We start from the raw sequence: 72,089 nt of genomic DNA, 5'->3' as shown, positions 1-72,089 counted from the left end.
TGAGGCCACGCTGACCCCGCGTGGGCTTCACCCCGGTTTAGCCTCTGGAGCGATGTCCCTCAGCGGAACAGACTTTTAAAAGTCCTGATTTTGTGCGCGGTTGCTCCGCCGCTTGCCGGGAGCCGGCCCCTCCCCCCGGGGTCTATCTTCCCGTCGCTTTGGATTCACTTCTCCGCCGGTCCTACCTTTCAGAAAGTGGTTGTTTTTCTGTTTCCAGAATTGCTGTTTTTCTTCTCTTCGATCTGCCGATGGATTTTCAGGTGTTTGCAATCTTTAGATAAGCTATCTAGCTGATCTCCGGCTAGCTGAAGCAGTCTCAGCTTGCTACTTCTCCGCCATCTTGACTCCTCCCTTAATATTTATTCTTTAAGGGAGGAGTGGGACAATATTCATTGAGCACCATGCCAGGTAAATCATGTCATGCATTTCAGTTACTTTTCAATGTCAGTTAGGCAGACTTCAAATTTCCACAGAATCTGAAATAATGGTCATAAATTTCAAGATTTTAAAAATAATATTCTCTACAATATTTTTATTCATATTCTCCACAAAGTGTACATAAATAATTAGCATCAAGGCAATCTTTTTGTCATTTTGTATGTTCATTTTCCAAACTACCATGCATATTAACCCAGAAGAAGATGATGAGATACTAGTGTAATTACATCACTGGTTAAATTTCTTTATTTAAAAATAACTATTCTGGATGGCTGGACCAATTTTCTAATAGAGTTTCATTTTCCAAAAATTCTCCATTATGGAGTTAAATATTTGAAAATCTTAGTACAATATAAACATGCCACTCTCCTAGGTTTCTCTTTTATTCCCACTGTATATGCCTCTACATAGAATGTGAACTCTTTAAAGAAATTCAAGACTGTTTAGGTCACTGTTTTATCCCCAAAGTCTAACTCAATGAATGTTTATTGAAAGAATCACTTTAAAAGAACCTTCATACAAGGCAGTAACTATAAATATTTAAACAATACCTTATTGCTAGCTTTTAAAGTAATTTCTCAGCAGATTTAGTGAATGAGACAAGTCTGTTTAATAAATTATAGTATTCAACTGTAAATTTCCCATCCCTAGTTTTCTGTCTTCTTTTTGGAACATTGTGCACTGATTTGGTAAGCTTTTCCACAAACTCAACATTTTAATAATTTCTCTAAGGAAAAATTGCGGAGTTAAAATTTGAATTATGGCATGAGCTTTACCTAACAATCCTAGCCTATGGATAATGCTTTTCCTCTAATATTTGTGTGCCAGTACTCATGTTTGGAAATTTCATAAAATTATTCCTTTGCTCTTCATATTTGTTTGCCTTTGACACTGTAACAAATTACCACAAATTTAGTGGCTTAAAAGAGCACAAATGTGTTCTCTTGCAATTCTAGAGGTCAAAAGTCCATAATCAATTTCACTGAGCTAAAGTCAAGGTGTCCCGGAGCTGGCTCCTTATGGAGAGAATCCATTCCTTGCCTCTTTCAGCTTCCAGAGGCTGCCTGTGTCCCTGGCTCCTGTCTCCCTTCATCTTCAAAGCTAGCAAGGCAGCATCTTGCTTCTGTCTTTGCATTGCCTTCTTCTTTATGCAAATCTCCCTCTACATTCTCCGGCAAGGAAATGTGTGATTACATTCATGGCCCATTCAGCAGATTCCATGAGAATCTCCCCATGTCAGGATCCTTAATTTAATCACACCTGCAAAGTCTGTTTTTACAGTATGGGGTAGTATTCATAGGTTTTAAGCATTAAGACCTAGACGTTTGGGGGGGAGGGGCATTGTCTAGTCTACCATACCCTTCCCTATTTAATTTCTATTAATATCTATTTAATTTAAAATCTGTGATGCTTTCCTGATTGGCTTAAAATATGTACTAAAAGATTTATTTTTATTGATGCTGTTTGCTACTTTCTGTTTTACTTTTATTTACTTTTCAAAAAAATTTATTTGATTTATTTATTTGGGAGAAGAGAGAGAGAGAGTGAGGGCACACAAAGGGAGTCGGAGGGAGAAGCAGACCTGCTGGGCAGGGAGTCCAACCCTGGTATCATGACTTGAGCTGAAGGCAGAAGCTTAACCGACTGGGCCACTCTGGCGCCCCTACATACTGTTTTAAAGAATTAAATAATTTTAATAAAAGCAAGCTAAATCATATTTTCACAGAGAATACAAATTTTTATAAAGCTGTCATCTCCAAAATTTCCTGAATCGGTTCCTTGTGGTGGTATTGTGGAAGACGGTGGAAGATGGTGGAAGGTCAACGGGTGGAGAGGCAGTTAGTTTGGTCAGTGTACTCTTCACACCCCAGAAAACAGGAGCTGAAACTGGTAGGATTTATTTCATTCTGTTCTGACTCTTCTCCCCTTCTGCAAGTTTCCTTTCTTTTTGTTTTTGTTTTTCTTTTTTTAATGAGAGGGAGAGAGAGAGAAAGTGCGCAATGGCAGGGAGTTGGGGGAGCAGAGGGAGAGAGAGAATCTTAAGCAGGCTCCATACTCAGCACAGAGCCTGATGTGGGGATTAATCTTACACCCCGGAGACCATGACCTGAGCAAAACTCAAGAGTCTGTTGCTTAACCAACAGAACCACTCAGGCACCCCTGTAAGCTTTTTTATTTATGGAAGATGAAAATGTCAAAAACAGAAGACATGTGTTTATTCAGTTTCACATTCCTACCCGGGCTGGTGCATTGTTCTGAATATTTAGGTACCCTCTAAAATGTCTGTCCCTTGCATCTGTGCTGTTTCCAGTCTCTGAAAAGCTTGTCAACTCTCTCCCTCACTGAAAGCACTTTCTTAGCCTTTGGGCTTAACCAGGGAATCACAGTCTCAGGGAAGTCTCTGTAAGCCCCTCCCAGGTGACCTCAACACACCCAACTTGCAGCTATGATTATCACTCATCACCCTGAATCACAGCTACCTATCTACTGGTCTCTCTTCTCCTCCAGCTTGTGTGCTCCCTAAGGGTGGGATCTGGGTCCCTCAGATTGCACTACCTAACATTCTACCCAGCACAGAGTTCTGTTCACTAAATGTGTGTGAGTAAATTCAATAATTGTGTGCTGACTAAATGAATGTCTCATTTACCATTGAGTTTACCAATTTCACTAACTTTCCTAACATTGGAATTTTTGGCACATGCACATCCCATAAAGTGTGAGGCATAGTAAGATAATGTGGAAAGTTTTTCATTTATCATTATAAAAACATAAAACATAAGTAGTGGCATTACAAAAGACATCAATATGTAAACTACTGTCTCTATTTTGGGGGTGGAATTATATATATCAGATCATACACTGGCACCTGAAATTGTGGTTCTTGCTAAATGGGCTAGTCAAGATGGAACAAGTATGTATCAATATCCTTCAGAAAGTAGGTCATACAGGTTCCACCTAAGAACTCTGACAAAGGAAATATATATACACACACACATATATACGAGTGTGTGTGTATAGATATTTATATTTTTTATTACATAAAATAGTATAAGATATATAAATATATATGATTCTTATAGAATCTCAGAATATTGAGACCATGAGGACTATAGAGATCATTGATTTTGCTGTGTGTGGACGTTACTTTTAAAGGAGTACAGGTATGCCTGTAGAGGTATTGATCTGCCCCAAATCAGAGAGTCAGAACTGAGACTAGAATCCAGCCCTCCTGCATGATTAGTTTATTGCTATCTCTACCATGCCATAATAAAATAATTGAAACATAGTTTTCAAAAGTCATGAGGTCTTCCAAAATTCTAAACCAGATACATAAATTTGCATTTTTTTTTCTCCACCTCGTGGTAAGAAGCAGTGAAAGAAAACCGTTAGGATCCCACAGCTTGGATATACTGAGGGAGATGTTCGGGTGCTGCTCTGACACGTTGTGGAATGGCACCTCTAAGGCAGGTGCGGCCTCTGCCATGGGTAGGGAGCCACCTGTGCTCGGAACAGGAAGCTGCTGAGTTAGAGAACTGCTTGACAAATCAGGAAGTTGCCACCGCGAGGGCTGGCTCCAAAATCCTGCTGGGGATTGGTTCACACAAGAGCATCAGAACAGCTGTACCTAAATCATATGCGGAGCCTTCCTTCCACGGGAGTCTGGGAAATAGTGGTTTAGTGTAAAAGAGAGGACTCCACTGGTGTTCCTTCTTTCTTGGATGAGCATGGGACGCATTTAATAAGACAATGGATGTGAAAACAGTTTGTCACAAAGCCTTGCAAAATGCCGGCTAGTTAGTATTATTCCCCCTGCCATTTGTGCCCGTCTTGTTATGCCTACCTGGTGTCTTTTAGCTTATGTGGTGTGCTAGTGGGATGAAATACAACTAGCTTACTAGAATATCTCTCACTTATCCAATCCCTGAATATATCTGCCCATGAAAATAGTACAAAAGGGAATGGGGAATATGATATCTTTAGCTTGGACTTATTTCCATGGCTAAGTTTAGAAAAGCGTTTTAATGAGTCTTCTTGTTAGCAGGCTATAGCTTAATGCCATTTGGCTCTCCCTGAAGACTCTTCTAAAATTATTCCTGATCTTGAGACTTATTTTACTTTAAAGTAAGCGGACATGCTCTGAGTCTTGAGCTGGTTCATTAATTGCCTGGTGAGGAATGAGTCACTGAGAAGACTTGCTGGTGTACTTTGGCAAAATTTGGGCCTATTAAAACCACATTCAGAATCTAACACGCTGGCCTGGGGAGATTGACTCCCCACTATTCACACCCCCCACCCCACCCCGTGTGCTGGTGGCTGCACTGATCTGTGCCATCTGTGACCATCCAGCCTGACTTCAGGTTGCCGTCCTTCTCACTGGCTCTCCCCTCGCTTCCCCCAGTCTTTGCCATGACCCTCCTCAGTCATTTTTATTTCCAAGTCTTTGAAATAAAAATGTAAAGTACTTTCCTACATATGTTCTTTAAGTTCTCTTGGATAATGAGCCATCGTTATTGTGGGTGAGAAAGATGATCACTGATTCATTTTGTGGGGAAAACATGATACAAATTAATTTTCAGTATTGGCAGGTATTTGTACTTACACTTCCCTGTGCTTAAAATAATATTTCCTGCCATTTGAAAAATGAATTCAATATTATGATTTGTAAATATTGCTTATAAGAATTAGAAAACTTTCTGTCAAATGAGGCTATCTCAACTGTGATTGCATGGTGGTAATTCGAATTCGCTCTGATGATGCTCAGGCCCTTGGGCAAACTCTCTGGTCTTCCATTTTCCTGCGTATGAAACAAGACAAGTTTCATCTCTACCGTTCTCACATTTTTTTTTAAGATTTTATTTATTTATTTGACAGACAGAGATTACAAGTAGGCAGAGAGGCAGGCAGAGGTAGGAGGAAGCAGGCTCCCTGCTGAGCAGAGAGCCCGATGTGGGGCTCGATCCCAGAACCCTGGGATCATGACCTGAGCCGAAGGCAGAGGCTTTAACCCACTGAGCCACCCAGGCGCCCCCCCGTTCTCACATTTTTTGAACTGATGTATGTTTAGCTACCCAGCTAAAACTGATGACCCTTGCCTAGCTCCCCGATCTATCCCTAAATAAGGATTTTAGGATCTAAGATTAAAAAGGGCATTACTGGGTTCACCTTTTTAGTTTTCTCCTCCTTTTACAATCTATCTCTTCTCCCTGTGCTGATAGATTTTAAGATGATGAAAAAGGCCCCGAGGTGTTGTCTTTTTCTACGTGATCAGAGCTGGAGGTGGATATGGCCACGAGGAGGTGACAGTGGAATTATTTTTGAGCCTTACTTTTCCTTAAAGGAAGTAACAGGACATACCTCACCAGAACAATGTCAACAAGGGAAGTTTTCACTTTCTTCCTTAGCCTGGTTGCTCATCAGGAGCAGTTACATATTCAAATGAATCTGTCAGGGACAAGAGTCTGGTGCTTGAGTTCCTGCTCGGCCCGATGACATTGATTTGTGAGCATAATGCTCGGCTGCGGGATGTGTGACAGATAAATTTTATCAAAATTAAGGCACAATTAAACATTTCATCTTCCTAATTACTGGCTGTAGATTCAGCCTGATGACCATGTGCTGTAAGAAATCAGCGACCATTACACATTTTAATGGAGCACAGCTGTCTTACAGCTTGGTAATATTTGCACAGTGCCACAGAACTGTAATTTATGATAAAAAGAAAAAATGTGTATTGGCGCTTTTTTGCCAAAATAGATTAAGGATTCATATACTTTAATGAGATTTGGACCTAGTCTTGGATTATCGTTATAAATGATTTATGTGCATGTTGGTGGACTCCTGTAGTTCAGAGTTGATTTGTGTTTTGGTCTACCAATATGTAATTCAATATCTCGTCTTGAGCCAATACTTATCACTTTCCCCCTTTTCTATTTCTTTTGCATCTTACCTTTCTTCTTGTCCTCTCACAAAGAAAGACAGATGGGAAGGTAACAAAGCAAAAAGGCCAGGGCAGGAAAGGCCTTGTGGAAAACAACTGTAGCTTCTTAAAAACTCCCTGAGAGCAAGTGTGGGGAAGGGTGGAGCTGCCCGCAGGGCGTGAACCTGTCTTGACCAGCTCCAGCCCTAGGAGTAGCCGCCGAAATCTCCAGCACACCAGGTTGCAGAGCTGCAGGGAGCCCCCACAAGGACTAAACCTGACTGCAACATTGGCCTTTGCTCTTTTAAGAGAGGCGACTGACAATTAAGCCTTCCTCCTCTTCTGCTTCTTCATTCATGGTGGGGGGGAAAGACTCATTTGATCCCCTTTCCTGAGATTAGGTAAGAGCACTAATGATACAGACCCTGGTATCAAGTTAGTTACTAGCATAAAAGGCAATGGGGCAGAGCTACAACTCCTCACTATTACTACCGTAAGGACTTCCGGGTTGCGAATTTGGCTCCACTTCCTGTTAACTACCGTTGGCATGTGTCTCTTTATTACCCTTATTACCCTTCTCAAAAGTGCATGATTGTGAATGAATGGTGGTCCACAACTCGGTCACCGGTAGGGTCACAAATAGTCAAAACATGTACGTGGAAATTGTATATACACTGCTAGTGCCTGATGCATAGTTGTGAATAAATTGGGGAGCAAACGTAAAGCGTTATATCTGACTGGTAGGTACTATTGCCGATTAAATTATTGCCAGGTAAATTAATGCCACATCTCTAATCCTCCTTATGTGAAAAGGATGCGTATCTTTTCAGAAATATTTCTTTTCAGAAAGCTCACTGTGGATGAGAGAAAAAGGCAAGATACCAGAATCTACATGAATCTGCTCAATTTAGGTGTTAACTTGCCTACTGCAAACAGAGAACATATCCTAATGAATTCAGAAGGTTTATATATATATATGTAACAGGGAAAGAAGAGCTCATCATTTTATCATCCCGATCTTCTCCAGGCTTGATTTATTTCGGCACTCATATGCTGGAATGTTTCATACTGTACCAGGTTGCATATGCTTGCACACTAATTCTCAATTGCCGTATGCAGTTTGTGACAACCATCTGCTTCGACCTCCCTTTGAGTTCTTTCTCCCACTCAGCCCAGCTGAAGTAAAAATATGGACAGAAACAACTTCTGCAGGGAAATGAAAAAGTTAATAGGAGAGGGAAAGTTATATTGTATATCTGCCTTTTGCATGGATGTGCTCCTGCAACTTATGCTCCACTTATCAAATATTTCTGAAATGCAAAGCCTGACACTTAGCAGAAAGCTGTAAAGAATGCCATGTTTCCTCTGACAGTCTTGGCTGTGGAAGAAAGGTAATAATAAAATATGTACATCCAGTGCACATGGCAACGCTAGAGCCCACTAGCACTGCTCCAGCAACCTAGACTTACCTTATGTAGCACCTTGTCACATACCCGAGAGTGAGGGGGGGTGGGTGGGAAGGAGGAAAGAAGAGAGAAGCAAGCGTATTTGAAAATGCCTGAAAAAAACAAACAAACAAAACAAAACCAACCTATCCTGAAAGTTGACTTATAAAGGAGGGTTGATACGTATTTCCTAAAAATTATTGCATCAGGGTATAGGGGAAAGACCCTCTATAACTACAGATCTCAGATTTTTTATCTTTTTGCATGGAGCATGAAAGGAGAAACAGGAGAAGGCGTCCGAGAATTTTTAAAACAGACATGAAATTTGTGTATCTGTGTTTGAGAGAGAGATTAAAAAAACAAAAAACAAAAAAACAAGGAAAGCTTGGGTTTTTAAAAACACACCACTGTCGTGAGAATGATTGCATTTATTGTAACTGCATTAAATCAAAGGTATGACCAGTTGTATTGGACCTGACCTCAAGAATGCTGAAAACTGAAAAAATTACATGTTAAAAGCAGTGAGAAATTCTGAATCTCTAAGTATGTAAATCTAATTCTACATCCGTATCCATATCTATATCTCTCATCCAAATTGATCAAAGTATGGTATCTAGATCTTCCATATCATATACATATTTCTAACCACAAAAACAAAGAAAAATGACCTGGGGGCCCAAGAAGAATGATGGTATGGGAAATTTCTGGGACAGGAAGAAGGAGAGAGGAATTAAGAGGAGGATGACAAATGAAGAAAGAAAAAGACTGGATATGTCTAGAGAGAACTAGAGGAGTGATCTGAAGTCAAACTGTTATACTAGTATTCAGAAGACCACCATCACAATCTCTCTGTTCCAAAATCATTAATATTTCTACAGGAAAAACACAAAGTGAGAACATGAAATGAAATTGGCAGATAAAGACAAAAAAATGTCCTGGATATAGCAATGATGAAGTTCAGATGGAATCAAATATAAAGCCTGGTGATTCATGACTAAAATGGGCAAAATACAAGTTCAGTTTGTTCTCTTAGAGTCTGAACCACCAGATTCTCTCTAAATATAATTGATCATTTCTAAAAGTCACAAGTCGTGCAAATATTGTTTGTAGCATTTTACCTTTCTCTTTAAGCCTAAGTGGTTTATCAGAAGAACTTCAGTTGACTATATCAGAACCGGGTTATTTAATTGGGAGTATATTACCTTTCAATTATTGAGAGAGATTTAAAATCCTTTAAAGAGCTCCAAAGGGAATAGTTAAAGATCAATTATGTAATGGTTTAGAGCATGGGTGTTGGAATCAGGCTGGGTTAAAATTCAGCCTGATTTTGACTCTGCCATTTATTAGCTTATGAACTTGAGCCTCAGTTTCTCTATTTGTAAAATGACCAAGTAGAGCACCTGCCTTATTGTTGTTAGGATAAAGTAAGAACATATGTAAATCTCCTAACACACTGCTTAGTATGTAATAAATGCTCAATAAATGATAGTTACTTCCATTACTGTCAAAAGTCTAGAGGGAAGAGATGATAAAAGATTCATGGGAATGGAAAGGAAAATGACCACAGGCAATATGCGGCGGATGGGACATTGAGTTCTTTCATGGGCAGGTGGGGCATGAGATGTTCAACTTGGTTAGTCAAGAAAATGTGATCTTTTGTCATTTTATGATGTTGAAACTTAAATATAAGGATTACACATGCCACCGATTCTTTGGCAAATACTGTATAAAACCACAACACATAGTTCCATTTCTGGAAATAGAATTCCTTCTCTACCGAACTCAATTACCATATGATGGCTAAGCTTTGCTACCTTTGGTTGATCAATGCCTGAGGTCAGTGTGTGTGTTTGTGTCCATATGACATACGTGAATACATCGTTATGTATACTTCCTAATATTTAAAAAAAAACTTTTGTAATTTGGATTTTCAAAGATTATCTCTGCTTTGTTTCTCTTAGTCTCTTCCAGAAACTGAAAGACTTGATCACCCTCATTTTTATTTTCAGCTAACTGGTTTCATCTACTTTGATTTGTGTTGTGCAGCAGAATTTTTGGATGCCAGATGCCTAAAACACATAGGTTAAAAGCAGGTCAGTTTCAACACCAGACTATCATTTTACAGTTTAGTGAATATATTTACAAATTCCATAGTAACAAGCCTGTTGACACAGGCACAGTGAAATTATTCTCCTCAACAAATAATCCAGTACAAAAATGTCTTCTGCAGACCCTATGTGCCTATCAGTCACTGATGAGAGCCCAGCACCTGACTATAGGGCTTATGAAAGTTTGAAGTGGAGGAAGAGGAGCCGTAGCTTGGGGCTCTTGTTAATGACTACAGAATCCTCACTCTGCAGCCAAGCCTGGCAGAGTCCACAAGAAACAGCAGGGCTTAAATAGCTCACTGCTAGTCCTAGCAGGGTTCTTGTCAGTCAAATATATTCACTGCATACCTATTGTGTGCAGAGCACATCTTTTCACTTGCCAATTCAGCACTGAGAGGTTGGTTTAGCTCTTTTTATCTTTATGACCTGCAGACTGGTAACAGCATTTCTAGCAGTGTGTTCATTTTAACAATGATTTATTCCAATAAAACAAGGTGGATGTTCCCTAGATATGGCCACCATATGCCCTGAATTTTCTGGGCTAATCTTGATTTCATGTAATTTTATTTTCATTCCAATAAAGGCAATCAGTGAAATACATAAAGAAATGTGATTTCAATTTTTTATATTATTCTGAGATTTCGTATAATGAATTGGCATATCAGAAAAAAATATTTTGCTAGATTATGTTTATGGATTTCTTTGGAAAATGTGGTACGGGGTAGGCCTTAGCATTCCTTGTGAAGGGATTTTATTTTTTTTTTCTTGAACTAAAACCACACTATTTCCGGAAAGTGTGCTATCATCTATGTACAACTTTGGTTCCACTGATGGCTTCCCAGCTCCTGCATCTCCCCCTTCAAGGGCCATTAAGGGTTGTATTCTAATACAGTCACGGATCTTACATCTGTTAAGAATCTTTGGGTTTCAAGTCACACAGAGACCCCAACTTAAGCTGACTTAAGAACACAGGAGATTTATTAGGTCATACACTTGAAAAGGCAAGTTAGAGCTGGCTGTAATTGAGGCTTAACTTGGAAACTTGTATGATGTTATCCAGGACTGGTTTTGTTTCAATCCCCTGTCCTTCATGTTGACTGTATCCTCAGATTCCACACAGAACCCCTGAAAGCCCTGTTACTTCAGGTCTGAAAATGGCCCCAGCATCTGTTTTGAACAAGTTCCCCCAGGTACTACTGGGGAGGAAAGGAAAGGTTTCTTATGGTAACTTCCATGGAAGAGAAATACTTTCATTACCAAAAACCTTTGCAAACATTTCCTCTGCTTCATGGATTCTGCTTAGGTTCTGTGCCTTGTCATCAACCACTTACTTGGTTGGAGGGGGTTGGGTTCCACTAGTGGGTTTAAGCCAATCAGGTACCCCCTTTAAAAAAAATTTATATGAGAAAAAGCAACAGTGAGAGAGAGAGAGCGAGCACAAGCAGGGAAGCAGCAGGCAGAGGGAGAAGTAGGCCCTCTCCTGAGCAGGAAGCCCCACTCAGGACTCAATTTCAGGACTCCAAGATCATGATCTGAGCTAAAGGCAGATACTTTACCAACTGAGCCACCCAGGTGCCCCCAGGTACCACTTTTAAGTTTGGGGTGGGGCGCCTGGGTGGCTCAGTCAGTTAAGTATCTGCCTGTGGCTCAGGTCATGATCTCAGGGTCTTAGGATCGAGTCCTGGGTCAGGTTCCCTGTCCAGCAGAAAGTCTAATTCTCCCTCTCCCTCCGTCCCTCCCCCTGCTCATTTTCCCTCTCTCTCTCTTAAATAAATACATAAAATCTTAAAAAAAAAATGGGCGCTGAAGTCAATCATATCTATGCCATGCCATGTGATTAAAAATGGTTCCTCTAAAGCAAAATTTGGGTTCTGTTACTAGAAGATGGGAAAGATACTGGAAAGAATAAAACATTAAATGTCTTCTACAAACCTCTGTTTGTGGACATCATCAAAACACAATTTCCTAGAGTAAAAAAGCATGCAATGCAAAGCCATCAAATCATGTTATCTGTACACATTGAGTGGTCAGCCAGACTCACACACTAGCTGGAATTTTTTTTCCTGAAGATGGGGCACATAGTTCATAAGATGAAATTTCATTACTGAGACAAAGAGTTACCCAGAGATGTGCAGGTTCATCACATGTAGTCAAAATCACAAATGTCAAATCAAGAAGTTGCAAGTGGGTACAACAAAGAAGTATAATATCAACATTTATTTTAAAAAGCACAGGAATTATGAGGATTCCAGAGATCCTCAGATCACTGACAAAGAGGAACATTCTAGAATTATGAAGCTAAGATGAAATCCTTAAAATGGAGTCTTCCAAACTTGCTCCACTATAAGTAGTACCTGGGGGAACTTGTTCAAAACAGATGCTGGAGTTCCACCCCAAACTTTCTGAATTTGTAGCTCTAGGGGAAGGGCCTATTTTCAAAAATAGGCAAATTGGTGAAACATCATCTTACTCTGCATCTTTTGTTCTTCTCCTGTGAAAGATAAATTTATATCGAATGGAGAGGACACTGCTTGAAATGGCCTCATTTATTTATCCAGCAAATATTTATTTTACACTTATTCTGCTCTAGGTACCATGCCTTTTGGCAGTAAATATAGAGAGAAGAATAGTCAGATAAAGCCTCTGGATTCATGGAATTTATGGTGTTATAGCAAGTATGATTAATAAATAAGAAATTCATAGATATATGATTACTACAAATGAAAATTATAGGCTGCTAGAAGAATGATTAGGAGGCCTAGTGTTATCAGGAGATCCTTAACCACTTATCCATTAGTCTGTCCAAGTATGTGATACAACTGGGTCTCCAGTAGTAGGTGACAAACATTAGGACAAGTCCAAGATAGACCATACTCCACTGAAGCATGGCTAGGGAAGCAAACTGGCCTACATCATGTAAGTTTAAAAACATCATTGAAAGAGATCTTGGGAGAAACACCCCATCACTGGCATTTATTCTATTTTCATACATCTCCCTAGTGTTTATTTAAACTGAGAGCTGAAGCTGTTTCTGATTTCAAAAACCAAATCCCTAGAACCAAGGGATTGCTAATTTTACTACCATTCAACATTTATGATGACGAATGTGAAGTTTGTGTGTATAGATATAAATGCTGGTGCTGTGTGTTTGAAACAGGTCTTGCAGTTTGGTCACTTTAATCAAAGAGCTCAAACTTGCCTTCATTGTTTTCTTCTCTGTAAAATTTGAATATCGTGAAAGATTAAATCAGAAGATGTTTTCTCACTTGCATTCACAAGAATAGATGACTTTCTATGCTGTTTCTTTTCTATTATTATTTTTCAGGGTGATGATTCACTAACATATGAAACAGTGATATTATGATGCTTCTTCTATAAATGAGAATTTGGTGGGATACATCACAAATTTCATTTTAAATACCAAGGTCCTGAAGCTTCTTGATTCAAACAACAGGGAAGAAATGAATATTTTGACTTTCTGAATATACTTCCAGCTTGACGTTGGTATAAATAGTGCAATCCTATTAATTCTTCTAAGTTGAGATTTAAATACTGTCTAGTAAAAGTGCTATGTGTAAGGCAACAGAGAGCAAAAGTATCATCAGGTGATTCCTTATAACATGTGGATGAACTTCTCTGGTGTTTTAAATTCAAGTTGATAGTGTAATACGGAAAAATTCTCATCTTACACCCAGGATTCTAAGATGGTGTTACCCTTATTGTAAACCACCTTCTTGTTTTCCTCCAAAATAATTTATTATATAACATAAAGTATTGTTTAACTCAGACAGGATTTTTAAAAAGTATCAAACTTATAAACCACTGCTAGGAGACTGAATTACACTGGTCAACACCCCCATGATTTCCTGGTATCTTGAAAATATATCTCAAGATCCCTGTTCATTCTAAAATGCTTGTTACTAGACTGACTTTGTGTCTTTGGAGAAAGATCCCAATGACCATTAAACCAACTCTTCTTTACACACCATTAGCTGCTTGTTTTTTTAAGTACACTTTGAGTTGTAGAGCTCAAGTATCTTCAGGAAAATTAAAAAATTCAATCAACAAATCAGTATTTTAATACTATAACCTAGGCATTTAGAAATGCTCAAACAGCTGGCGCTTCTGTTGATGATGCTGTTGTTGCTGCTGTTGGTTTGATTTCTTTCACTTTCTTCCAGATGTTTTCCAGCATAGAGCAATAGCCACAGAAAATCCATTCTAACGTAAATGAACATGTTTCTCTTCCTTATGACATAGAGTAGATAAAGAAGACTATGCTTGCTGGCAATTACGTAACAATCTTTGGTCTGAGTAATACCTGGGTCAGAGGCCGCAGTATCAGCATGGTACGATGCAATGCTTGCGGGAAATATGTGAGAAAAAAGTTAAAAACAAAAGCAAGAAAACAAAGCGATTGTCCACTTATGAGTACTAGGTATTTCTGGGGTTCAGATGCTGTGCTATTTGTCAGGCAGGAGAAGACAGACGATGAGCCAAAGAAGACATAATTACATGATGGATACCCAAGAGACCTTACAAAGTCATTTGAATTCCTGGATCCAGCCATGCTGTATGCAATTTCAGACTTGTCACATTTATGAGCCAATAACTTTCTTCTTTAAAACTTATGTTACATTGTATTTGGTTTTTGCAATTGTAGCCCAAAGTCCCAACTAATATATCAGGTGTTGGAAAAAAATGGCATAAAGTTCTATTTGTGGTTATGAGAGAATGAAAATAGAACCCAATGTTATTTATTGTACATTTGTAATCTTTAGTAGCAAATATTTTAAGTTTTGATAAAATGGTATGCCCTTATAAATTAAAAGCTACTCAGTTACAAAGTGGGTTAGAGCTGATAACAGTTTTATTGAAGGCAAAATAACAAACCAAGATAAAATTTTTATACCTTTAATTTAGTAATTACTTTGGAATTACATAGTATAGGAGGCTCTGCCCTAGCACATTCTGCAAACCCTTTTTGGAAGAAAAAGACAAATGATGAGAATTCACTCTAGGATGTATTATGGTTTATTATGTTTAATAGAGTCAACCTGATGTCCCAAACCACCTGCCTCTTCAACACAGGTGCCTGTAGTTCAGTAAGTTGCATTTACTAACACATAGAACTATATATTACAAATCTGGGGAATGTTGCTAGAAAAAGGAAATTTAAAAAAATTTTGTGGACTAAACTATCCCTAAAATTATTGAATGATCCTAGGTAACTGAGACCTTATAGAAAGATGACAAATTTTAATAATTCTTAAGCAAGAAAAAGACACTTGGTATGTAAGGACTGTAGAACCCTGGACTTTTGAAAAACACGTCTTCTTTTGATTTAGTGTCTATTGCATTCTTGAGACAAATGCATTCAATATTTGCTTCTGACACCTGTCTCATTGAAAAAGGTTTGTATTAAAACAAAAAACAAAACAAAACAAAACAAAACAAAATGGGGATACCTGCGTGGCTCAGTTGGTAAAGCAGCTGGTTTCGGCTCAGGTCATGATTCCAGGGTCCTGGGATCGAGCCCCCATTGTGTTCCCTGCTCAGCAGAGAGCCTGCTTCTCTGCCTGCTGCTCTGCTTACTTGTGCTATCTATTTATTTATTTATTTAATCTAAATAAATTAATTAATTAAAAATAAAGTTTGTACTTGTCCTTCATTTAAATGTTTACTATAAATGACACATACTATTTGTACCTTACCCGATAAATAGACTTTTTTTTTTTTTCATAGCCAACTTTACCTCTAAACTTTCACTTCTAAACCGTCACCATCATAGGTTAATCCCTGGCATCAGAGATAAAATAAAAGGTGCTCTGATGACTGGATATGGAGCCAGCTCTGAATTACAGCACTCAGTCTTTGGACAACATCTTCTTACCTGATAACCATGCTTTCCTACAGGACACTGCATGTTCTTCTTCTTCTTCTTTTTTTTAATATATATATTTTTTTATTTGACACAGAGAGAGAGAGATCGCAAGTAGGCAGAGAGTCAGGCAGAGGGAGAGAGGGAAACAAGCTCCCCGTTGAGCGGAGATCCTAATGCAGAGCAGAAACCCTGAGATATGACCTGAGATGAAGGCAGAGACTTAACCCACTGAGATACCCAGGTGCCCCTGCATGTTCTTTTTTACCCATTCCTTCTGATTTTTTTCTTTTTCTTTTTACCTGCCAGTGTAATTAACATTCAGTGTTATATTGGTTCCAGGTGTACCATATAGTGATCGAGAAATTCTATATATTCCTCAGAGCTCATCATGATGTGGACTCTTAATCCCCTTCACCTCCTTCACCCATCCCTCTGCCAACCTCCCTTTGGGTAACCATTAGTTGGTTCTCTATAGTTAAGAGTCTGGTTTTTGTTCCTCTCCTTTTTCCTTTGTTCATCTGTTTTATTTAGGTTCCACATGTGAATGAAATCATATTTGTCTTTCTCTGACTTATTTCACCTAGCATTTTACCCTTTAGATCCAGTTATGTTGTTGAAAATGGCAAGATTTCATTCTTTTTCATGGCTGAATAATAGTCCATTGTATATACATACTACATCTTCTTTATCCATTCATCTATCAATGGATATTTAGGTTGTTTCCAAAATTTTTGCTATTATAAATAATGCTATAATAAGCATTTATTGCATATATCCCTTTGAATTAATGTTTTTATATTCTTTGTGTAAATATCCAGTAATAGAATTGCTGGATCATATGGTAGTTCTATTTTTAACTTTTTGAAGAGCTTCCGTATGGTTTTCCATAGTGACTGTACTAGTTTTCATTCCCACCAACAGAGCACAAGTATTTGTTTTTCTGCACGTCCTTACCAAAACTTGTTGTTTCTTGTGTTGTTGATTTAAGCTCTTCTGACAGGTGTGAGGCGATATCTCATTGTGGTTTTGATTTGTATTTCCCTGACTATGAGTAATGTTGAACATCTTTTTATGTGTTTGTTGATCATTTGGTTATCTTCTTTGGAGATATGTCTATTCATGTCTTCTGTCCATTTAAAAAATTTGGAGGGGTTGGGTTGTATTAGTTATATATGTATATATTATATATAAAATATATAACATTTTATATATAGTGTGTATATATAGTGTGTGTACATATATATTTAATATATAATATATATATATTGTGTGTGTATACATATATATACACATATATACACATATATATACACATACACACATATATATCTATGCCTATGTATATATATATTTTTTGACAGGGTGCATTTGCTTATGTTGCATAGTCAAATACATTAAACCCCATTTTAAAAATGTGAGGCATATAAAAGTCTCTGTACAAATTCTGTACTAGTTTTAAATTCTTATTGACTAATAAAAGTGGCTTCCCATTATAGAACTGGAACTATCTAGAAATGCACATGATGAATTTTTTGCATCCAGGATATCGGAAATATTATGATATCTTATGTCATGGCACAATTGAACAATCTGAAATCAAATGTTCGTATGTGAATAACGATCATAACTATTTTTACATTTGCAAAAACCTTAATCAGTTTATCCACATAGATACAGTTGGTTCCCCAAATATTAATTATATAAAATCCTAAGGAAGAACAGTACCCAACTGCATATGCATTCCATTTCTGTAAAGAGAGATTTGGCCTTTTTAGTGTTCCTCCCCTAAGTCACATAGCTATTTGCAAAGGCCAATGTTATACAATGCTGAAGACCATGGACAGATACTGTTCATATGATACCTGAATTTAGCCATCCTGATCCCTATCATAATGTCTGCATATATCTATCAAACTCTGCAAGAGGATGCATCCCTGGATGAAGTCATCAAATGCAATCTGCACCCACACTTGTCTGTCAAACTTTCAAATGAAGATGTTGTGAAACTGGTCAGAGAGTCGGTATCCTGAGAGAGAGCTTACTTTAACTTGCTCTTTTCAGTCACTCAGACTTGTTCCTGTCATAGGTGTTGAAGAAGTTCTGCAGTCTGTGATATACTTCCAGGTGCCACTGAACTTGCTGAAGTTCATGCCAGCCTTGCTTTCTCAGTCAAATATAGATATGACTGACCCGGCAGTCACTGGATTCAATGGAGTCCATGTGCTATCGGACAGTGCTTGCTGAAGCTTGTTGTCTGATATCTCTTGGCTCCTGTCTTTATCAGCCCTCTGGAAAATGCTCCATGAAAGCTCTGTTATGGCAGTATCCCACCTCTGGCAGGGCCGGGAGGGAAGATGGTAGATCTAGGTGGCCGTGGACCCAGGCAAGGTGGGGCTGAGGTGCAGAGGAGAATCTTTATATATTTTATTTTATTTTATTTATTTTTTAAAAATTTATTATTTATTTATTTATTTATTTTTAATAGACATATAATGTATTTTTATCCCCAGGGGTACAGGTCTGTGAATCGCCAGGTTTACACACGTCACAGCACTCACCATAGCACATACCCTCCCCAATGTCCATAACCCCACCACCCTCTCCCAACCCTCTTCCCCCCCAGCAACCCTCAGTTTGTTTTGTGAGATTAAGAGTCACTTATGGTTAGTCTCCCTCCCAATCCCATCTTGTTTCATTGATTCTTCTCCTACCCCCTTCACCCCGCCATGTTGCATCTCCACTTCCTCATATCAGGGAGATCATATGATAGTTGTCTTTCTCCAATTGACTTATTTCGCTAAGCATGATACCCTCTAGTTCCATCCACGTTGTCGCAAATGGCAAGATTTCATTTTTTGATGGCTGCATAGTATTCCATTGTGTATATATACCACATCTTCTTTATCCATTCATCTGTTGATGTATATATTTTAAATACTAACCCTATATTGGATGTGTCATATGCAAATACCTTCTCCCATTCAGTAGGTTGTTATTTTGTTTTGCTGATTGTTTCTTTGCTGTACAGAAGCTTTTTATTTTGATGTAGTTCCAATAATTTATTTTTGCTTTTGTTTCTCTTGCCTCAGGAGACATATCTAGAAAAATGTTTCCACTGCCAATGTCAGAGAAATTACTATCTGTGTCCTCTTCTGAGATACTCTATGGTTTCAGTCTCACATTTAAGTCCTTAATCCATTTTGAGTTTATTTTTGTGTAGGACATAAGAAAGTGGTCTAGTTTCATTCTTTTGTGTGTAGCTGTCCAGTTTTCCCAACACCATTTGTTGAAGAGACTGTCTTTTATCTTTTGCACATTCTTTCTTCCTTTGTTGAATATTGACCATATAATTATGGGTTTATTTCTGGGCTCTCTATTCTGTTCCATTGACCTATGTGTGTATTTTGTGCCACTACCATACTGTTTTGATGACTACAGCTTTGAAGTATATCTTGAAATCTGGGATTGTGGTAACTCCAGTTTTGTTTTTTCGAGAGTGCTTTGGCTCTTTGGGGTTTTTGAGGTTTTATACAAATCTTAGGATTATTTTTTCTAGTTCTATGAAAACTGTTGTTGGTATTTTGATAAAGATTGCATTATGTCTGTAGATTTCTTTAGGTATTATGGACATTTTAACAATATTTATTCTCCCAATCCATGAGCATGGAATATCTTTCCATATGTTTGTGTCATGTTCAATTTCTTTTATTAATGTTTTACAGTTTTCAAAGTATAGATCTTTCATCTCCTAGGTTAAGTCTATTCCTTGGTATTTTTAGTGCAGTTATAACTGGGATTACTTTCTTAATTTCTCTTTCTGCTACTTCATTATCAGTGTATAGGAATGCAGTAGATTTGGGGTGGTTAGATGGCTCAGTCAATAAACGTCTGACTCTTGGTTTTGGCTCAGGTCATGATCTTGGGATCCTGAGGTTGAACCTCGTGTCTGGCTCCATGCTTAGTGTGAGTCTGCTCTAAGGGATTCTTTCCACCTCCCTCTTTCTCCCCCTTTGCTCCTTCTCTTTCTTTCTTTCTTCTCTTTCTTAACTATATGAAATCTTAAAAACAATGCAGCGGATTTCTGTATATTGATTTGGTATCCTGCAACATTACTGAATTTATTTAACAGTTCTCCAATTTTTTGGTGGAGTCTTTGGGGTTTTCTATACATAGTATCATGTCATCTGCAAATAGTGAATGGTTTTACTTCTTCCTTACCAATTAGGATAACTTTTATTTCGTTTTTTTTTTTTTTTATGATTGCTGTGGGTAGATCTTCTAACACTATGTTGAGCAACAGGGGTGAGAGTGGACATCCTTTTCTTGTTACTTAGCTTCCTTATACTTGACCTATTCCTTCTACTTTTTCTTTTTTAAAAGCTTTTCTCTGCAACATGTGCTCTCCTTAATATCCACCACCAGGCACATATTGCATGGAGCACTGGGTGTGGTGCATAAACAATGAAATTGGAACACTGAAAAAATAAAATTAAATTAAAAAAACAAAAGCTTTTCTCATATTGCCATGTTCTCAGTTAATTCCTTCTTTCTTACTGGTGATGTTCTTATTCATAGCTAATAACAGATCTCACCAATTTTTATCAACTTTTATTTTATTAATCTTTTATTTGCTTATTGTTTCTATTGGCACTCCCTATAATTTTTATGATTATGATTATTACTAAGGTAGTTGGTTAAATTGACCATGTACTGGTTATTAACATTAATAATTATTTGGAGAATTAGTATGAAGCGTATGATTATGATGGCTCCCTCCACTGAGAGTGTTACTGGTGGAACTGTGTCCACCAGAATTTCACATGCTGAAATCCCAACCCCCAGTTCCTCAGAATATTAACTTATTTGAAAATAGGGCTATTGCAGATGTAATTTGTTAAGATGAGGTTATACTGGAATAGGATGGTCCCCTAAAACAATGTGACTGATGTCCTGATGAAAAGGGGAAATTTGGACACAGATAATGCACACAGGGAGAATCTCATGAAATGGCTGGAGTTATGTTATCACAGGCAAGGAACTCTCAGAAGCTAGGAGAGAGGTCTTTGCTAAAACTATCAGAGAGAGCAAGACCCTGTCAACACCTTGATATCAGGAGTCTAGCTTCTCAAACTGTGAGATAGTAAGTTTCTATCATTGATCTAGTTTCTGGTTCTTTGTTGTGGCAGTGTCAGGAAACTGATACAAAAGGAGTGCTTTGCTTGTGCTTTGGGTAGGGATAAAGAAACCCATGTCTTTGGTTGGTGGGTATACCTTGTGCTTAGGAGCCAATCCTCTTTTGGTCACTTAGAATCTCTCTTGTCCTCCTAAGCAACCTAGTAAATGGAGACAGTTCCTGACTCAGCAGTCAAAAATAATAAATAGAGTTTGAAGGCAAAAGAACACATCTATGGAAAGACCCTTCAACTCTAGATTTAGTACTGATTTTTTTTTTGATCCATATACTGTCACATTCTACTATCTGTGTTTACTATCTCAGAATATTAGTATGTGGCTCTACCCTGCACTACTCAGTCTGAGTTAAAATATGCTTTCACGAGGATGCCTGGATACATTTATAGTTTAATGAGCCAAATAGCTCAGTTTTCTAAAGATAGGTCGACTGAAAGAAGAGTTCAATACACTTTTTCCAGCCAATTAAATATTTTTGAAAATAGCTCTTTAGTTAGGCAGTTAAACCTAAATTTTTAGAGAGATAGTGGCAAGGCTTAAAAGCAGATTAATAAAGGAAATAAACTATTAATTATAATTAAAGACTTTATTGATTGAAACTTGACTATATTGTTAACTAACTTAATTTAATTCTAGATTTTATCCTGGCTTGAGCAGAAAGTTTTTCAAATTGTTTTGAATTTCCCTAGTCATCAGGCTAATTTCTGGATGGCTTCTTTCTTTCTTTCTTTCTTTCTTTCTTTCTTTCTTTCTCTCTTTCTTTATTTTTGTAAGACTTTATTTATTTTTCAGAGAGAGAGAGAGCACAAGCAAGGGGAATGGCAGGCAGAGGGAGAAGTATAATCCCAACTGAGCAAAGAGCCAGACGTGGGACTCGATCCTAGGACCCTAAGATCACAACCAAACAGAAGGCAGATGCCTACCCGACTTTGCCACCCAGGCATCTCTAGACTGCTTTTTGCCATGTGGCATGCATCATCCATATTCAATTATAAATGTTTATTTGTATAATTCTTAATATAAGATCTTGAAGCAAAAGCAGAAATAATAATGATAGTTCATATCTATAGAATGCCTTATAGTATACAAGATACTTTATATAATAGAAGCTTTTTTAAACCACTGTCATGTATACAATCTACTAGGTGAAGAAAACTTTTCATTTATTTCTGTACACACTGAAGACCAGGGATTTGTCAGCCCCCTTTCAACAACCTGGTCACCTTTGTGTCCCACAGTGAAGCAATTTTTACCAAGTTCTGTTTTTCCTCAAAACTGTTTAAGTGAGGAGAACTTGTTACTGTAATTGTGTGTATATTAGTACATTAACCAGTAACATAGGAGTGCAAAAAAGAGAATTGTATCTATAACACCTAAATCAATACTTCAGAAGGACCAAAAAAGACAAATCACATCAAAAATCAGTTTGAAATTGGTTGTGGGACAGACATCATAAAAAAAAATTGAGAGACAAATTTGGAAGAATTCTTTTTTTTTTTTTTAAGATTTTATTTATTTGACAGAGGACACAAGTAGGCAGAGAGGCAGGCAGAGAGAGAGGAGGGCAATCAGGCTCCCTGTTGAGCAGAGAGCCTGACGTGGGGCTCAATCCAAGGACCTTGGGATCATGACCCAAGGTGAAGGCAGAGGCTTTAACCCACTGAGCCACCCAGGCACCCCAGAAGAATTCTAAACAGGTTGCTTTCCAAATGCTCTAAAGTATTACTTTAACTTTAAAGATACACAGTAGAGGGGTGCCTAGATGTCTCAGTTTGCTGAGCATCTGACTCTTGATTTTGACTCAAGTCATGATCTCGGGGTTGTGGGGTCGGGCTCCCTGTGTTGGGCTCTGCTCTGCTTGGGCTTCTCTCTGTCCCTCTCCCTCTCTGCTACCCCTCCTCCTGCTCATGTGCTCTCTTTCTCTCTCTCAAATAAATAAATAAATCTTAAAAAAATATAAAGACACACACTAGAAATAGTAGACAATACGCTTTATGAAGGACTGAGGAAGGAAAGAAAACGTCAATCACACAGCCATGTTGTGGTTGGCAGAACAGTGCCCCCATCCCCAACCTCAAAGATATCCCATCCCAATTTTCAGACCCTGTGGTATGTTATGGCTGAAGGGGCCTTACAGATGTGATTAAAGATCTTGAGATAGAGATATTATCCTGGTTTATCCAGTTGGATCCAATATAATCCCAAGTGAAAGAAAGGTAGTAGAGTCACAGTGAGAGGAGGAGATGTAATGAGAGAAACAGAGGTGATTCCTGGCTTTGAAGATGGGAGGGAACCATGAGCCAAGGAATGTTGGGGAAGTCTAGAAGCTAGAGAAGGCCAGGAACAGATTCTTCCCTGGAGCCTCCATGGGAGGCTGCTGTGAAGCTCTGCAGCCCTACAGACCCCTTGAGCCCAGTGAGATCCATTTTGGATTCTGACCTCCAGAATTATAGGATAATAATTTTGTATCATTTTAAGCTAATGTGCATTCACTTTTTTTTTTTTTGGAGTTTGTTTATTTACATATGGAGAATAAGAATACATTCATGCTTAAAATTAAAATTATTGTGATTATTATGGTATGTATGTATCATTTTTTTAAACCAATTTCCAATTTACCTAACTTTTAATTAATTGACCAGCCACAGGCTCCAATATGTTTGGAAGAGAGGACCATTATTCTATGTAGACTCTCCTTTTATCTACAGGAGATTTGTGAAGTCCTTGTCACAGTTGCATTCAAAGTTCTTGTTTTGTCTCTGTCTCTGGTTTTATGATTGAGGCGGAGAAAGTCAATTTATTTCCTTCTTATTTTCATTTATGAAAACTGGGGGCTTGGACTTTTACACTCTAACAGTGTATGATTTAAAAATTTTCATCAAATAATCTCACTTATCTTCTCTCACCTGTTTAATTTGTAGCTGAAACCCTTGGGTTTATCTGTGCTTTAGCTCTGATTTAACTTGAAATTAAAGTCCGTGTGCTTCACAGCTGCTGGCTGTCCTTAACCAGGGACTGACGATTGAAATGTTTGAAGAACACTGGAGTCAAGAGACCAGGATTTCAGATCTGATTGACACTAACTAGCTGGGTGTCCTTTGACAAATCTTTTAATCTCTCTGGGCCTTAGTTTTCTCATTTATAAATTATGAAGTTGGAGTCAATAATTTTTAAGGTCCTTTTTAGCTTTATAATTCTATGACTCCATAATTTTAATTCCAGGAAAATTCAGCTCTAAGGAATGCTGAATTTCTCTTCAAGGTAGGAAGAAAGATATTGTGGGTTAGAGGATATTCATGCATGTTTCTGTATATTCATTCCTATGAATATCTTTTCCAAGAAGTTGAAAATATCTACATAAGTCCTATCGTACACCTAATTTCTCCCCTTATCATACAAACCTTAACCTACACTTAAACACAAATGCTTTTTGTTGGGATGACCTTGTCTCAGCCATGGATCTAGCCCATTCTGCAAGACATAGCCATTTGCAACTCTGTTATGAACATTGACCTGAGTACTAGAAAAGCTCCAGCATCTCACACAGGAGGAATCAGATTTGAAGACTGATCAATTATAAATCACCTCATAAGTGCTATGGCGGGGTAGAACAAAATGCAGAATATGGGTCAGGGAAAGAGTGGTTCACCTTACCTTGTCTGTAGTCGTGACAAAGGCTTTTGAACCTTTTTGAGCAAAGGCTATTAGATCCATGAGATGCATCCTGAACCTTCTAAAAAGAAAGTTTTGGGGTAAGGGTGTTACTTCAGGCACAGAAAATGCCCTGTTCCAAATGCAGGGGTGTGAAAAGCATGGCATATTTGAAGCAAGGTGAAATTTTCATCATGTCTAAATATAGACCAAGTGTGATGAACGACAGGGCAAGTTCATGGAAGATAAGACAGAAAAAGTGCAAGCCATTTACACCAACCTAGAGGCAACAAGGAATCATAAGTGTCTTCATGGTGAAATGACATGATCAGATGTTATTTTTAAAGGGTTAATTCCAGCATGTATTGGGAATGTGTAGAACGCATGTGGGAGGTTTTGTAGAAGGAAAGGAGAGAGGAAGCTTCAACAGCTAGTGAGAGCTAGTGAACTAGAACAATGGTGTCCAGCAGCCATTTCAGAAAAAGAATCCATTGGCTTTTACAAATGGGTATTCTTTCCCAAAGTACTGCCCTCTACCCCAGCAGGGGCTTGCAAGTCACAGACCACTTCTTGGTTTCTTCTCCAGAGTGTTCATGGAGGATATTTTATAATTCAGAGGTCCTGACCATCAACACAACACAAAAATGTCATATTTGAAAAACACATGTAAACAGAATTTACAAGGATCAATGGATTATAAAGTGGTTTCTTATCCCCTCTCAAGGCTATGAATACATTGTGAAATCTAGGGCAGTTAAATACTGTATTTAAATTCGGATGTGATATTTACATATGTTACTTATTCTTTTTATAAAGATCTGCCCTAGTGAAATTTAATCAGCCTTTGCAAGTTTATATACTGTGTCTGTTGGAAGAATAGTTTAAATTAAGTTGTTTTAACCTGACTAAATTATCCAACCAACCTTACCAGCAGAAGGATGTATTAGAACCAGGTTTCACTACAAGTGACAGAAAATTCAAGTAACAATGTCTAAAAAAGACAGAATTTTGTCTCATGGATAAATAAATATGATATGTAGCACAGAGCTGGGAGTATCAGAAACAGGTTCTTTTCTATCTTATTGCTCTGCCATCCTTAGTCCATGATGTCCACTACATGATTCAAGATGGCTGCCAGAGCTCCAAACATCATTTTTCCCTTTGCCAGTAAGAAAGAGGAAAGAATGTAGACAGTTGTACCTATTTAAGGACTTTACAGATTTCATGCATGATACTCCTGCTTATATACAATGAGGCAGAATATATTTACATGGCAGCAAGCTAGCTGAAAAATATAATCATTATCCCAGATAACATTATTTTGACTAATAACTGGAGAGTGCATAACTAAGGAAAATGAGTCTATAAGTAAGGAAGACGAGTCTATAAATAAGGATGAAGTACATATTTGTGTTAAATTCAACTTGCATTGCAAATAATCTGCTCATCCTTACCCCAGAAGAAATGTGTAAAAACCAAAATTGTGTAATGTGAAAGGGAAGCTAGGAGAAAGAAAAATCTCATTGACATCAGCGTTCACATTCTGTAAGTAATGTCTATTTATTGAAGGTGTATATGGGCTAGAAGTTAGTGGTTTATAGGTGGAAGAGACATAATTCTTGCCCTTGTAGAGCACACAAACATATTTTATCAGATTTCAGTCCCAGAATGACAACAGGATAACCCCTCCCATTATGAAGAAATGTTGGAGCCTCTAGTCAATAGGAGAACAGTAACATTTCTGTATGGTTCATACCAAGCCATGTCCTCAAGAAAAGAAGACAAACCTTTGAGGAAACTATAGAAAAGCCAAGCCTGGAAGCTAAAACCTGAAAACAGGACTGATGCTAATACAGGGCCATGCCTTCTAGGAAACCTAAATAAAAAGTATGTTGGTCATGAATGATGAGGGTTCAGCACTAGATACATAAGGAAGTTACTCAAGGAGCTGAAGGGGAGCCTGCTATTATTTTTTTGAAAAAGAGAAGAGAGGAGGATTAAATAAGAAATGCAGAAATACATCTTGTTTCCTGTATTCTTGAAGAGTCCTGTATAATTGGGCTTCATTTTAATAACCTAAGAGGTTATTTGTTGTCAAGAATCTCCTAGTAAATATTATAGCGTATTGCTAGGAGAGCAAAAGCTCCCCAGCCATATCGGCCTTCATTTAAAAACAAAATTAATTTGACTTTCCCATTCATGATTAAATTTACTGAAAGGGAGGCCTTCCCATTTTGCGATGTAATGGGGGAGTCGATTTTTTTTTTTTTTTCACAAAGTCAGATTTACATCATCAGTGAAGAAGAAAGGAGATACAATCGCAGATGCTACTCATTTGGCAGTTTTAGCCATTTTTTTTCTGTAGTGAAGTTATTTTTTCCTCCCTCTAGATCAGATTAATCTGTTTTACAAACTTTTATTCACTCTCACCTTCCCCCCTTCACTCCTCCCTTCGCCAATGTCCCTTTACCTGTGGCACTTTACACTGGAGGAGAGCTGCTAATGGTTGACAACAAAAGGACTGCTAATCGCACCAATTAAGAGGTGTGAATGTCACCCGTTACCTACCAGCTTTGTTACTGAATATGCTAATTACTAATTGTACAGGTGCAGACTTTTAAGTTTACAAGGTTAACACAGATGCACAGCTTTGTTTTGGCTGTTTGTTTAAATATTGAAAAATCATGGGTAAAGGGCCGGTCTATGTTGAAGAATGAACAGATGTCATTGCTGTACTTTCTCAGACAGAAAATCTTTAGACTGACTTAAAGCAATAAAAGTGACCTTCCTAAGAACTGATTCTCTGTGGTCAATCTATCAAAGAGCAGGTGTTTTTGGTTCCCTTGGTCTCATGGAAGAGCAGGGGACTTGCCTTCAAGCCGTAGGGCCATGGAACTCCACTGGAAGGTCAGTTGAAAACATTGTACTGGAAACATGTAGAGTTCATTAAGAGGAAATCCTGTACAAGGGCTTTTGGTAAGCCCAAAGTTGCTATATATGAATCTTTCTGAAAGCTTTACTCATTCAATGAGTCAGTGTTATAGATATGTCTTACAGACTTCTTTAAAAAAAGTTTTAACTAATAAAACACCTGGATGAAGAAATCTGTTTCAGAATCACATACCCTCAATGTGATAGGAACCAAGAGATCACACTGACTAGCCTCTAATTAAGAAAAATACCAGAAATTCAATTTATGGGGAGGACAATTGAGGTCTAAATGTTACATGACTGCCTAGGTTCATTAAATCAAGACTAACTTCAGTTTGCAAAGTGAGATAGATTTTTGGGAAGACTTAACCTTCAATTGTTCTCTAGCAGAATGAGTAATTCCTGAGGAGCTGGTAATTTTTAGCTTGTCCTCAAGCCTACTGAAATATCTTTGCTCTTTCCATGCATCTGTAAGAGCAACTGTTGTTTTCAGTCATTCAACGGGAAAGTGTGCGGTAAGGGCCTCTTCTATTTTTGTGGTAGACTCCACAACAAATAAAGAACGTCTCTCTGGCTCCTTGGAACCCAAACTGCAAGGTTTTGAGAACTGCTGTGCAATGGCAAAACTAGTTGCTTGATTTGGGACCAGTGCCCAGACCACATTTAAGGGAGTTGACCGAGGTCCTGGGTGACCAATGATCCCTTTGCTCTTGGTCATGATGTGCCTCTCTAGTTAACTACCTTATCACGTGGGGTACAATAGAGGTAAGAGTAGCAGAATGCCTAGGATATGGGCTGTCCTTCTCTGTGAACACAAAGGATAAATCTAACCTCTTATCCACGATTCAACAAGCAAATACACTCTAAATTTTTAGCACGTGCCTGGTTCATTGTAAATGCTCAAAAATGGTAGTCATTATTCTTAGCATCTGGGGACATATGCATCTTATATTTAATAACCATAAATAACTAGCATTTGCATTGGACTTTAACCTTTTCTTTTCATGGAGCTGGGACTCTTTCCTTCCCTTCATTTTGCATTTAAAATTCATTTTTAGATTCTGGTTGTTTTGCAAAGACATGAAATGTTTAGTATTGAAAACTGTAAAAATATATGTCTTATAATAAAAAAAATCTATAATCCTACCTCTCAGAGAAAACTATTATTAACATTTGGGTATGTAACTTTAAGCACTATATTCTATACATGCATAAACCTTTAAAAATTTAAAGTGGGAATTGATTATGCAAGTTGGTTTAGAAACTACATTTTCATTTGTATTTAAAACAGTTTTCTTTAAAAATATGTATTTATTTTCATTGCAGTCTTTGCTAGCTGAATTATATTCCTTTGGGTAGATTTTCCATAATTTGACAAATTTTCTGTTTTTGCATATATTAGTTGTTTCTAATTTTTCATAACTCTAAGATGCTATAATGAGTAGTATCCTTGTGGCTAAGCAGGATTTGGGGGTTAATATACACATATTAGTATATTTTGTTGCATAACAAATGATCTCAAACTTAGCTTAAAACAACACACTTTCATGATAGCAATTACTGTGGGTCAAGAGTCTGGATGCCACTTAACTGAACCAACATTAAGGCACCAATCAAGGTGTCAAGCACCAATGGGGATTGTGATCTCACTTGAGGCCATACTGGGAGGCATCCATATGCAAACAAACTCTGGTTGTTAGAAGAATCCATCTCCTTGCAGCAGATGGACCCAAAACCCTTATTTGTTATAGGATAGAGGGTGCGGTGCCTTCACCTCCTAGAGGTAGCTGAAAGTTCACTGCCAGGTGGCCTCCTAACAGAGGCTGCTCCAACATGGTAGTTTGCTACTTCAAGCCAACAAGAGAAACATACACTAGCAAGACAAGTGTTAAAATCTTATGTAGCATAATCATGTAATCATGTGTATCTTTTTTCCCCCCCTTTCTGTATTCATTCTATTGGCTGGCATAAGTTACACGTCCCATGATACTGCAGGGGAGAGCATGACATAAGGACATGAACATCCAGAAGCAGAGTCATGGGGGCCATTCTAACACTCTGTCCACAATAATACATGTTTAAAAGTTTTGATGAATATAACCAAACTGCAAATGTATCTATTAGCATAGAATTAGTGTGACCTTTTCCCTATAACATTGACTAATTTGAAAAAATAAATTACCATTTTTATTTAATATATTTGTTTATAATTGAAAATAAGTGTATATTCCCATGTTCCTTGGAGCACATTCTCTTTTGAGAATTGCCTTACATGTCACCTGAATAGAGTATTAGCATTTTTTATTGTTATATTTTTTGCCAGGATTTTTCTCCCATATGTCTGTTGGTCCTTGTGGTTTTTATTTTTTTTTGGAGAAAATATTTAGGAATATGACTTATTTTATCTTATTATAGTCTTTACCTTATTGGTAGCCTCATTACCATCACCAAGAGTGTTTTCCTGCACCAGGATCACATAAATATTCCAAAAATATATTTTAAAAAAATTTAATAAGGTAATCTCATGACTATTTTTATTTATACTTAAATTATCTGATATTGATTTGTTATATAATAGGAAATAGGTTTATTATTATTATTATTATTATTCTTGTTATTTGCCACAAATCATTGGTAAATTTCTAGAAACTCATAAATCCTGAGGGATTAAAGAGATAAAGAGCTTAAAGAATTTTTAGCATCAGGAGGGGCGTCCAGAACAGATACTTATTTAGAAAATGGGAGCTTAAATAACTCCTTGTGGTATCTGTCTTCTATATATACTTTAAGGCCCCTATAGTACGCTGTGAGTTTACTTTTTGTTTGTGAACATTGCAAAGAGATGCTGCAATAAATCCCAGGGTAAACACTGTGAGATCAATGTGGAAAAGTATGGAAGACATCCACTGGTCCTTGCTTTCCTGGTGTGGCAGAATCTGCTAACTCTTCTGCAAAGCAAACTCTCCCCTTCTTCCTCTTAATAATAAAACTTCTTGAGTTGTAACAGAACTCACGAACATCCATTTATAGTTCACATTTCCCAACTTCCTTTGCGGCCATTCATGGCCATATGATGAAGATTAGGCCAATGGGATGCAAGTGAAAGTGATGTGTATAATTTCCTGGTCACATACTTAAAGAGACTTTTTCTTGACTCTTTTCCTTTTCTTGCTGGAACGCGCATGTGCAAGAGATTCAGCTTTGTCCATAAAGACAAAGGCAACCATGCAGGGCTGTGGCTCCCAACGTGTGGTCTCCAAAACGTCAGCATCAATATCTCATAAGAACTTGTTAGAAATGCAGAGTCTTGGATCCCACCCTGACCAATGAATCAGAAACTTTGGAGTGGGCTCAGAAAGCCCTCCAGGTGATTCCGATGCCCTAAAGCAGAGACTGACAAACTATGGCCATGGGCCAAAATCACTGGGGGGCCTGATTTTGTACAGCTGGTGAGCTAAGAATGGTTTCCATGTTTTTAGAGTTGCCACAACAACAACAACAAATAAAAACAAAGAATATTTAATTGACATTCTCTGTGGGCTACAAAGATGAAGATATTCATTATATGGTAAAGAAAAACTTTACCAACCTCTGCATTGACATTTGAGAACTCTTGCCACAGGGACTGCTAAATCAATGAGATAGAAGGAACTTGGAGTCGAGTAATTTTGTGGAGCACATTTTGTAGCACACTTTGTCAATCTGGCCAGCTCATCTCAGTACCGCTCAGCAAAGGAAAAATAAACTCTGGCATATGTAAGCCATAATTATGTGAGGTCTCATTGCTACAGTGACTGAGCCCATACCCTAACTAATGGAATAGGTTAGAAGAAGCTGCTAGGTAATATGATGATCTCTCTTTCCACACCTCACTGTTAGCCAGTGGCCTGTTATTTGCTTTTAGTGTCTCACATCACATCTTTCCTGGTGGCTTTTTTTTTTTTTTTAAAGATTCAGATGTTGGGTTCACCTAGCCATCTTCCACATAACTTGAGTCCCAAAGGCTTCAGAAAAATTCACCATCAAGTTCAATCTGCCTGGATGATGACACAAATGTATTTCGCTGAAATCATGTCTTCAGAATAATCAGTAACCTCATAATCAGCAATCATGTGCCTACATATCCCTATTCCGGTATATTGGTTTAGAATGCTTGGTGTGTCTGCACTGACCAAACCATCATGCCCCCTTCTCTGGCTGATGTAAACAGACCACCCTTGTTGGAAAAAATACATGGAGTGGCATTAGCTTTTAATAGATAGGATTTAATGGTGATATCTGCAGCTGTTGGCTGTGGGATTTCTTTTTAAAAGGACAGTTATGATTTAGGCCAGACACATAAGACTATTGCAATTAGGGAGGTAACTAAAAAGGCGTAAATGACCTTGTAAGGAGAGGAGTCTGTGTTCCCAGCTGTGCTCCCATTGCTGGCTAAAGCGTCCTGTCTAGATCAGGAGATGGTACCACGGAGCCTCTGCCTCAGAAAGTCTACCAGAGGGGAAGGAAGGGAAAGAACGTGTTGAATTACAAAGTTCAGTGGGCAAATACAGCTCTTCTCTGTCTCTCTGGAAATGTATAAGCTAACCAGCAAGCCAGGTGGTAAAGCCCGATATCCGGCGGGAGCGCTGGGTCCCAAGGTAAGGCGCCACGCACAGAAGCAGAGCTCAGGTTTGGGGCCATCCGTCTGGGCATGTGTGTGGGCAGAGGAAGACGGTTGGGTTTGCAGGGAGAGGCAATGGCTTCGCAGCACTTCATAAGCGCAGTTGTGACCACAGGCTCGCTCGTGTCATTTTGTGTGCAGTAATGAAGCCTGACGAGAGGTCTCCTGCTTGCCGATAGCCGGCTGTTGTCCTAAAAATGCAAACCATCGCCTCAGGCCATGGAATCGGGAACAGGCAGAGGACAGAGGCTCCGGCTGGGCGCCCCACTGCTAGCTCTCCCTTCAGCACTCCCGACTTGGACAGAGAAAGCTGGTCTTTACCCTTGTACATAAGGACACAGAAGAAAGGGATTTTTTTTTAAGGTGTCCCAGAGGCCGATGGTTTTAATCCTGACTTTTTGCTGAGCAGATATTAAAGATGGGGGAGGGGGATGCCTACGACCAATCCTCGCGTCCCCGTGTGTTTTCTCATGCAAAATAAGCTTTTTGAACTTGAAAGCTGCATTTTCGCCTAGTTCCCCAGTGCGCCCCGCACTCCCCCTCCCGGTCCCCCTTCCACCTTATCCTCTTTGTTTTCTCCATAGAGTGGGCAAGTCAGTTGGAGCCTCCCCCGGCAAGTCTTTTAACGATGGCTCATTAATAATCGATGGGCCTGGCGAGCGCAGGAGTTCACAGCTCCGGGGCGGGCCAGCCGCAGACCCCGCGCCCACGACAGAAACCCCGGCCTGGAGGAAGCCCCTGGGCCTGGGCCGGAGGCCCGCGCGGCGGGGCGCAGCTCTGGGGGCTGCACGGAGCCCCCAGAGCGGCCGAAATCAGGGCCGGGTCCAGAGCTGCTTGCCTGGGCCGGGGTTTAGCCCCTTCTGCAGTGTTTGTTTGTTGTCTCTTTTTGTTTTGAAATGCTGCCTTCCCGCTTCCCCAGCAAGCTGCTGGTCCTAAGGCTGCAAACACTTCCTTGACTTGGGGAAAGGCAAGTTTTGAGTCATAACTTGTCCTCCATTGGCTCTGAGGGTCTTTGTAGCCCACCGCTCACATTTCTGAAACCCTCCTCCTTCCTCTTGTCAGTCTCCTTGGAAGCAAACCCCAAAGCTGGAAGGAAAAAAAAAAACCCCAAAAACAAGAAACAAAAAAACCCGCATGCTGTTTCCTTGTGTTTTTAGGCATCTATTATTTCGATGGAATTCTTGACAGACAATAAAAGATTAAAAAAAAACTGTCGATTTTTGCTGTCAAGGAAACAAGCTGTTCTCTCCATTTAAAGCTCCCTTGGTAAACCTGGTGGAAACTTTATTAAGAATTGATGAATATAGTCAGTCTCTCACAGAAGTCACCTGGAGTTGTTTCTAGAACTAAAATATGTCACAGCAGAGCTTGAATCCCTGATAGCAAATCCCATCTCCCAAGAATGACCTTGGTGTTCAGACAGGCCTGGGGGAAGGGGCTGACCCAGGCTGGGTCTTCCCACTGAGGAGGCCATTGTGATGCACCAGCACCTCACACCTGTGTAGCACTTTCTGGTTGGAGAGGCTACAGATGAACTACAAAAATCGCTCCCCCATAACCCAGCAGTAGGTGCAGATCAGGTGGGGGCACAGGGAAGTTATGGGGAGACGGCCCACCTGCTGCCCTGGGGGGGCGGGGTTCAAGTACCATAGCACTGTAACCCCTTCTCAGTACTTTTGTCTTCCATTGCACCTTTTTCTCCTTCTTCACTATTACTTATCTGTTCATTGCTTTCCTTAAAATTCTGCCTGCCAGGGAAATTGGGCAGGTAGTCCAGGTCCTTCTCCATCTGTGTTTATAACCCTATGGCCTCTACCTCTTCTTGGTGAAGAGCCAGTGTATCCCACGAACCACTCTGATTTCAGTATGACTTTAATCAACTTGAATCGTGACCATGTTGGTAGCTCTCTGTGGTTTGCACAGCCCTTTTATTTATTTATTTATTTATTTTAATGATTTTATTTATTTGACAGAGATCACAAGTAGGCAGAGAGGCAGGCAGAGAGAGAGGGAAGCAGGATCCAATCCCCAGGACCCTGGGACCATGACCTGAGCCAAAAGCAGAGGCTTTAACCCACTGAGCCACCCAGGCGGCCCTGCACAGCACTTTTAAAGTGGTTCTCTTAATAGGCCCTGACAAAGGTAATATCTGGACCCACAAAATGGACCCACAAAATGGTGTGACCACCCCAGTAGCCCGGCCCATATCACAAATCTAAACCCCGGCCAGCCTACACTTAGTGGAAACATTTCACTGTCAGGGAAACCTACCACCCACCAGTCACAATCCTCCAGCTCAGCTCTAGCTAGCTTAACTTGCCCTAGAAAATAGGCCTTGCTAGCCCAATAAGGAAATCCCTGGCCTCCTCGTCAGTCAGGCCTGGATCCATGCTGCTGCTTCTAATGCTCAGTGAAACTTGCTCTCGCCCCAAATCCCTCTGCTTGTGAGGCAATGAACTCCTCCAATCTGTGGTGCATTGCCGTCCCCTGAATAAAACGGATCAGGCTTGTTATTAAATCACATGACTTTTGTCATTTGACAACCTTCACAGCAAACCTGTGAAGTAGGGATTTTTCACCTCATTCTCAGGTAAGGCAGCTCAAGCAAGTTCAGACTTTGTTCTTGGCCCTTTGTCCTGCTGCTAGCCCACCCGTACCCAGGCACCTGCTTGGCAGCTAGGATATGTTCAAAGATGCAAAAGCTTATCCTCCATTTCTAGGAAGCCTGTAAACCAGCAGTTAAGCTGTGGTATGTACACAAAAAATCGTAACTCAAGATAGAATTGTATTCCTCTGAAAAGAATCTGAGCAAAGTATTATATCATCTCTGAGTAGGAAGAGTTCTTTTTTTTTTTTTTTTTTTTTTTTAATACTATTTATTTGAAAGAGAGAGTGAGGGGAGGGAGAAGGGAAAGGGGAGGGAGAAGTAGACTCCCTGCTGAGCAGGAAGCCCAACGTGGGGCTAGATCCCAAAACCCTGGGATCATGACCTGAGCGAAGGAGGACATTTAACCAACTGAGCCACCCAGGTGCCCCGGGAGAGATTCCTTTTAATGGAGGGAACATGTAGAGTGGTTGGTTAAAGTCATGGTCCTTGTGACCACAGGAACTTGAAATGAATCGGCTTCACTATTTGCTGGGTGACATGAGACAGATTGACATGGGACATGGGACAGATTATTTAACCTCTGTAAGTTTTAGATTCCTCATCTGTAAAACTAGGTTAGTTATACTTACTGCATTTCCATGGGGATTAAATGAGGTAATCCATGCAACTCCCTGGGCCAAGCGCAGAGTGAAGACTCGATAAATGTTGGCAATTATTGGAATATTCTCTATGTTTGGGATTTTGACAGCTCAAGATGGGGCAGATGATGACATTTCTTTCTTTTCTTTTCTTTTCTTTTTTTTTTTCTAAGTGTGATGGAAGGAATTTTAAGAAGGGGTGAGCAGGTTGTATTTACATTTTATATAAATCACTTTCTGACATTTTCTGCTTCATAGTCCTAAAATTGCACTGTGTAGTACAAGTCCCTCAAAAAGAAGGTAATTACCAACATAGTTTACCATTTGACCAGTACTTTACAAAGCATTCCCAGCCCTTCTCTACAACAGTTTAGATAGAGAGTGTTTTCTCCTACTCACAGAGGAGAAAATAGGAGGCCCAGAGGTAAAACAACTTGGTTTTGGTCACATCTAGCCAGACCAGATTCCTTCCTTTTTCTGATTCTTGCTCAAGACTTCTTTCCTTGACACCATTTTGAGTCTGTGTCTCTTACTTTTGCCTGGCACTTAACAGTCTACTATGCATCGCTTTGAGCACATTATACCTTTTAAGTCAATTCACCTGTACTGCATGTCTTTGAAGTAGGGACTTTCATTATCCTACTGATAAAGGAATTGAGGACAGAGAAGGCAAGTAACTTGCCCAAAGTTTCACAGTATATCCTGGACATCTGCTTGGTACTGTTCCCATGAAATTGTACATCTCCTAGTTGTATGCTCTGTGACCTCCAGTTTCTCTTCTGTGATGCTTTCTACCTTATTCCAACAAGAATAAGAACTAGCCTGAGGTGAACAGGTCATCACTAAGTGGCTACAATACCAGGCAACTCATCTCAGCCAAGAGATGTGGGCAGTGAGTATCTGAGTTGCTCTGTTGCCCACCTTCCAGGCTCCCTTTCACCAGGACAGATGTGGCTTGGTTGAGAGGCTGTATAAGTAAAGGTACTGGGGCGGCTAGGGTGGGGAGAACATGGTATTCAAAATTAACAGACTGGAATGAAGACCAGTACAGCCACACTTGCTCTTCTGGAACCCTAAGCAGATCATTGATATTTTGAGGGGGGTCATAATTGTTATGTCTGAAAAAAATCCTGGCAGTAATATAAGCACTTGTTTCTACCTGCCTCACACATTGTTCTCAGGATAAAATAAAGTGGTGCATGAATATGCAATGGGAAACTCTAAAGTGTATATAAATATGAAGAAAACTCTTTTTAATATCAAATAAAATCCTGATTTGTCTCCTTGTCTGAAGTGACTAGTGGAAATGATTTGTTTCTGTAATTGAACCCAGATTAGGTCTCTGGACACCAACTTTCTTTTAACTCATTTTGATTTTTTTATCCATTGAGTTATTCTCATTTCCATCTAAGTAGACTTTTAATGATTACATCACAGTCCTTGTCTTGGGAGAGAATCTGAATCCATGGGTCTCACCAGCTTAACACCTTTGTCCAAAGAACGAGGAGGAGACACTCCCCTGGTTTGTAGTGTTGTTAACTATAGTTAATGCTACTCCTTCATCAGGTTAGGATAGAGAAGGAGGTCACATTTATTTTGTTATTCAAATGATATTAACTGTATGTCATCCAATTTCCTCTTTCCCTGTGGTGTTCATGAGAAAACTAAGACATCTAGGAACCTGCTCAGTCCAAAGAGCTCCATAAATACATCACTTTACAAAGGACAAAATTCGAACATCTGTTCAAATTGCAGAAGAGCCCCTTTCTCTACTGCTGTTGCTGCCATCATCAGCAAACCCTATAAGTTTAGAAGCTGATATCCTGACTATAGACAGGCTGCTCTGCCAAGACCATCATGGGGTCACTGGTGGTTTCTCCACATGAGGATCAGGGAAGAGGGGAGTAGAGCTTACCCAAGAAGGCCAGAGCCTCCAGGGTTAAAGCCCTATGCAAGCAACAATCTAAGTTCTCAAACCCACAGCCCTGCCCTGGGGATACACTGGCTCCAGAGTAATCATCAGAAGGGAATTGAGTCTTGGCCACTCTGGGCCTAGGGCCAGTCCTCCTCTCCAGCGATCCTGACGCTAGAGTTGGGTCAGCAGTTACGGACTCTCCTTTCCTCCTCAGGGTTCCTTTTGTTTCTCCTGCAGGCAGCCTCTGTTGGACTCACCTTAGTCCAGGAGGTCATCAAACTATAGCCAACAGGGCCACATCCAGCCTGCTACTGTTTTTGTAAATAAAGTTTTATTGGAACACAACCATGCTCATTGGTTTGCATAGCTTCCATGGCTGTTTTCACACAGTAGAGTGGAGGACCTGTGTTGACACCCTGTGGACTATAGAGCCTAGAATATTCACTACCTGGCCCTTTGTGGTAAAAATGTGTTCAGACACCTGTGACCATCCAAAATGCTAGAATGACATTGATTATCAAAGTAAAACGTTCTTGGTCCTGCTTATCATTCTCCTGCAGGGTTCTGGATCAAATAAATGGATGGATGTAAACGAAGGTATGTGTGAAGGGTAGTGCCAATCTTCAAAGCAGCTTCATGCCAAGTTCTTGTCAAACTACCTCCCAACAATTCTTTCATACTCTTTCCCCAGAGCAATGATTCCCCCTCCCCCCGCCAAAACAAAGAAGAGGAGCTCTGAGTTGATCTGATAGCTCCACTTCCAGAAATAGAAATAGGTAGCAAGTTTTAAATAGAGCACAGTCTGACTCATCAGTATCCCAAACACACTCCCGAGGATAAGGAAGTGCTATCATAGGGAATAGCCAATGGCTTCTCAAAATAAGTAAGTGCTAGTACTCATAGTACTAGTAGTCATTTCAGGTGACTTTTGGATTGTCAAAAGATAAAGAGACAGGAAATCAATCTTTTTTGAAAGATTTTTGTGAAAAGTAATTTTTATATTGAAAACCATCCATGAGAAAAGCACTCGAGTCATGTTGACCCAACTAATTAAAAATGAGAAGATTCACAATGTAGTTTGGCTTTTCCTCTCTCTCTCTCCAAGAGACTTGTTGTACAACAGCCTGAGCTAAACATGCTGTGTCAATCTTATCTTTTACATTTCCTGGGTGTTTTCTCCTGAGATCATGGCAACAACCTTGTCATTATTTTAAATATTTTTGCCTGTAAATTTTCAGAATACTTGATCTGATTTTAATAAGACCCATGTGTGAAATCCTTTTTTTTTTTCATCTATCATTCTGATTCTTTCTGCTCTTTAGTACAGCACAGCTTGGTAGCACTAGGTACGTCTTGTTGAAAGTATGTCCATAAATATGTCCCTTGCAGCATGGAACAGCTTGTTAAATTGGCAGTCCTCAGCAGTTTGCCTAGAAAAGTTTGCCTCACTTGCGATAGTCCAAATGTAGGGCAGAACACAGCGTAACTTTTTATCTAATTTTACCAATTGACATATTCTTCAAATTTTTAACTACCTCGTGTCTTTTCCTTACAGTGCCAACACCTGACTTGAAAGTGGCTAAATGTTCTCACAATTGCCAAATGTGGATAGGGAAATTACCTTTTATTACTGGAGATTAATTTGGGGGAAATTAAATAAAATAATACTGTAATTTCAAACAGGATGCTGAATCCCCGGTGGGAAATACATCCTGATAGGCTGAGGCCAGAGATTTCTATTCCTGAGGTGGGATCGGTGCTGTTCTTCATTGTGACAAGGGTGGGACTTGCTGATTTTAATCTTTCAAGTTTTGTGGATACACTGCCATGATATATGATACTTAATGATACCCCATTACTGATACTCGTATATGCTGGTATTTCATTCATATACTCTGATTTTCATCTTCTCTGGTTTGGATCCTGTTAGAACTTGGAGTGACAAATCGAGAAGGAGTTTGACCCCACACTTTTACATCACAAGGATGAGCCTTCAATGCCCAGCTCTTTGCCTTCACTTTTCTGAGAGGAGGCCATGTTCTCTTCCTCCATAGGTCTCTAGACTATGGGCGGGCAGCATCACTTATGTTTTCAGGCCTCAGAACACTGGAAAAACCTCCCTTGTAAGCCCGTAATTACACTATTTAAAATTTGCCAAATCTATTCCTTGGGGGAACCAGCACAACAAGACAAGACAAAACGAAACAGGTATCTGAATATGGCATCGGTGAAGGGACTTGGGGCTTAGGAGAGAGCACAGCACAATGGCTATGTTCAGTGACCCTGTTTTGGTGGCCACACCCTCCAGATGGCTCTAAATGCTGTTGGGGAAGTGGCCTGAAGAGAAGGAATTTTCCATGCTTAGTTCCTGTCTATAGACTTTCTCACTCAGTAGGAGATTTGCCTATTTATGAAGAACCTGTTAGAGAATATTATTTTAGGAGCAGTTCTTAAAGAGATCCTTTTTAGAAATCCAAAGTAGACTTTTTAGAAATGACACCCACCTTTCCACCTTCTTCCTACACATACTATCCCAGCTGCAGGTGAGGAAGGACCACTGCATTTAGATCATTTTAGTTTTACTGAGATTATATGAGACACACAACCACCTTTGAATTTCAGGGAGGAGCATTCGTATTCCACACCTCTCTCAAGAGTAAGGGACAGAATTTGAAGCTCTTAGTACTTCTCAAAAGTACTTCTCAAAAAAAGTACCTTCTCAAAAGGGAGTTTGAGTCTCCCCTCTTTCAGAATCATGTTGGGTACATGTTACAGGTGCACATTACTGGGATTAGCTTTTATTCACTGAATCAGAGTTGCTAAGGTACTAAGTAGGTAGTTCTGATACACATGAACAATCTGACACCATCACATCCATTGCCTTGCACGTAGTTGGTGTTCAATACATTTTTTTGGTGAAATGAATAAAAAATTTTCCCAGGAAATTTAAAACACTATTCAAATATAGTACTTTTTTTAAAAAATGGAATGTCCTTCAGGCTTTGTGTTGATTTAACCATGTTAAAACCGTGACCAAAGACATTCTAAATTGTGGAACTATGGTTGATAATTGAAAGAGAAAATCTCCTGGCATCTTGAAGAATATTTTCTAATACTCTTGGAGGGGCCTGTAAAGCACATTTAAAATAGCTATCCTGGATCACTTTACTTTTTTTTTTAATTAGAAAAATTTAATTATTGCCAAAAGCTATTTGCTGGAATTGTATAAAAAATGTTTACAGATGCCTTAGGAAGAAAACAGCAGAATGTGGAACTAATTGTGTTGATTCAAGATAATTATGAAACACAAATGACCATTACTTACAACAAGTCCCCTGACAACTAAGGGTTGACTCCAGGGATCAAGCTCAAATAAAGAAAAAAAAAATAATAATGATAATAAAAGAGGGGTGATATATTTATGTGGTAATAATCAAACTAGAAAAGGTGCTCTATTCCCAAATTAATAAAGGTCTTTAGTGACATTTCAGGATTTCAGTTCCACAAGCCACATTTTTACTAAGTAAAGCTGCATCCACCTCTTAATTTCAAAGGAGTATCTTGTTTTTAAAAATCTTGAATTCTTATCACATTGACTCTTGGGAATAAGAGGTGAATTTTTTCCATTTCCCGACTTCTCCTTATGGTGGAAAATAACATATTTGGGTATGGATTGTTTTCATTTCTTTTCTATCTTTGATTGTCAGTGAGATTTCATGCCAGAATTGCAAGTAGAAGCCTAGAAGAGACCTTCTGGATCCTACAAGTTATCTTGGCACAAAAGACCTGAGGAACTCTAATGTAATTTAGATGATCATCACAGTATTTGCAGGCTATTCCCAACCTATGTGGACCTCTTGTTCTATTGTGATTTGATCATGCTCTATTTAGACTAAAAGGTAGAATTAAAAACATAGAAAAGGCCAGAAACTTCTAGTGGGAATCACCACCGATAAGAAATGTCAGGGGACCAAACATGATTTTGAAGAGTAGCATCTGGAAGACAGAATTTAACACCTTTGTGCGAAAATAGTTAGGCTTCAGTTTCACTTATTAAACTGAAAGAGAAGCTGTAAATCAACATGTAAATCCTCAGACCAATCCTGTGTAATAGAAGTAGAAGGTGAGCCACAGATGTAATTTAAAACTTACTACTACCTACTTCAAAAAAAGTGGAAACAGGTGAAAGTAATTTAATAACATATTTTATTTAACCCATTATTTCCAGAATATCATTTTAACATTTAATGAATATAAAAATTATTAATGAGATTTGACATTCTTTTATCAGACTAGGTCTCCACATCTCCATTTGAATCAGCCATATTTCAAGTGTTCAGTGGCCACATGTGGGTAGTGGCTGCCATATTGGACAGTTTAGCTCTGGACTGTTAATCCTCCATCGGCATATGAGTTCTCTAAGAGGGACTCTTTTGAAGGATGAATTATTTCAAATGCTGTAAAATGTTTTCATTTCTATGTGATCTTGATACTTCAAACTATGAATATATATAGGTGAATGGCTAGAAGGAGTGAGAGTGAAGTCTGCTTCATGTTCATACATGTGAAGGCTACTCTTGGGTTTTCCCAGGCTGCCAAGGCTGAGCTTTTCTAGAACTATGACTTGTCCAGTTGCCTAGGTTGGGCTGCCAGACACTGCAGTTTGCGATGTGCTATGGCTCTGTTGGTGGACTAGACTATTGGATATTACCTTAAGATGTCTTTACTCTCTGCTAGTGGCGGTCTCACTCCAGCTTGCTATCTAGCAGCAGCTTTTGTCTCCTCTGCCGAAGATGCTAAACCAGTGGACTGGTCCCATTCTAGGCTCTCACTGTTGGCTGGTAACTGACAGACGTCTCAAGAAGGCAGACATGATGCTCATGGTAAATATGTCTTATAGCCAGAGTGAAGGTTGAGCAACACCACAACTCATTGTTTAGACTTAATCTCAATCTGGACTGTGCCACATCAATAATATATTATTGCCCTAGAAACTTAGCAGTTTTCTTAGACTGTTTAAGTTTCTTTCTGGATTGTATAGGCTTCTCTCAACCAAATGGCTGACTCACTTGTATGCCATCTGTCTATCTCTTTCGTCTATCCATCAATCTATCTCATTTAATCCCCTGTTCTCAATTTCTCACTGCCATTCTTGTTCTTCTTCCTATTACAAGCAGTCATATTATTGTGTTTGATGGTATCTTTTTGTTTTTGTATATTTTATAAGACATTTTTTCATGCATTCTAGTTTATATGAATATTATTATGTTAGATCATTCTATTTTCTTTTTTATCATTATGGCCTATTGTTTCTTTTTTTTTAATAAAAGCTCATATTTTTTTTATATTTTATTTATTTATTTGACAGAGAGAGAGAGAGAGAGAAAGAGAGATCACAAGTAGGCAGAGAGGCAGGCAGAGAGGGGGGGAAGCAGGCTCCCCGCCGAGCAGAGAGCCCCATGCGGGGCTTGATCCCAGGACCCTGAGATCATGACCCGAGCCGCAGGCAGAGGCTTAACTCACTGAGCCACCCAGGCACCCCTGGCCTATTGTTTCTAAGACCTATCCATATAGCTATGTAAACATCCAGCTATTTGTTTCTAATTGCTGCAGAATACTTTATAATTGGCATTCACTATGTTTTACCTGTCCACCAGTGATGGACTTCATGATTGCTTCCCACCACTATAAACAACATTGTGATAAATATCATGGGAGATGATATTTGATATCATCTGATATTTGATATCATCTGATATCAAATGATATTTGATATCATTTGATACTGTATAAAAGTATTTTTGAGAATTGTATCCAAAGAAGAATACTTTTTGTCATAAGGAACATTTAATTTAACTAAGTTACCAAGTTATTTCCAGAAGGTCTGCACCAGTCTATGCTTAAGCCAGCAGGCAATACACCCGTTTGGCCAATAATGGCATTATTCATTTTTCTAATTTTAATCCAACTAATGAAGTTCTTGAAATTTTTTATGCTATTTTGTCAAAGTGTATGGTAAAACATAAAATTGAGAATTAAAACTAGAACATTTGACTACATGCTGGTTGGTAGGGGACTAGAGGCAATAAAGTCACTTCCAATACTATGCTGAACAATACTCTGTTGAATAAAAGTGGGGATAGTGGGCATCCTTGTTTTGTTGCTGACCTTAGAGGAAAAGTTTTAAGTTTTTCACCATTGAGTATGATATTAGCTGTGAGTTTGTCATAAATGGGCTTTATTATGTTGAGGTGCATTCTCTCTATACCCACTTTGTTGAAAGGTTTTTTGTTTTGTTTTGTTTAATTATAGATACTGAATTTTGTCAAATGTTTTTTCTGCATCTGTTGAGAAGGTCATATGGTTTTAATCTTTCCTTTTGTTAATGTGGTGTATCATACTGATTGATTTGCAAATGTTGAGACATCCTTGTATCCCTGAATTAAGTTCCATTTGATCCTGTTATATAATCATTTTAATGCATTGTTGAATTCAGTTTGCTAATATTTTGTGTTAAGGATTGTTGCATCTGTCTTCATAAGGGATATTGGCCTTATGGAGGTGGTTTTTGTTTGTTTTTTTGTTTTTTGTTTTGTTTTGTTTTGTTTTTTGTCTGGTTTTGATATCAGGGTAATGCTGGCCTTGTAAAATGAGTTTAGAGGTAAAATGAGTTTTTCTTCTTCAATTCTTTGGAAGATTTTGAAAAGGGTAGTTGTTAAATCTTTGAATGTTTGGTAGAATTCACTAGTCTGATCCTGGACTTTTGTTTGTTGAGAGGCTTTTGATTACCAGTTCAATCTTCTTACAAATAATCAACCTATTCAATTTATTTTTATTTCTTCCTGGCTCAGTGTTAGAAGATTGTGTTTTTAGGAATTTGTCCATTTCTTCTAGGTTGTCCAGTTTGTTGGCATATAATTGTTTGCTTATGATTCTTTGTATTTCTGTGATATCAATTGTAATTTCTCCTCTTTCATTTTGATTTTATTTGAGCCCTCTGTCTTTTTCTCTTGATGAGTCTATCTAAAGGTTTATCAATTTAGTTTATCTTTTCAAAGAACTAGCTTTTAGTTTTATTGATTCTCTCTGTTATCATTTTAGTCTCTTTATTTCCATTCTGATTTTTATTATTTCCTTCCTTCTACTAACTTTGGGCTTCACTTATTCTTCTTTTTCTAGTTCCTTTAGGTGTAGATTTAGATTATTTTAGAATTCTCTTATTTCTTGAGCTAGTCTTGTACTGCTATGAACTTCGCTCTTAGAACCACTTTTGCTGTATGACATACCCATAGATTTTGGTATGTCATTTATCTATTTTCACTTGTTTCTAAATACTTTTAAATTTTGGCTTTGATTTCTTTGATGACCCAGTGACTGTGCAGTAGCATGTTGTTTAATCCTCAGGTTTTTGTATTTTTTTCAGTTTTCTTCTTTCTCTACTTAGATCTGTTAATATTTGGTTTATATATTTTGATGCCCCTATGTTGGGTGCATATATATTTATAAATATTGTATTTTTTTGCTAGATTGGCCCCTTTATCATTATGTAATGCCATTCTTTTTCTTTTATTACAGTCTTTGTTTTAAAGTTTATTTTTTCTGATATAAGTATGGTTGTATTAGTTTTCATTTTCTTTGCATGAAATATATTTTTCCATCCTTTCACTTCCAGCCTGTGTGTGTCTTTGGCTCTGAAGTGAGTCTCTGGTTGACAGTTCATAGATGAGTCTTGTTTTTTTTTAAGCATTCAGCCATAGACTTTGACTAGAGAATTTAGTCCATTTACATTTAAAGAGTAAGTGATAGGTATGTACTTACTGACATCTTAAAAATTGTTTTCTGGCTATTTTTGTAGTTCCTTTCTGTTCCTTTCTTCCCTTGTGGTATGATGAGTTTTTCCAGTGTTATATTTAGATTTCTTTCTCATTTTCTTTTGAGTATTTACTGTAAGTTTTTGATTTGTGGTTACTCTGGGGTTCACATATAACATCCTATGTATATAGCAGTTTATTTAAGTTGATAGCAACTTAAATTTGAATACATTCCAAAACACTACATTTTTACTCCCCCCCCTCATATTTTGTTTTTGATATCACATTTTACCTCTTAATCAACAGCGTGGTTTGTTCTTGATATGTTCCTGTTGCTGGGGGTGTGCCAAGACCTGTCGGTGTTCCAAGGGGAGGAATCCCATTTAGCACCTAGTTTCAGGCTGATGAGAAGACAGACCCTTAGGCAGCAGCTTTTAAAATATGCAAATATATACAGTCCTGTGGGATCAAATTATAAACCCTAATGGCCTCCTGACCAGGAGATCTGGAGGTTAGCCCTGGGTGACAGTTGCAAAAACGGGGGGTCCAGATGTGTGTGTAAGCTCCTTTCTGGGAGGAATTGGCCAAAGGAATGTGCCAAGATGGTGTCACTTTGCTTACATTCCCAAGGAGTGCCTCCATGGCTTCTAGATGTACGTGAAAACTGAATTCTGCCTCTTAGGCTGAAGATACATGATAAATAAATAGCCTTTTCACAGGAAGTCTGGGGTTGTTTTAGTCTGCTGTCTGTGCAGTACCCTGGGGGTGGTGGCCTGCCAAGACCATCTTTCTGATTGTTAAAATCTCTTGAAGTGCAGAAACTCCAGTCCCCTTGGCCACCTGAGCCAGGCAAACAATGGCATCTTCTGTCTGGTTTATGTGGACCTGCTGGCTTTAGTAGGGCAGTTGGAAAGTGTAGGGGTGGGACATACTCACCAGCTTCAGGAAAGGCAGTGGGAAAATGTCTTGACTATTTTGACAGGCCTGGGAACTTCAGCAATGCTGCATGAGAGTACCCTAACTGTGGGTATATGCTTGCCTCAAAATAGAGCCTGAAGAATGCCATGGCTGCTCCAGTTTGCCAGCCCCAGACATGACACAAGGTAAGTGTTGCAACTGCCCATGCTCACCAACTTTAGTAAGCAACTGTGAGAATGATATGATCATTGGTGCTCACTTGCTCTAGCCCGAGAGTAGGGCAGCACTATGACTGCCTCCGCTCTCTGGCCTTGGCAAGGCAGCAAGACAGTGTCATGTCCACTCACCCTTTTCTGACTCAGTGAGGCTGCGGGAGGGTGCTGTGCCTGAAGACACCGCTAGCACTAGTGGGGTAGGTGGGAAGAACACAAATGGCATCCACCGGTGCTTCCATCTCTGGAGAGCACTCCAACTATCCCTTTCCCCTGCAGAAGATTGCTCCAGATCCAAAAATGAATCTCCTTTATGTACAGTTGAGGCATTTTTTTCAAGTCAGTGCTTTTCACTAGATCCTAGGGCTAGTGAGACTGCCCACAAGTATTTTAATTAGAAACTCTCAGTTTCTTAGAGCACTTTGGATCTTTTGGACATCAGCCCCATTGATTTTCTAAGCTAGACATTTTGGGGGGCATATCTCCCTAGGGTTCTGGTGTCTGTTTGGGGGGAGCCTCCCCTCATTTCTCTGGGATAAGTGCCAGACTTGTGAGATCTCTCTTTACGGAGGCAGAGGGTGGGATTTTTGTGAGAGTTTGTCTCTACCTCTCCTAGTCATCTTAATGTAGTTCTTTTATCCTTTGTTGTGGAGAAGCAGTTCCACTAGTTTTCAGAGGGAAGTGATCAGTATGTAGCTGTAGATTTGATGTGTCCATGGAGTAAGTGAGTTCACCATCTTCTCATTGCTATCTTCAATACCACCTCCCATTCATAATTTCTAATAGCTTCCTTATGTCCATGTACTTACAAACTTTCAGTAGGCATTTGTTGGGTGAATTAGTAAATGAACAGCAAAAGAGAGGGCTATATTAACTTGCATGCCATGTAAAGGAAAAGAGTGTCTGTTATCCTGTAATATGTGTAAGAGTGACTATGAGAAGGTGAGAACAAGATCTAAAGACAGTAAATTAGAGGATCTGTAGAAAATGAAAAAAATATATATGGCACAGTTTATACACATATTCCTTATATATTTGTTCATAATTAGGTTTATTATAAAATCATTTCAGAAATGATCTTCCATAGTTGGTAAACACTATTCTTTGGAGTTTAAGTAAGCCCTTACTATTTGAACAAAAAGCACAAAGTCATTCTGTAATTTGTTGCCAGTATGGGATTCATCTTCAGGCACTCACTCAACTGCAAAATCTATTGACAGAGGTGGCTGAAAACTATTCTCAGCCTTCTAGTCCATTCTTTAACACCTTACAAGAGAGTTTGCAGAAAATTCTCAACCTCCCCTTCTGACTTTGGGTCCCTCTCATTCTAGAAGCTGTGATGAGGTGTGTGGTCCTCAAAGCCTAAGCATTGGCCCTGCCCTTCAAAATCAGGCATTAGCTCATCTCCAGCTTAGGGTGCTGGGGGGAACTTCACAGTCAAATGTAGATTGGTTAAAGCTAGTAAGAGTCTAAATACCCATGGGGGTCACAAATAACGTAGCAAGTCAAATTAAAGAAGTTATTACCACTAAGTATTCAGGAAGACAGAGTTAGAGCTAAACACATGGGCCAGAGATGTGAGACTTTTACCTACCTTAGTAAAAACAAAGGATCAAACCTACTAAATGGTGCCAGATGTTTGACATTACAGAAAGATGATGAAGTTAGCAGCACTGAAAGCTTTACTCACAGAGATTGGCAGATTCTGGGGTGAGAAATACAGTTGGCTGAGGGTATGGCTAGTTGTTTTGGGGCCAGAAGCTTCTCACCACCTATCTTACCCCCATATATTTGGGACAAACCTAGACATACAGCACCTCCATTCAAGCAAACATAAGGAAAGTCAGGATAAGGTTTCTCCACCTGCTTCCCTCCATTGTCTGGTTACTGAGCACCCAGTTTCTCCAGGTTTTCCAGTCTTCATTGGAAAAGTCAATGAGTAGAGGCTACAACCAGAACCCAAACAGGAAAGAGCAGCATGGGCTGATCTCATCTCTACCTCACTTCTCAGACTGTGGCGCTACACAGGCTGGGACGGATTCTTCCCTTGCCTCATTTCCTCACATCATGAGGAATTAAGGGATAATATGGACTTTCTGCTTTTAAGGGTGAGCCAATACTTTAATTAGATCAGATCCTTTTGACTCTTGTTAAATTAGTAAATGAAAAAGTAGTTGAGCGGCAAATTAATCACATGTAGCAGTCTTGCCCTTTGCCCCTCTAGCAGATACTAGTTAAGGTTTTTAGGGGCAGGGGATGATTTTCATAAACAACTGACCCAAAAAATGTTTCAGGCAAATTCACAGCACATTTAGGACTACTAACATTATAAACTTGTGATTTGGATGATATGTGTAGATTCCAGTTAAAACTAGAGAGTCATTGGGGTGCCTGGGTGGCTCAGTGGGTTAAAGCCTCTGCCTTCAGCTCAGGTCATGATCCCAGGACCCTGGGATCCAGCCCTGCATCAGGCTCTCTGCTCAGCGGGAGCCTGCTTCCTCCTCTCTCTCTCTGCCTACGAATGATGTCTGTCAAATAAATAAATAAAATTCTTAAAAAAAAAATAAGTAGGCAGTCAATATATTGCATTACATATTGATGTGTGTATCAGTATTACTGAAAATGTATTACACATACAAACACATAAATAAAGAGTGGGGTGGCGGGGAGGTAGGGCCTGGAAACCATACCCGGTGCAATCTCTATAGCTTCTACAGAGAGATCTTAAGCAGCAAAATCTTGGTGTTGTTTTGTACAGAAATGGAGAAGAGCATTTTTTTAAAAGATTTTATTTATTTGAGACAGACACACACATGCACAGAGGGGGTGGGAGGGGCAGAGGGAGAACTGGCTGTTGATCACTGGGCTCCATCCCCTGGTCCTGGGATCCTTACCTGAGCTGAAGGCACACACTTAACTGACTGAGCTCCCCAGGTGCCCCAGAAATGGAGAAGAGTATTAAACCATATTTAAGACAAAAAAAAAAAAAAAAAAAAGTAGATGGTCAAATGTCTAAACAAGTAAGCAGGTAAGCCAATTGGTTTTAAAATAATTTTTTTGGTTTACTTTTTATTTTCCTTGGGCAGCAAAAGAATCACCACACTCTCTTACCTTATTGTTCTTATGTAAATTTGGTGCACAATGATAAAGCAGCATCAAGGCACCTCAGTTCATTTGACCCCAAACTCCCTGTTATTCTAAATGCAGTAACAGTTCCTGAAGTGTGTCCTCTGATTGGGATTTTAAAGGAAGGATGTTCCTTTTCCTGGTTTTTGTTTTGTTTTCTTTTTTCTTTTTTTTAACTGTTTGTGTGATTCTGCAAAAATAGTTAGCCATTTTCAGCTTCAGCGATAGTTTTCCAACTCCAGAATAAATATGGGGTTTTAAGCATTTCTGCTTCAGAATGAAATGAGAAGTGAAAGGCAGTAGCCATTAATTTATAATTAAACTGGTTGGGGAAAGGGAAGCACATGCTAGCAGATTGGTCCTCAGTGACTGATACGCTCCCCGCCGCAGAGCCACCGCTGGAGGATGATTTATTATTTTTCCTAATGTTTCTCATTCTCATTTCAGCCGAGAAGGTCACCCACAAAAGACAGAATCCAGAAAAGAGGCGACAGGGTTTGACTTTGGGTGGCTGCCTTTCTTGCCTTTCTTTCCCTGAAATTTTAGTATTTACAGCTTACTCGTCTTAAATTTGACACTCAGCAGACATAAACTATTCTTGAGAGGATTAAAGGATTATTCACTCACTAGCTTAATCAGATTAATCAGAGATTTTGAACAAGATATCTAATGCCATTCACAAGATGAGACGTGCGATCCCTGCCTGCTAGTTGAACTTAGCTTGAGCAGACACACACTTACGCACACGTGCACGCATACACATGTGCATGTGTGTACGCACAAACATGTAGACATATGTGCACCGATTTTTAGTTGACACATTACAATATTCTTATTTAAAAAGACTTACTTTTTAAATCACAATCAATTAGTTTCTGAGGCTTACTTTGCCTAATGACGGAAAGAAAAAAGGAAAGGTTATGTGCCTGTATGTTTTCTAATGTTACTTTGATTTGAATTACTTTATTTGTTATGGGTTGTTTGAATTCATTTTTAGAACTCCCTTTTTATTGCCATATCATTCTTTAAAAGAAAAGAATCTCTGGAACTTTTTGAGGAAAAATTATTTCCTTTTTTTTTTTTTTTTTTTGCATTCATGTGAATAATCCTTGAAATCTGAATATTCTTGACTTAAATTATAGTGCAAGAATAAGAAATATCCTGAAAAGTAGGTCTATTGTTTATTATTAATACTAATATACAATAATAGTTATTGTTTTCCATTTCTATTAGGAGCTTAAATTCTAGTCTACATTTATTTTAATAAGCTTTTTTTCTGCAGGAACAAGAGGCAGCAAAGACCCTTTGTACTGCAGACATATTAAACCAGGATTGGGACCAACTGTCCCATTGTAGGAACTCTTATTTTAAAGCAGCCTGAGTTAAGCAGATTTGGTTAGATTTACTTTCATTTGGGTATTATGCTATTTGGGGGATAGACAATGTAATATTGGAAATATTCTCAAAGATAGGAAGAAGCAAAATTAAAATGTGAGCCCTATTCATCCACTCTATTAATCAAAATCACTTGATCCAGGAACCCCTGAGACCCCTGGGAGCAGAATTTAGATATAGTTCCACACTGGCCTTGTGGTTCAAAAGGCAGTAGATTTTGATGTTCTTGCTTCTCAACTAGAATCTTATTTCTGACAGTTATACAATAATTACAAAATTTTCATTAATCTATATACGACTCATTAATGTTTGGTGGTGATGCTGTCTTTAATATGGAATACCAATGCCTGATATTGAAATTCGTATTGTTTCAGCTGTTTCAAAGTCCTTTCACAGATTATAGCAACCCCATGAAGTAAAACAGGCATCCCCAGACCTACTCTGTAAGTACAGAGAGAATAAGGGCTTTATCCAAGGTGAAGAAATGAATGAGAACCAAGATCCGAGTCCTGTGAGTCCAAATCAATGCCACTCTTCTGTTGTACTTTGGCTGTGGTTAGAATGGCACCCCCACCCTGTCCAAAGACTATGTGTGTCTGTGTGTATCTGTGTGTCCGTGTGGGTGTGAGATGTGACACAGATTGGTAAGTTTATAGGTATGGTTTGTAGCAATGAAATAAAATAAACAAGAGTTCCAACTTAGCAAACACTGGAAACCAAAAGCAGCCAATAAAATTGAACAATGAATTTTGGTCAGTTTCCTGGGCTTTGGAGCTGCAATAAGGTTTTATGGCTGCAGCATAGCCAAAAGTTAGCAAAGGATGAAATCACAAGCTACAATCTCACAGCCTTCGGAGCCTTTGGGACGCTGGCTAAATTTTATAATGGGTACGGTGTGCCAGACACGTTCTATCCATGAGCTCATTTGACCCTGAGGTAGGTTCCTCATTGTGGTCCCCTTCCTCAGGTGGAGGAACCGTACATGGAGAACTTCAGTAAGTGCACAAGGTCACAGGGTAACTAAACAGCAGGCAGAGGCTAGAACTGGATGGGGGACGTCTATTTCTCATCACCCTGCCCACTTTCCTGCCATCAAATATGCATTTACAGTTCTGGCTGCTTTACAAAATATGATTTCTATGCTGACACCTAATAATCTTCATTATTGCTCTGGGTATGTGTTTGCAGCCCCAATTTTACCAGAAATAGTGACGTTTGTGCTAGTTTCATTTCAGTCCTACAAAGCTTTCCAGGCTTAGTACATGCCAGACACATATGAGATGTGTTCTCGTTCATCTCAGTGAATCCTCACTTGGGAGACTGGAATTGCTTTGCTCATGGCAGAGAGAGGATATGCAACTGGGAGAAAGGGAGCAACCTGTCCAAGGGCAAGGCCAAGTAAAAAGGCTGGATTTCCACCCCAGCCTGATTCCATGACCTCATGGCCTCTCCCTGCACCTGAACATGAAGCCATGGCCTGGGACGCAGGGCGCTGAGCTTCTGATCCTAGCCTTACTAGAAGTGGCATAACCAGAACTCAGAATTGAAACAGTCCATATTTTAGATTTGCAGGATTATCTTCTCTCCACCTGGGGGCCAGGAAGTCTTCTCTCTTAGTACTTTTCATTCACACTAAGTAATCAAACCTAGTTTCCCTTTCCTTTTCCTGGACCTTAGTCATCTTTTTTCACTTTATAAAACCACATTTTTATTTTTAACCAAATGTACTTTATTATTTCTGATTATCTTACTTCCTTTTGGAGGGAGTGAACTGTACTTGGTGATTTGGTTTTCAACGTGCATCTCTATAAATGGTTTTGTGCCAAAACTACAGAACAGTGTGATTACAAAGATCCAGATCATCTGTTTAACTAAGTAGAGGTAATTCCACTCCCTTTCTTATCTATGCTGTGTAGAAAAATGATAAACATTGGGGAGAATGATGATTTTTTTTTAAAAAATCCATGTGCTTAGTTTTTTGAGACTATGTTCAGGCACCAGGGATTATTTTAGATAGGCATGACTAATTTTTTTCTTGTTTGTGTTTTTTAACTACCATTTGCAAACTATCTCAAGTATAGCGAGCACACGAGCCCATCAAATCCATACATTTCCTGCCCACACCCACATCCTCACACAGCGTTATGGGCACACATTTCCTCATGCCCCAAAGTGGGGGAAAAAAAAAGCTGGTTTAAGAATAGGAGTGTATCATAACTTCGCTTCTGAAAAAACATTTGCATTGGATTAAAACCACACTAAATTTCTTCCTCTAAAAATATTTGCTAGTAACTTTATTCTGTTAAGAACAGTTGTTTTAGTTCACAGAAAAAGTAAATAAAGCCATACCATCATGGAAGTTGATGGGTTTATAAATGATAGGCTTACAAAAATGAAATTGGTCTGTTTGATACATTATCTTCTGTTCAAATATGTACTGGAAAGGTCCCCGATACGTCACCTAAACGTGGGAAATAACTTTTGGACTTGGTTTAGGAAGTGATTTGGACTCAATTACTTTTTGAGGAGATGTGGAGGTGTAAACAGCTTGGCGTGTGTGTGTGTGTGTGTGTGTGTGCATGCACACTGGCACTCTCCAGTGGAATTTCTCTTTCTCTCTCTTTCTCTTTTTTTTTTTTTTTTTCACTTACTCTGTTATAGCTTATCCTGCATTCCCAACAAAGGCTGATACTTCTGGAAGAGCCAGGTCCTCAAGAAAGTGTGTTTAGGAAATGGTCTCAACTTAGCATTTCCAGAGAGAGAAAGCCTATGCCATTTTAACCTAAACCAAAAGAGATTATGTGACTTAGTGAGCTCCGGGATCACTTCTATTTAGTGTCTGAGCAAAGATATTGCATTTCAGTAATTGCAACCATTGGGTTAACATGGCAGTTATTTGAAATGAATGACCCATGTAGGTGAGAATTCAAGGTTATGGGTCACTGGAAACCTTCATCTGCTTTCTGCATACAGCTGCTCACTGGTGGAGGCTTTCCTACAGAGCTGGGGGCTCCTGGTGGCAAAGGCCAATCCCCACTCTTTTTCCTTCTCTCTTCTGCGTGTGTGTATGAGAGAGAGAGAGAGAGAGAGAGAGGGAGGGATGAGGGAGGAAGAGACAGCGGGCGTTGAGGGGGAGAGAGAGAGCACACACGAGAAGAGACTTCTAGCTGGAGTGTATTTTTTATGGTAAAAGGAATGCAGAAAGAGGACGTGGGCTTCTTAGCGAATCAGCTTATAAATACTTTTTAAAATTAATTAATTAATTAATTTATCACAAGCCTGCTGCTGCTGGAGTTACGGACCACATGTCTTACATCCGGACCTTGGTGGCCTATGTATATGCAAAAACCAAAACGTACATTTAAGAAATCTGTGCTTTACTTTATGTAAGTTACACCTATAAAACCAGAAAGTTGAGAATCTCTTCATTTACAACTAATGTGTACTTCTTTTGCCAGTATTTATTTTTTTGCACGCGTTAGAGTTCCACCTCGGTTTCTTCTGGACCCCCTTGGAATCCCTAACCGTCAGTAACAGAGGTGGTTTGGGAGAAGACCGACATTTTTACCAGCTGTCACTTGGATCTCTGAGCTGAGCTCACTCCACTCTCCAGACGCGCCCCCAGCCTCCCGCATTCTCTTTCCCCACGGAGAATTTACTAAAAGGACTTTTTCTAGAGTTCCCTTGTCCTTGGGGTTTTCCATTCTTGCTCGGTCACCGGCACTGACGTCCCTTACCTCTGACACACACGTGGTCCCCTTCCTGGTGTTATTTTAGAACAACAACATAGAATTTTAATATATACCAAGTGAACCCCAAGTCCTTATGTGGAACAGAATGAGGCCAATACAGTGGAAGCCATGATCCCAATACCAGAAAATAGGATCACGTTGCTCAATTTCCCAGCGGCAGGCCCTCCTGACCTCTTAAAAAAAAAAAAAGAAAATCAACACATTAATGATGCATTTGCAAACAAACTTGTTTTTACCTTGTGCTGACAGTCAGGCCAGTGGGAGGTTAGAGAAAAGAAAGGAAGGCAAGGCAAGGGGGGATTGCCTTGCAGTCTGGTCTTGGTTTTCCTGGCCTTGGCTGATGGAATTATTGTTTATTTTTTTAATTTTCAGAGGTAGGCTGATGACAGCTGAAGAAGACTGTATTTGCTGAGGAGCAGCGTGATGGTAGAGAGGAGCAGAGCTCCTGAGGGAGACCTAATGGTTCCTCTCCTTCCTGCACGGAGATAAAGACTTATAATAAGCGTGCATGTTCACCATCTGGCTCTGTGCATGTGGTCCTTATGGAGGGGAGAGCAGCACAATCTGTAAATGATCAGAAGCCATGGCGCTCTCTCCAGAGAATCCACGATGCAATCAAGGTGACAGATGGCATGGCCACTGCTGTGGCCTCATGGAGAAGATCAAAATCACCTTCAATAAACTCTGACTGAAATGGGCACGAGCACCTCAAAAAAGTCAGTTTGTCAGTCAAACTGCGACAGCAAGCTGCATTGGGGAAACATAGCGGCCAGCTCTCTGTTTTCAATCGTTTCCGTCTGACTGGGCCTGAACTATGATCTTTCTCAAATTGTCCTTTCTGTTTAGCTGAAGCAGGCCAGCAAATTGCCAGATTCATCGCTTTATTGAAGAAAATTGAAAACACGATGTCCTCAATGCCGGGGATGCACGGCTGGCAGGTGCTGGGACACCCAAGCACTGAGAGTGGGTCCCTGTGTCTTCAGCCCAAGTTTGCTCAACTTGAGGCAGATTTTTGGAAATGAAAATAAAATGCAAATGTACGCCTGGCCTGAAAAGATCAGCTGGCAATGGATATGTGAAGGGTTTTAGGTGTCCAATAAATGTGTGTCGAATAAACACATGCTTGAAAAGAGAAGGAGGAAGGAAGGAAGAGAGGAAGAGAGGAAGAGAGGAAGGAAACGGAGTCACAGACGTCTCGGAGTCACTGGTACCATGTATTTTAAGAGCAGGCTGCCTTAGTGATGGATTTGGTATCTGTTTCCTTTTCTGTACATGTTTATTGAATATAGGTTTGTGAATTTGAAGTCTTGGACTTAAAAAAAAAATGAAGTCTTGGACTTAAGGTCAATGAAATATAGGCGTATTATTTTGTCCTGAACAAATCGTGTGGGATTTGTGGGGTCAGCAAGTCTGGACAAATGTCCATTTTTTTTTTTTTTTTTTTTTATTTATTTGTCATAGAGAGAGAAGCGAGAGCAAACACAGGCAGACAGAGTGGCAGGCAGAGGCAGAGGGAGAAGCAGGCTCCCCGCCAAGCAAGGAGCCCGATGCGGGACTCGATCCCAGGACGCCGGGACCATGACCTGAGCCGAAGGCAGCCGCCTAACCAACTGAGCCACCCAGGTGTCCCCAAATGTCCATTTTTGAGCCCCCTCCACAACTGAAACCTTTCCGAAAGCTCCAACTGCTCAGAAAATGAGAGGGGGATGAGTCAAAGTTACCAACAGTGGGAGAAAAACACAGTACTGTCTTTTGAGAGGTAAGGGCACGGATTTCGGGTCAAAGATGATGGATCTGAATCAAAGGACTCTCCCCCTCCCTCTCCCTCCTCCTCCCTTGGCAGAGTTCCACTGTTGTTCTCCCTCCCGAGCTCCAGGAAATGTACATTTCAAGCAAAAGTCCACTTACCCAACCTTGTAGTTTCCCAAGAACCCAATATCTGTTATCTGATCCTGGTGTTTTATATTATTAAGCCTGTGAAGAGATCTCAAATTTCCACCATCCCATGGATTTTCCTGCTCGAAACTTTAATCTTCTAGATCTGCATACTTACTTGCTTTATTGAAAATCCAAACCTTTCTCCTGCCCCTGACTCCATCATCCATGTTGTAAATTATTTGTTTGACAGCTGAGAACTTATCTTATTATTGAGTCATGGATTCTCATAAAGGCTTTATTCCTCTCATAGGTGCTTCTGAATGCTAATGTCCTGCTCTGGAGATTCACAAACACAACCAGAGAGCTTCCTCCTGCAATCTGTGTACACAAAACAAGAGAAACTACAAGAAAGGGCTCACATTCTGAATAAACAGGAATAGTAAGGACTTTGCATATGGACTGTCTTTTCACAGAAGTGTAGCTGACATGGTACATATCACAGTGATATGCAGTCTGCAGGATCAGTGGACTCAATTCATTCAGGAAATATCTACTGTGCACCGAACACCTGAGAGGTAGACGCTGTGCTAGGAGCCTGTGCTAGGTAGGTTGTGCTAGAGGTAGGCTGTGCTAGGCTGTGAAATAAAACTTCACAAGGAAAAGTAGGTAGCAAACAGCTCTTTTATGGGCACTGTGCTCTGCCTACCCCTTCCCCCTCGGGCTGGCTCTCCGGTGAGCAGGCTTCCCATTTTCATCAATAATAGCTCTTGTGGAACACACGGCCGGACATGTAAGCTGGTGGGAGCCCGCTGTCCTGTCCCCGGGGACACCGTGTGTATTCTCCGTCCTGGCCTTTGGCTCTCAGGGATGACAGGTTCTGTAATAGACATGTTCATCAACACGGCCACAAGGAGGGGTGGCAGGACGGGTCATTTCTGTCTTTTGGTAGCAGCGTCTTCCCCAGACTCTGGTTGCTGGCGCACACTAATGCTTCAGAACGGCAAACATTGTCTAACCCTTTTCCTTAAGGAAAAAAAGATTGTATGGGGAAATTCAGCAGCGGGGGCCAGAAGGTTAAAGTAGCTTATACTGGAACATGCCTGTTTTGAGACATACATCCAGCATGAAATTCAGTCATCAGAGCTTGGCCCGAATTCAGATCATTACATTCTTTCTCTTCCTCTTTGGTGTCGAGTGTCACCTGATCACATACAAATTGCATAATCATATATCTTTACTCCCTTTTATGTCCTATCATTCCCAAATAATAAATTTCTTAGAGTAAGTTTCTTTGTGGTAATTTGAAAACGTGGGTCTGTCTGCAGAGCTTTTTCTTTATAACGCTGTGTATACGTGCTTCCCTATATCTCCATGGGTGTGGCAGGTAAGAGGATGTACAAATCTCCGCATTCCATCAGCTCTGAACCCCAGAAGGAGAATGGCTTGTGGCCATAATATGGACAGTAGCTCCAACATGGGCTGAGCAATTTTTAATCACGGAGAGTGCTTTTTATTTTTATTTTTTGGAAGATTGGTACAATGCTGAGAGGAGAGGTTACACAAATTGTAAAACATACATGCAAAAAGATAAGCAATCTACTAAAAACTCAGCATTCCAAAGCCTGCCACTGGCCTGAAGTGACCTTGTGATAACGTTAATAAATGAATGCTTATTTCCCACGCTCTCTGTGCACCAAGGCTTTTGGACTTCTTTTCAGAAGGACAGTGTTTTATGTCAAAAGAGGGAGTGGATGGTTCCCTACTGGTTAAACAGCTCAGACATAGCTCTACTGATTCTGGAATAAAGACATGGAATACCATTCTGCACGTGCAGGATGTTGTCATATGAGCTCACATCAGCTCTAAGTTGGGTATCTGGAGGCTACTGCATTTTTTGGTCAGATTCCAACTTGAACCCTCAATGTCTGCATTTTTTTCTGATCCTGCATCTCTGAACAAGAATGCCACCCAGTACACCCAATGCTTCTCAAGCTGTTGGTTTGTCTTTGCTCAGCTCTCATGATTTTTTTATTACCATATTTGTGACTTAAAAAAAAAATCTCTCAGCAAAATATTTCTGTTATAGTATGATGTCTTGCTTAGAAAGGTTAATAAACATTTTACAGAACACATTCATGTTTTGTTCTACTGATTGCTTGACACTCATTTTAATCTTCTTCAGGCTGGCAGTGAGCAAATGGTTCCTGTTTCCCATTAGATCCCCCCACCCTCCATAATGAATGAGCTGTTGATTTGATTTCAATGAATTCTCTTTGATGAACAATCCACTATTACAAATGCTTTCTTTGGTCGTAAAACCACGTAACCTCCATACACAAAAGTTATTTCTGGGGCATTTTGTGCTGATGGAGGGCATAGTTCTTTTCTTGGGGGCTCTTATAGTCAGCAACAACCTGCTTTCCTTTCTTCCCCACGACACTTAAAAAATTATTAAGGTAGTTTTTTTCCCATGCTTTCTCTATAAGTGTGCAAAGACTCTAAAGCAGAGCTGTCCAAGAGACATATGACGCAGTCTACAAATGTGGGTCACATATGTAACCACTCTTTTTCCATGAGCCATATTTTTATGAAGTAAAAAAAAGGAAATGAAATTAATGTTGATAACAGATCTTATTTAATCCATTGGTTAAATAAAATGCAGTATATCCCTATGGTAGGATATTTTTTAGTCATAAAGGGAATGAAATTGGCCAGAAGCAAAATTACAAACTGCATGATTCCATACGAAGTATCTAGAGTTGTCAAAATGAAGGCATGAAATAGACATGTGGTTACCAGAGACGGGGCGGGGGGGGGGGGGGGGGGGGGGGGGATGGAGAAATGGGGAGTTAGTTTTTATGGGTACAGAGTTTCAGTTTGGGAAGTAGAAAAGTTCTGGAGATGGATGGTGGTGATGTTTGCACAAATATATGAATGTTCTTAAAGCCACTGAATTGTACACTTGAAAAGAATTAAAACAGTGTATTTTGTATTATGTATATTTTGCCATACGTGTGCGCACACACACACACACACGGATCAAATTGTGTTGTTCTTTTGCTCAGAAAAGTGCACGGTCTTCCCATCAAATTATAAACAACATCCAAATACCCCGTCCGTGAGTGTTGCATTCCTGCGATCTGGTGCCCGACTTTTCCGGCTACCTTTTCCTGCCTTTGCTACTTACAAGCTGTGTGTTCTTCTATAATTTATTTAACCTGCCTCAGCTTCAGCTTCTTTATATAAAAATTTGGGATAGTTTCAGGATCTATCAATCACATGGGATTGGGGAGTATTACATGAAATGATGCACGTAAACTGCTTCATACAGTGCCTGCCTGCATGTAGTAAAGTCTAAATAAAAGTTTAGCTCTTAAAATTTATAGTTGTTGTGTGCCTATTTTTTTCACATCAAATATGAATACAGAGGGGGCAAGTATATGTCACAGGGTTATTTGTTGAAGAGCGGTCAACAGAGGCATATGGACATGGGCTTTAGGACAACTTGATCGAACATGGGGATGAATACAAAGCTTTCTCTAGAACCAGTTACTTCCCTGTAGCCAGCATTTCACAGTGGTCACTTCTGTTGAGCTGCCTGAAGGGCATTTCTCATGCTTTTAGCAGAGCATCAACACTGGCTGAAGAAAACTGAGCCCTATCAGAAGTATTCGATATTTTCACAGCTCAGCACACTTTCCCACGAACAATATTTAGAGGGAATTGTTTCACCAAATTGGGCAGACACAACTTGCACTTACAAAGAGCTATTCCCGGGGAGCCTGGGTGGCTCAGTGGGTTAAAGCCTCTGCCTTCAGCTCAGATCACGGTCCCAGGGTCCTGGGATGGAGCCCCACATCGGGCTGTCTGCTCAGCAGGGAGCCTGCTTCCTCCTCTCTCTCTCTCTCTCTCTCTGCCTGCCTCTCTGCCTACTTGTGATCTCTGTCTGTCAAATAAATAAATAAAATCTTAAAAAAAAAAAAAAGAGCGTTCATTTGCCTGGGTCCACCTTGACCCTCCTCCCCTCCCCACAGCCAAGACCTGGGCCGACAGGCCAAACAGGCTCACCTCTCTACATGTGACCAAATCATCTTGTTTTTACCAAGATGAAAATTTGAATCAATAGGATGTGATCATGTCATAGTATTTTTTCCTTTTTCTTTTTTTTCCTCCCTCCTGTTCTTTCTCTTTTTCAACAAAAACTTAGAATCAACCCTTTGAGTCATTTTTAGGGTAATCACTTTGTTTCCTGCTACATGCATGGTGAATGTAGTCCATCTCTGAACATCTAGAGTCTGGAGACCTTCGCTGTCGGTTTTCGGTTTTTGAGGGCTCCTGTTCTCTTTTCTCCCACGGCCTGGCATCCGATGATTTTCTCTAGAGTTGGCTAGCATCAAGGGAATGAATAGAAAAACTCATACTAGTTCAAATTAATTAGCAGGCTTGGGAGGAAAGGTAAAAACTTGCCTAAAATGAAGTGACTTTTGGTTCTATGATCTATTCCAATCCTGGAAGCAGCATTGCGTCATTCTAAAAAATTCACTACACAGGGGTTCCCGGGTGGCTCAGTCAGTTAAGTGTCTGACTCTCGATTTTGGCTCAGGTTATGGTCGCAGGGTCCTGAAATAGAGATGGGAGTCTGGGTTCTGTACTGGGAGTGGAGCCTGCTTAAGGGTCTCTCTCTCCCTATGCCCATCTTCCTCCCCACACTCTCTCACTTTCTCTCTCCCTCTAAATAAATAATTAATTAATTAAATAATTGAAATTAAAATTAAAAAATCACTGCACAAAAAATGAAGAAAATGCACCTCCAGAACCTTTCCTGGCCACTTCTCTGGCCAAGTAATTTCTCTGGGGACCTTGGTTTCCTTTCCAGTTAATAGTAATATTACCAGTTCTATAATACAAGAAGTATTAGCTCTACAGCAACACTTTTCAACTTACAAGCTAATTAAGGATCAAACACCCAGGAATACAGGTTCGAATTCATTGCTAGCTTATTGATTATGTTTACCATGAAAGGGTAGGGAAATTATTTAATGTAAGGAATTACTATCTCACAAGACTATTGGAATAATGGGTTTGCATGTGGGTGGTGGTCGAACACAATGTTATATTACATATTATTCTGACAATTCAAGTTTAAAGTAAACCATTACCAGTAAGATGCTGTCAAACACACAAAGGATCTGAAACTGAAAAATGTACAGGAACAGTTCAGGGCTGACTTAGATGAACAGGGTGAGATCTGTATCTTGGCTATTTTACATTATTTCACATTTGTTTTTGCTTCTATGTCTTAAACTTGACCATAATTTTTTAAAAAATTACTGCTCCAGACTCTGTTTCACAGATGACTAAAGTGCTTCAAGATATAACTTAAATTTTATTTATTTTAATTGTTATATCAAAACAAAATTGTACACAGTAAGTATTTTATCAATAGGGTATAATTTCCATAATTGTTAGGAGATATGATGTGGAGGTAGAAAATATAGGGAAGGTGTTTACAGAAACCTTAGATATAGAGTCATTTATTAAAAATTTTATTTAATATGAACATAAAACTATAACATTGGGCTTAAGAATATGAACATGTTGTATTTTGGGCTTTATATTTCAGTGGACAACTGGGTTTTACATTGGACTATTGAGTTACAGAATAATGAAATTTGTGGCTTTCTTGAGGAATCTATTTGCTTTTTATTTTTGTCTAGTCAAAGGAAAGGTAGACTTCTTGTCTGTTTTGCAAATAACGAGAAAAGTGAGAATATACACAAACACAGGAAAGGAAGCCACCGGGTCCAGAATTCAGCATTTCAGACTCAGTTTTTAGAAAGGATTTCTCAGTGAGACTTTCTCTGCCAGTAGACCCAGAGCCTTAGGGAAGGGACTGTGGCTATCCTGGCCTCCAGATGCTTTTCCTACATAAGTTGTGGCTGTATACGACCATCTCTAGGCACACAGTTAAAATCTCTTAAGCAACAGAAAAGCACCAACAGTGTGCTCCTATTTAAAGTATTCAGGTCTGTGTGGTATTCATCTCCTCCAAACAGGGTTCCACTGTTTCTATAGTTTCTTCCAGTGGCCCATGCAGGTGGGGATGGCTGGGTCACGTGGACCGCAGCCACTGTGCAGCAGAGAAGGAATACTTCTCTGTATAATACACAGCATTTTCTCCAGCAGAGCATCCTCTTGTGTGCCTGTGATCCAGATGGCCATCTCCCCTTGTCTCCAGGGGTGAGCCGAGCAATGGAGCAGCATAAAGAGGATTCAAAAGATTATTTTCCCCAACCTCCATTTTCCACAATGTCACCCCATTTTTTCTTTCCACACATTAAGCACTATTAGAAACTAACTTGTTTCATTAGATTTTGCTCTATTCAAAATGTTTCTTAGGATTGGAGGAATGGATGTCTGAAGCCTTAGATCCATTCTCTATGACCCAGGAACCAGTTAGTAGCATCCACATTTTGGCTCAGGTGATCTTGCTGACACCCTGTCCCCATCACACATGTGGGAGCCATGCCCAAGTAGGAGTTCCCAGTCACACACAGCAGGTCATGTTACAGACAAAGACATTGGCTCAGGTTAGTTTAGTGCCTAGCATGGAAGCAGGACACCCCAGAGCTGCGAAAACAATGTTACATAGAACTGTGTAAACTTGCCTTGGCCATGTTTTAATCCTCCATCATGACTGACTGACCAATTTTTTTCCCCAATGCTGCTATAAAATCAGAGATGGAAGCTAGCCCCGAATCATAGCCCTGTGGTTCTCTGTCATATACATTCTCTTGGTTTCCATCCAACCTTGTTTTAAATATCCCTAGGGGTGGGCTTTCATCACTTTTCTTGCAATATTTTTCTTAAATAATAATTTTTACTGTCAGAAAGTTTTCTCTCCCATTCAGGGTAAATTTTCCTTTCCTTCCTTCTACTTCTAGCTAACCTGCCCTAAACCTGACTGAATAATTCTTACTGCCTGTTCAGTATTTCTCCTGTCAGATTTTTGTAGTCAATTATTGGTCCCCCCTCAGCCATTACTTAGCAACACCAGACATAATCTTTATCTTTAATCATTTCTCATAACTCACTCCTCCATCACCACCATCATTATTCCTCCTCTGAATTAATCCATCTGCTCTTCTGAAGGTAACCTCAGTGTCTTAGGAGCTTGTTCCCTTCAAAATAAAATACATACCTATATTTCTCTTAGATTTTTACTGAATTAAAATGACAGCACAGACGATTTTGAAAACAACAAAATATCGATGTGTTATTCTAACATGATGGCTATTGTTATTTCTGTCTTTTCCATGTTTTTTTTCTTTAAAGGCAAATGTGTGTAAAAAATGTTTACTCATATAATATAGGTGGGATTTAAAACAGATACCATTATTCTAAAAGTTAACTTACAATATATAGTGAAGCTTTTAGCTTATGTTCTTTGATGGAGCACTTCTACCCATAAGAAGAAGAAAAGAATTTTCCATATTATTTGAAGTAAGTTACTGCAAGAGTGAACCCTCTGGAACCCAACTTGGTATATTTAGGCCAGATTCAGGTAAAAATCCAACAAACTAACCTTATACTGCCTACGACTCTGTGGAGCAAAAATGCCTGTAGATTTTGTTGTTACTGTTGTGAAGAAGATGGACATTTTGTGACAGACTGCACCCATGAGGAGAGTCCAATCCTGGCCCTCCAAAGTTCAGATTTGAAAAAACAAATATTTCCATACTTCAGGGGAAGTGAAGAGGCATGCAAATCATCTGTCTCCTCTTGAAGGGAGGAGGTGGGGTCAGGCACTTGCCTGATAGTTCCTCACTCCCCAGCCCTCAGAAGAGACCCTGTGCTAGTAGGCAGTCTGGGAACTCCATCCTTTGTGGAGGGGGGGAGGTACTGTTAAATCCCAACAATGTACTATCACCTCTGATCAATGCCAGTTACAAATTTTCTTGAACAGAAACTCCCATCCTACCTACTGCTAACTTCATTAGAGAATTCTGCTAATTTGGTTGCTCTGAGAGAAGTCTTCCAGAGATAAAAGTGAGCAACTATTCCTATAGACAGGCAATATGATGGACGGTATAAATCCTGGAAGAAAATTGTTTCTTCTCCTCAAGAATGAAGGAATCAGCAAAATAACAAGAAGGGATTATAAGTATTTCTTCCAGGGTAGGCAAACAAGAGAAAAATGTGTTATTTCTTGATGTTATGCTTTCTGGGTGTGTGTGTGTGTGTGTGTGTGTAGGTGTAGGGGAGGATGGGTGGATGTCCAAGTAGCTGATTTAAAAAGCATCACCATTTATATGGGGGCACATGGCAATTGATTCATGTCCTCAATCATGCATTCATTCAACAATTATTTACTGAGTGTCTATTATATGCTTTTTATTTTCCTGGGTGCTGAAGATGCAACAATACCAAAACAGACCCAATTTCCCTATCATGGATCTTACTTTCATTAGAAAGTAATTTGGAGGTAGTTGTGAACACAGGGCTTAACTGCTCTTCACAGTTGAGTTGTGAGGGCTGGATATACAAGAGAACAGATGTCTGTAAAAACTGGACAGTATGAGAAAAGGAAGGGAAATGGCTGGACTAGAAGAAAGCTGGATGGGAAAATGTCATGGGAATTTGGGCTTGAACAGAGGTCCCGTGCTGGATGGTATGAGATGGGTCCCTTCTTTTTTTTTTTTTTTTTAAGATTTTACCTATTTATTTGACAGAGAGAAATCACAAGTAGACGGAGAGTCAGGCAGAGAGAGAGGAAGGGAAGCAGGCTCCCTGCTGAGCAGAGAGCCTGATGCAGGACTCAATCCAGGACCCTGAGATCATGACCTGAGCCGAAGGCAGCGGCTTAACCTACTGAGCCACCCAGGCGCCCCGAGATGGGTCCCTTCTTATACACCACCACCAAATCCTCTTTTAGTCCAAAAAAATAAAAATGAAAAGCTGCCTGAGATTATGTTTCTGTGGTTAGTCTTGACAGGACTGAAGTCTGCATTCTAATGGCCTTGGGAAGGGGAGGTCGTGTAAGTTGTAGCGAGGGGAGGCACCCATCTAGGTAACATCCACCTCCACTCTGCCTGTGCCCACAGTGAGTTTAGAAAAAGTTGTTAGCATGTTATCTGTTCATCTGTGGGCATTGGGAGACATTTCTGTTACACTTTGCAGTGTTAGTTCAATTTTTTAAAAAAGAGTAAGTATATCTTAAAATTTGCTGTCACCTTAAGATTTCTATTGTGGTTCTTTCTAATTCTTCCCCCTTCATTGAACATTTTGTTTTGTAGCTGGTTCTAATTTCAGAATAGAATTTGTTTGCATGTCACATTGTTTTCTGTTTCTTCCTTTACCACCTGGGAGTTTTCCTAATTTAACTTTTATGTGGACGTTCAAAACTTTGATGCTTGCTCTGTACTATTCAGGTCGGGGCTCCACAACTTAAGATGAATTTGGAGAATTTTTTTTTTAATCCAGAAAAATATAAAAATGATTATATATTATATATATAAATATAGATTTATATATTATATTTATATAATTATTATATAAGTAAGAACTACACTGAAAGAGTATAGGAAGTAAGATCATTTCATCAAAAAATAGTAAAATATAGACTCTAAAGAATTGTTTAATCCATTGTGCCTCACATTTTGCTCTCCACCCTCAAGAAACTCAACTGAATTTGGAACAACTTAAAATTCCAGTTACAACTCTTCTCAGAATCTCTCTTTTAAAATCTCTTATTCCTCCATCCTTATTTATATAACACTAGAACATGCGTATCCAATATTATATTTGCCTTGGATACAGAGTATGTGGTTTACAAACAAATGAATAACAAATGAATAAATAATGGCTCAAATATTTTTATATTGAGAAAAGGCTGATAACCAGATGTTTTTAGTTTGTACTCATAAATAAATAAGAGGAAATTGCCCAAACTGCAGCATAAAATACTTTGGTTTTCTACAATGTGGTATTACTAACACATATGTTTGTTCAGTATTAGAATGGGGTCATTACCTTTCTGGAATTAATCAATGTGAGCCATTCAGGGTATTTCTCAGAAGCTGCAAATGACCTCTTGTATGTGGCAGAAAACAGATCTTTCCCTGTTGCTCTAACTCCAGTGTTTGTCCTGTGGAAACAATTGTTAGATTTCTGGCCTTTTTCTATTTCTCTTTCTACTTTTTTAAAAAAAGATTTTATTTACTTATTTGAAAGAGAAAGTGAGCAGTAGAGAACACAAGCAAGGGGAGGGTTGCAAGGGTATTTCAACATTTGCAAATCAATCAGTGTGATAGAACAAATCAATAAAGGAGAGAAGAACCACATGGTCCTTTCAATTGATGCAGAAAAAGTATTTGACAAGATACAGCATCCCTTCCTGATTAAAACGATTCAAAGTATAGGGATAGAGGGAACATTCCTCAACTTCATAAAATCTATCTATGAAAAACCCACAGTGAATATCATCCTCAATGTAAAAAAGCTCACAGCCTTCCCTTTGAGATCAGGAACATGACAAGGATGCCCACTCTCACCACTCTTGTTCAGCATAGTATTAGAAGTCCTAGCAACAGCAATCAGACAACAAAGAGAAATAAAAGGTATTCAAATTGGCGATGAAGAAGTCAAACTCTCTCTCTTTGCAGATGACATGATACTTTATATGGAAAACCCAAAAGACTCCACCCCCAAACTACTAGAACTCAAAAAGCAATTCAGTAATGTGGCAGGATACAAAGTCAATGTACAGAAATCAGTGGCTTTCTTATATACTAACAATGAAAATACAGAAAGGGAAATTAGAGAATCGATTCCATTTACTATGGTACCAAGAAGCATAAGATACCTGGGAATAAACCTAACCAAAGAGGTAAAGGATCTATACTCGAGGAACTACAGAATATTCATGAAAGAAATTGAAGAAGACTCAAAAAGATGGAAGACCATTCCATGCTCATGGATCAGAAGAATAAATATTGTTAAAATATCTATAATGCCTAGAGCAATCTATACTTTCAACAACATTCTGATTGAAATTCACTGGCGTTTTTCGAAGAGCCAGAGCAAACAATTCTAAAATTTGTATGGAATCAGAAGAGACCCCGGATTGCTAAGGAAATCTTGAAAAAGAAAAACAAAACTGGGAGTGTCACGTTGCCTGACTTCAAGCTTTATTACAAAGCTGTGATCACCAAGACAGCATGATACTGGCACAAAAACAGACACATAGACCAGTGGAGCAGAGTAGAGAGCCTAGATATGGACCCTCAACTCTATGGTCAATAATCTTTGACAAAGCAGGAAAAAATACACTGTGGAAAAAAGACAGTCTATTCAATAAATGGTGCTGGGAAAGTTTATTTCCCAGCTATGTTTCGAAGAAAGAAACTTCATTCTCTTACACTGTACACAAAGATAAACTTGAAATGGATAAAAGACTTCAACATGAGGCAGGAATCCATCAGAATCCTAGAGGACAACATAGGCAGTAATCTCTTCAACACTGGCCACAGCAACTTCTTTCAAAATATGTCTCCAAAGGCAAAGGACACAAAAGCAAAAATAAATTTTTGGGACTTCAAGATCAAAAGCTTCTGCACAACAAAGGAAACAGTCAACAAAACAAAGAGGCAACCCACAGAATGGGAGAAGATATTCTCAAATGACACTATAGACAAAGGGCTGATATCCAGGATCTATAAAGAACTCCTCAAACTCAACACACAAAACAGATAATCATGTCAAAAAATGGGCAGAAGACATGAACAGACACTTTCCCAAAGAAGACATACAAATGGCTAACAGACACATGAAAAAATGTTCATCATCACTGGCCATCAGGGAAATTCAAATCAAAACCACATTGAGATACCACCTTACACCAATTAGAATGGCCAAAATTAACAAGACAGTAAACAACGTGTGTTGGAGAGGATGTGGAGAAAGGGGAACCCTCTTACACTGTTGGTGGGAATGCAAGTTGGTGCAGCCACTTTGGAAAACAGTGTGGAGATTCCTTAGGAAAAGTTTTTAATTTTAGAGCTTCCCTATAACCCTGCAATTGCACTCCTGGGTATTTGCCCCAAAGATACAGATGTAGTGAAAAGAAGGGCCATCTGTACTCCATTGTTCATAGCAGCAATGGCCACAGTCACCAAACTGTGGAAAGAACCAAGAAGCCCTTCAATGGACGAATGGCTAAGGAAGATGTGGTCCATATATACTATGGAGTATTATGCCTCCATCAGAAAGGATGAATACCCAACTTTTGTATCAACATGGACAGGACTGGAGGAGATCATGCTGAGTGAAATAAGTCAAACAGATAGAGTCAATTATCATATGGTTTCACTTACTTGTGGAGCATAAGGAATAACATGGAGGACATGGGGAGCTGGAGAGGAGAAGGGAGTTGGGGAAAATTGGAGGGGGAGACAAACCATGAGAGACTGTGGACTCTGAGAAACAATCTGAGGGTTTTGGAGGGGAGGAGGTTGGCAGGTTGGGTGAGCTTGGTGGTGGGTTTTATGGAGGGCATGTATTGCATGGAGCCCTGGGTGTAGTGCATAAACAATGAATTCTGGAACACTGAAAAGAAATTAAAAAAAAAAATAAAGTCTCCCTGGGAAATTAAAAAAAAAAATCTTTATTTTGTCAGACCTTTTTGATGGAAATATGAGACCTTGAATTGCAGATATCTAGAATAACTGTTCTCCCACTCAAATGGGAATATTAGAACCATTTAATAGTTGCTCTGAAAATAGAAGCCTCCAAGTCTGTATCTTTTAGAACGAGATTTCACAATCCCCAGAGTTCAAAATAATCTTTTAAATGTTTTTCCAAATCATTTCTCAAAGTTATGCCTTATTTGGGCAGATAAAATTCAGTAACATCTACCCTGATTGATTCCACACCTTATTGCAATGTACAAATCTATTTTCTCTCTTAATATTGGTCAAGCATTAAAGTTATTCTATTGAGAGTATTTTTCCTAAGAAGTTACTAGAACTTCAACTTCCTTTGGTTTCTCCTTTCCCCCTTTATTCCCTCTTTTCCATTATGTTAGATATATATTTACAGACAGCATCATCAACACCACCCAAATTATTTTTAAAGGTCCAAAGCACTTTTGTTTTTTTTTTTCTCTTTACATCCTCCGTTTTTTCTTGTCCTGTTCACCTTATTGTAAAACAATGGTTCTACACCATTTATCTTATACCACTATTAAATATATGCCACCTTAGGCCTGGTCAAATTTTTAGCAGTTTCTTTTCCCCAGGATTTCTTTCATTTATTAGAGTGAGACTAGGGAGGCATTTGGGAAGCAAATGGCTAGACTGATGACCTCCCAGGAGCTTTCTTAGGCCTGTGAGTCAAGAATTGTAGGGAGGTTGTATAACACTCAAAAAAGTAATAGCCTACCCTTTCACAGAGATGTTTATTAAGGAGTAAATTATCCTTATCCCCAAGTCATTTCATTATAGTTCTTAAGAGCATCATTTTCAGAGACACAAAGTGAAATTGCAGTTAACTAAATGCTAGCATCTGTTTAATTGTTTCAAATCTACAAAATGCAGCGATTTGTAAAAATTTTCTGCCATGATGTACTGTTTATAAATCCCTGCAGCTGTAATCATAATTTATTAATTAATTCCCTCATTTATTTGTGTGTTTTTTTGGTAAACATTTATTAAAATCTCATTAATTTACTAAGCACTGTACCTAGGTAGTGGGTTACAAAAAGAAAATAATTAAAGGGACTTTTGTTAAACTCTTTTACTTAAATATAATATAAAACTATTTAAATAAAGTAGGTTTTGAAGCCGCCTCCCCCCCCCCCCCACCGCTTAATACATGTTGGGCCTTAGGCTTAGTGCTTTGATACTGAGAATAAGATAGGTCTATCAGTCAGAGTTTAACCAGAGAAATAGACTGACAAGAGATATGCATTAAGAGATTTATTGTGAAATGTTGTTTCACATAATGTGGTGTTGGGCTAAAGAAGTCCACAATCCAGAGAGCAGGCTCTCAGAGACTGTCATAGGCAGAATCTCTTCAGGGAAGCCTCCAGCTCTTCTCTTAAGACCTTTCAATTGAGTGAGTCATGCCCATACAGATTACCTAGGCTAACTTTCCTTATTAAAGTCAACTTATTATGGACTTTAATTGCATCTACAAAACATTTTCATAGAAACACCCAGATCGGTGTTTGATTGGATAACTGGAGACTGGAACCTAGCCAAGTTGACATTTAAGACATTAAAGACATTTTATCTCTTGTCAACATAGCATCCATACACATCTCTTTATGCCATACTTAATCGCTCAGCAAAGATAATAACAGAGTCATACTTCTGCCTGATACAATGCAACTATCCCCTGTCCAACCAAAAATGTGGTAACGTCTCAGAAGAGAAAGCATTTCACTCTTCTGTGATATCCCGTAACTTAAACTCTGTGATGTAAAGTTAACTGGTATTATTCCATCTTATATTAGATGATAAGGGGATATGAGAGGAAAGAAAACCAAAATATTTAGTATCTATACATACATATGCACAAATATATTTATAACAAAGTAAGGAAGAGGTATTCATAACTCTTATAATTCTTATTTCTGCAACTGGACAGACAATTGTAGCTGGTATTTATAACTAGCTTCTTCTATTACCCATGACGTGTTCCCTTTGCCTTTAGGATGCACCTCAGCTGGCCATGGTTCTTTGCCTGGTGAGGTTTCATTCCTGAATGCTCCCAGTCATTATTATGTCTTAGTTCTGCCTGAATTGGGTTGTCATAGCTTTCCATTGACTTTAGTGATAGGACATAGTAGTACTTACGAAGTAAGTACGTACCTTAAGGAATCTCCTATGTTCCAGACACAGTCTTCCTTACCTCTGATGGGTAGTAGCAACACAATTTCCCTTTGCTAATCAGGATTAGTCATCCAAATCAGTACAGTAGCCTTCTTCTTGGCCCATTCATTCAAAGCCACGAATAGCCCAAAGTAGTCACGTGGCAGATTCAGCTTTCAGTTCAATAGAATCACTGTTGTATCTCCTAGCAGAGGGGTTCTTCCCTGGGATTACGGCCTCTAGACAACGAGAGCCTGAAGTTGTGGTGACAGGAAGCAAAAATTTTGCTGGTGGATCAATGGGATTAGTAGGAGAGCAGCTCTCATGTCCACCCCTTGTTTCCTGCACACATGGATCCTAGCTATGGGAGAACAGCACCGGTATTGGACACTGATTTAGAGCATTTACAGCCTCCTGGGGAAACCTTGCCCCAGCCCTACAACATTTTGCTTCCTTGGTGGCTCTATACCAGGGTCTGTAAGCTGGTTTAAGTCTGGGAGTTGAAGGAGGGACCATGACTCTATTTTGGTGATTCAAGTTAGATTTTTGTGCACTAAATTCAGAACTCTCCTATTTATATAGATCAAGTTAGAAAATTAGTAGGCTGTCAACTATATGTTTTTCAGGGAATACCTTGATCATCTAGTCAACACCATAAGTCTATCTATGCAAGTCAGATTAATCTGCCCTCCTTGTCTGTCATGATTGTGTGTCACCATCTGGTCCCTGCCATCCTGGG

General features: G+C 39.3%; 1 pseudogene; it reads right to left on the bottom strand.

The window, feature by feature from the left end:
* Window positions 1-17,609: 17,609 nt before the first annotated feature.
* LOC132014551 (programmed cell death protein 6-like) lies at window positions 17,610-24,705 on the bottom strand (annotated as a pseudogene).
* Between the last annotated feature and the right edge of the window lie 47,384 nt (window positions 24,706-72,089).

The sequence above is a fragment of the Mustela nigripes genome, chromosome 3, assembly GCF_022355385.1.
Source record: "Mustela nigripes isolate SB6536 chromosome 3, MUSNIG.SB6536, whole genome shotgun sequence".
NCBI lineage: Eukaryota > Metazoa > Chordata > Mammalia > Carnivora > Mustelidae > Mustela > Mustela nigripes.
This window is presented reverse-complemented; position numbering and strand designations above follow the sequence as displayed.